The sequence below is a fragment of the Pinus tabuliformis genome, chromosome 1_2 (assembly GCF_031772625.1).
Source record: "Pinus tabuliformis cultivar Carrire ecotype Pingquan chromosome 1_2, CPIR1, whole genome shotgun sequence".
In the NCBI taxonomy this organism is placed as follows: domain Eukaryota; kingdom Viridiplantae; phylum Streptophyta; class Pinopsida; order Pinales; family Pinaceae; genus Pinus; species Pinus tabuliformis.
The window spans coordinates 872,680,354-872,752,442 of record NC_142298.1 but is presented as its reverse complement, the minus strand read 5'-3'; positions in this window follow the sequence as shown (position 1 = coordinate 872,752,442).

Here is a 72,089-nt window from a genome sequence, read left to right as displayed (position 1 = left end):
AAGTCTCTCCTTAGTGGGTTGTAGGCAGAATTCATAATGAATTGAGGCATGGAGCATTCAGAAAATAGGCGTGATAAACCGCGTGGTGACATCAAATCCATGGCGTCTGATAAAACGGGGCGAAAGTGAGTGCCTGACGTGTGCTGTAAAACGTTTTCTCACGTCTCTGAACGTACTTGACAGTTACCCCGATAATTGCTACTCAGAAAGCTACAGTGACCAAACTGTTTCTTGGAGGCCAGTGGAAATTTTCAAGGCTAAGCATGCACCATGCAGCGAATTTATAATTGATTTATGGTAATGTGGTACGGTATTAAATAAGAAAAAGCAAGAAGAATAACTTAGAAAACTTATTATTTCTATAGGTGTGGTTTATTTTAGGATAGGGTTTTAGAGTTTTTTATTATTTTTTAAATAAATAATATAGTTATACAAATGAAATGGTTGAAAAAAATGTATAGTAATTATAATATTTATGTGTGGTTTGTAATGCTAAAAATTTATAAATTAAAATTAAAAATAGGAAAATCTTTTATAATTTTTTGATTTTATGTATTGAATTGTGTATATCGTAAAAAAAATATTATTTAAATTTTATATACTAATAAAAAAATTACACTTTCAATGTAATTAAAATGTTTACATATATACATTTTAAATTATAGTAAAATGTTTACACATACATTTTAAACGTTAAAATAATTTGTAATACACATATTTTTTTATAGATATTTAAATTTTATATATTAATAAAAAATTACACTTTTATTATAATTTAAATGTTTACACATATGCACATATGCATTTTAGATTACAACACTTTTTGTTTTTATATCTTATATTTTATAATATATTTTATGTTTTATATTTATATATTTTCAGTGAATATTAAAATAATTTGTAATACACATATTTTTTTATAGATATTTAAATTTTATATATTAATAAAAAATTACACTTTTATTATAATTAAAATGTTTACACATATGCACATATGCATCTTAGATTACAACACTTTTTGTTTTTATATCTTATATTTTATAATATATTTTATGCTTATATTTAGATATTTTATCTTATATTTTATAATATATTTTATGCTTATATTTAGATATTTTTAGTGAATATGGAATAAGTAAAAAATTAACATATATAATAAAAAATAAAAAATAACAAAATTTAAAGATTTTTTTTATTCACATGTATTTTTTTATATTTCTTTGAAATATTACATTTCTATATATATATAAATTTAAGTGTCAACTCCATATCTATATCTATCTATATATAAATAGAATTGAAAAAATATTGTTTAAAAGAAATCTTGTTTAGTGTAAATTAATAATATTACTTTCAATAATCTCCCAAAGTTAACTTAACTCATATTGGTCTTTCCCTTCTTGTCAAGGTTAACATTCAAAGACAACATTTTATTTGTGGAGACAACCTAAAATTCACTGTTTTCAAGCGAGTCAGTTTTATTCTTTAGGGTTTAGGGTTTTTAGTTAAGTCTCTCCCTTCTGTTGACATGGCGAATTTTCGCTATACCAACAAGGGGAACTAACCCGATCACAAGCCCCATTTAGACCTACTTTCGTTTGGAATGGCTAGTTCCAACGGGTTTTAAGGGACCCCGTAAATTGTTAAATGAGTTGAAAGATTGCTTCTGGGAAGAAGACTTCAATTACATCAACAAAATAAAATAGCTAACCACTATGTATTGAATCCTATCTACGCTTCTTCTAACTACTCTAGTCTATGTCCTAACTATCCTAATCTATCCTGCAGGAGCATGACATAGAGAGGTTAAACATCATATATGAATTCCAGGTCTAAATGAATCAATTACTGGTTCATATAACAACAGGGTTGCATTAATTCTTAATTGTAATCCAATCATTCGTACAGGAATACACATTCCATTTATGGAAGAGAAGCTCACAAGTGATGTCCAACATAGTTTCGAATCAGCAATCTTTCATGATTTGACCATGATGTTGAATCATATTCAAATAACGAGGCATAACCATGAACTGTAAGTTATCAATATGCACAAAAATAAATAAATATACATTTCCATTTATGCTAGCAACAACATTCTGATCAAAACACATAAGAGAAGAGGAAAATCAATTTGAAACACAGGCTCCTCATTCAACCAAACAATCTTTCTTTATTCACAATAAATCAAAGTTGTTCTTTCAAAATGAAAAAGCCCCTCTCTCCTATCCAAAGGTAATACTTATGCAGTCCTGAATGACCCTCGGTCTTCCATGACCTTTCGTTTCCCCTCTTTTCATTACACAAATCAGCATATACAGATGAGAATGGTTGGTGACGCTGCTGACACGCCGAGGTCACCTTTGGTGGAGTGTTCTATGTCCTGGGGAATGATTTGATGCCTTTGGAACAGAGAAGGACTACATATCATTTCTTTGCATCTATGTGGAGTGGCTATTATTCTCTGTCATTTCTAGAAGGAAAATGAAGATGTTGCGCTCATCATCCCACAACTAGCATGCTTTGTGATGTATCTGGCAGTGATGAAATCTTAATGGAACAGCGTTGTCATGAGTGCTTCAACTGAACACACAGAGCGCCTCAATCATGCACTATGGAAGTCCGTATTCCCTTTAGAAGAGTGTGTTTTGAAATACTAACACCGGTGGAGCAGAGGTGTCATCTTGACATAAATCACATTTATTTGTTACTAGATCTGCTCGGATTTCCCTGCAAAAATAATTATATTAGCTATGACTGTGAGAAATATGGTGAACAAGCCTACAAAACATGAATCTTGCATTTACAACATAAAATGTGAAATAATCCCCCCTTTTTTTAATTTATGCACTGATTAAGTCCTGTGAATGTAAATCCAATTTACATTGAAAATCCTCGCAAAACACATAGCAGAATCCAAAACCCGGACTTGAAATACTATAGGCGGAAACTTATACCCTATCGGGTCTGCCATATTGCATCACATCGTGCCATGTGTTTGGGCTTAAATCTATGCCGATTGTGCCTTTCGGTTGGCCGGACCCGACATACATATATGCCGTGGTTCATAATTCCTTCGGGTCTGCGACATAACGCTTCCCTTTGTAAAACTCAGACTCCATCGTATTATCACAAATATGAGCGAAAATACGGAAAAACTCGTGGCCGGACTTCGAATATTATGTAATTGAACATATAATCATTTTCGGGTCCAGCTATCACCCCTCTGCTAACTACATTGGGGTGGGCGGACCCGAAATCTATATGAAACATGGTCAATAACACCATCGGGTTTGGAGTATAGTGGCGTGCCCTATATATAAAGCCCAAGACCCCACCGATAGCGATATGTGATGGGGCTCCGAACCTGAAATATATGCATTTGGGTTAATAAAATCGTCAGGTCCAGAAGCCATGCATGCATTGTGATTTAGTGTTGATTGCGGTTATGTGAAAAAGGGTGATTTATGCATTTTGATGAAGGATTTTCATTATAAAGAGTTATAATGGGAATGAGGTGCAATAGAAGGTTTTGGAGGGTTAGGAAGTGTTACGATGGAGGTAATGAATGGAGGGTTTGGAAGGGCTATAAATGAATCATGCGACAGATTTTTACAGAGGGTTTTATCCATTAAGAATTGGAGATTTGGCTCGGCAACGAGTTAAAGTCTCTGGAATAAAACAGATCATTCGGAGAGGTGGAAGATCAACTTTATGGTGCCCATTCAAAATTGTTACCAAGGCAGGTTTTGATAGGGTGGTAGTTGTGGCCACAACAAATGGCGAACCGCTGGGTGAACCAGTTATCTCTGTTTCCAAATAAACCTCAAATCAATAAAACATCAGGGTGTTAAGATAAAATTGAAATGCAAATTGTACAGATGAATAGGCATGGGTTCCACTTCAACATTAATTTTTTTATGCGGGATCAAGACAAATAGCTTCTTCTTACTGATAAGGTTTTGACAGCCATTCTCCAATGGTTATATTATGGGGTTTATTGACCTTCCTTTACCTATCTTCTACTTTCAAAAATCCTTTCGGGGCCATCACTAATCTGTCAATACTTGTTTAGGTGTGTACCTTAGCTCTTTATTGCTCATCAAACTTGATGAAGATATGTTTGTGTAGAACAACTTCTGGATTCATCGCATTAGTTTTCTTTAGATTGACGTTTCGAAGTAGCAATGGTGGTTCATCTTCAGGATAACTTGATAAAGATATGTTTATCTGCAGTTTATATGAGAATTTTAGTGCTATGTTTTCATATGATTGAATGGGGCGCAGTCATGTATCACGCCATATTTTTAAACCGCTTAAGCAAGGTTGGGCTTGTTGTATCAATCGGTACTCTGAGCCCAGCAACAGTCCTTACTCTAACCGGCTTCCAAAACAACCTGTCCTACCAGATTGGCACAAGGACTTGACATTTCATTTTCCTTTAAACAAGTCCTTCTGGTTTTAGGCAGACGAACTAGAGCATAATGGATTTGCCACATGGTATACGACAGTGAGTTTAGCCCATGAAAGGAGATTTACTTGTAGATAACTGGTATTGGACAATTTAGTGTGGTGGTGTTGTGTTGTACAACAACCCCCAATTTCTAAAAACTTTTACATAAATTTTTTAATAAGAAATGGGTCACTTTTTAAATAAACTTAGTTAAGATTTGTGAATTGATAAATAAAACTGGTATTGACCTCTTTACAAGAAAAATCTTTATCAAAAACCCAATGCAAATGATTCGTTTTGAAAAAAACAAAGTGTTCCTTTAAAAAACATTATGAATAATTCTACATTGTGATAAAGCGATCGGAGATCACATATCGCAATGACAAAGGGACATACACAAACAAGGCCTCAACATATTCTCCGATCCGATAAAGAAAATCGCAATCAGCAATTGGAGATATCAAAGGTACACAAACAAATAGGGCCTCAACATATTCTCTGATTCGATAAAGAAAATCACAATCGGCAATCGAAGATATCAATGAAAAAAGGACCCACACAAAAAGAAAGGCCTCAACAAATCCCTGGATCCGATAAAAGTAATCGTAATTGGCAATCAGGGATATCACATAACCAAGAGATAAAAGCACAAACCAAACCCCTGATTGCGATCAAATAATATGGCGCACATTCCAAGAGTAAAACATACACGTAAACGGTTTGCATGCATGATACTCCACTTTATTATAATATTTCTTTATCAGCAATCGAAGATATTCATTGCAAGTAAAGAAGCCTGTCCATTTGAAACTCTCGATTGCGATTTGAGATTTATCATCGATCGCTAATCGGGGAAATCTTAAGACATGCTTGAGATAATAATCGATGAGATGGGCATTTATGGTATTAATTCATCACGATTGGTGGCTCGAATGGCTATTAAATTTTACAGTTAAGAGTGTGTCCTTCAAAAAGATTTCATTCACGGTAATTTTGTACATTTGATTTATCATACGACAATCACCCTAATTCTATTCATTTTCATAGTAGCTTTCAGCAGTAAATCCCTGTATTACGGTTTGAAATTGGCTATGCAAAGTTTCTCAGAACTCATGAATCCAAAGAAGATGGGGAAGAAATCTAAGAAGGCCAAAGTAACCCCTGTAGCCTAAACAACCCATGTGGCCAAAGAACCAGGACCGAGCAAGAAGGGATTAATTTCAGATACAACATGTCTCGGTCTGGGAAATGTGAGTTGGGAAAGAATTTATAATCTGATAGAAGCAGAGGAACCCAAAGAATTATCAAAGGAAGCCACAGTTGATTCAACCAATAAGTCAGAAGGGACTCTCAAAGAATTGGCCTGTTCATACCTTCACAGAATAGCAGCGCAGGCTAAATTTTTTCCATACACTGATTTGGTTAGATGGTTGTCGAGAAAATCCCAACTTCAGGTAGAACATTTTCCACGGTCGATGGAAGGATATTCAGGTCATTCAAACCTGAAGATCTCAAGCAACTGTACCATCTTCCTTTTCCCGAGAAGCGCTATAACAAGGCATTCCTGGAAGCGTTTGCAAAGGAAAACGACTTGGAATCAGACCCAATCAAGCACTGGAGACATTTCCTGGAAAAACATAAGCATGATTCATTGAGTAAGTATTATATCCACTCATTAGCTTCTCCTTATTGCTATGCTAGAGCTATGATGTGTAGACTGTGGGGACAGCATGATTCTGTAAAATTTTCTATAGATATGGTCCCGTTAATGGAAGCAGCGATTAATGGTTATGTTATGGATTGGAAAAATATTTTGTCTGATAGACTAGCCATTAACATATTAGAATACAGAAGGAAAGCATTTACAACTTCCCATATCATTCCTCCTTTCTACTACAATGCATATATTTTGGCTATTATTTGTTTTAATTATCAATTCTCGATACTCGGATGGAATTGGACTTCCCAAGACCCTAACCCCATTCATATATATCACAAGCAGTTGTGGACAGCACACTATAAAAATCACCTGTACGGAATTTGCAATGGTTTTGTTTCACCTGTATATTATTCCATTTTAAATAAACCTGCCCCCAAGATATCCCATGAAGTAGCAATTGACCTGACGGTAGTAGGTAGTTGGTTCAGAGAGGAGAAATTTACCTATGTGAGGCTTTTTGGCAGTCTCACTAAACCCCATGTTCTTCCTCTATATGTTCCTGATAAATTGTTGGCCCGAGAATTGGCATATCAGATAACAGTTGAAGGAACGTCAAGAACCCTTAAGGATTGCAAGAAACAAATGTGGCCTATATCCCCCCTACAATGTGGCATTTTTACCTTGCATGATTACAAGCATGCAGAGGAAGAAGCAAAGAAGATTTAGGTGCTGAATCTTGCACCATTCTGAATAGGCAATATGACGTAAGGAAGGTTGCCTATAACATTACCTCTCAAGCTAAACTTTCCAAATTCGATCATGAAGCAGATGTATTTGATGATTTATTTGTTTCAGCCGAAATATTTTTTTAGGTTAAAGGATTGGCTAGGATCAAGTATGGAGCAGAGGGGTTAGAAACATTCAATAGGCTCAGAGCCCAAAGGTTACAAACTTTACCTTTGGTCCTTTTAGCTACAGCCCCAACAGATCAACCACAGGGTCAAAGTGAATAGAAAGCTACCGACAAGACTCCTGTAGTGGAGAAGATTCCAGAAAAAGAAAAATTACCAGAGCAGGAGCAGGGACAAGGAAAAAGTAGTGAACTCATGGATTCAAGCATTTATGTTGATCCTAAACTGATCAAAGAATGGCAACAATTTGATTCCATTATTGGCAATACTGAGAGCCTTTAAGGATTCAGCACACCTGAGGTGACAACTGGTAAAAAGTCAATAATCAATACAATTCTGACTGAAGGAACTAGCACCCCACCCATAACTCACAAGGATGCAGAAATAATCCCCGAAAACCCATCCGATGAAATTGTTTTGCATGTAGAAGAAATACCACCAGTGGATGTCTTCTACAGCCCTAAGCATAGGGCTGTAGTCAAAAGACAAAGGAAAAAGAGAAAAGTTGATCAATCTCCTCTTTTGAATTCAAAAATGGAGATAACAAATGTGGTGTGGAGAGAAGAAGTTAACCCTTCTGAAGATCTCACTAAACTTTCTCAGTATGTTGGAGCATACACAACGACAAAGCATCAGAAGTCAGTAATTTGTGCAAAGAAAAATACCAAGCAATCATTGTTCTAGAAACACAGGCACAAGAGAAACAACAAAAGATAGAGCAGTTGGAACAACAGTTAGTAGTCCAAAGGCAGTTAAATGACCAATTGAACGAGCAATTGCTCAAAGAAAAACAAAGGATTGATCAACATGCAATTCAGAAGCAACAGGAATTATCCCAAGCATTGAGCAAATTGCAATCAATAAACGAACAGTTGAGAAAATCAAAGGAAGAACAGATCGCTCAACTATCACTCTAGATAGAAAGATTCAAAGAATATCCCCAAGTGGGAGAATTCAGATCGGAGGCTTTACAAATTACCAAGGCATTGTCTAAACGGTTGAGCCTATTGTGTCATAATATCTCACTCACTCTTCCTCTATGTGAAATTTCCTCATCTATGATTGATAAATCAGTTGATGCAAGACTAAATTTAGAGCGAGCAGATGAAAGATTAACAGATTTTCTCTCCTGGCAAGAAACAGAAGAAGGAAAAGCTTCTAATCTACCCCAAATTTTGGAATTGCATAAAGAAATCCTATTTTTTGAATGGCAATCCCAACTAATGAAGGCAGAAAGAGCAACATCAAGATGTAGATCGACAATAAACAATCTAATTGAATTAATTAATGATACTCTTTATTTATCAAATTTAATTATAGAGTGTTCTCCAGGGAAATTTCCATCAATTAAAGCATTAGAACATACGTGGAAACAGGAGCTGGAGCAGAGGGAAAGATTGATTGCAGGTATTCAAACTTTAACATGGGAAACCCTTTGGTTTTTTCTTGTTAAACCACACAATCAATGGATAGCGATGAAATGCCTCACCGATGCAATCGGCCATATGATTCCTGAAATTTCTGATGCCACATACACTGCTCAGTTACACTCACGCATGAGTCATCCACCAGAACTTCAACCGATGCTTGCCATTTGTCAGCTCAAGTCACAAGATAAGTAGCCAATACAGTGAATCATTCTGACTGACTGCAACATGCCTATTTCAAGCATATTTTCACATATTTGTGATTTGATTTTACTAGCACATAGCATTTTTATTTCATAGTTTGTTAGTTTAGATAGTATTTATAGACCCTTTTATGTTTTTAGAAAGGGTCCTCAAATTTTTGTATTAAGACTTGGATTGGAAGTTGCACTACTGTACTTCTGATATATTTATTTTTATAAAAACTGGACCTGAATTCTGAGTTTTGATGAAGAATACTTTTATGTGATATGCACTATTGCTTCTTGTGAAAGTATTTCCAAGTTGAAAGGCGGGATCTGCATGCAATTCGTATTGGAGGAGATGGTGGGCTTCAGTATTGTAGCAATAATGCTACAACTCCTGGAGCTTCCTTCTCTAATTTTATCAACCCGGTAGTTCGTAACAAACTTGGAAGCGACGGTGCTGTATGCACAAGTATTAGCTCTTGTCGCAGCTGTCACTTGGTCAGATGGCACAAGTCCGCTAGGGCTCAAGCCAACTTCTATATGTTCTCAGAAGAAGCTTTTTAAGTGATGAACGAAAGCTATCTCAAAGGAAATTAACCTACTTTGCAAGAAATGAACTGAAAACCAACAAAACATGGAAACCCTAGTAAACCCTAATTCTACCAGCTTAATCCTTATGATGCAATGGTGGGAATGCAACTTCTAAAAGTGATGCCATTACTTCTATTGAGATGAGATGCATGTGTCTAAACTACTTTCATCTGAAGAGAACATGTTTTTGTATTTTTGCTCAAGCGGTTGGAGTTATTATGACTGTGCTTCTTACTGGGTCTTGACTGTGCAGGCGTAGATCAAGGGGAGGAAGGCTTGGAAAAGGTCAGGAGGACTCTGAGAGGGTCTAAGGGATCCCTAACATCATTCCACAGGAGTTCACAAAGTTCAGATGCCTGGCAACCGTGTTTGCAAGCTTCTACAGGATGTCTGCAGGGGATTCTACAGGAAGTTCAGGATTTCTACAGGAAGTCTGCTAATTTCTACAGGATGTTTTGCAATCGGAGTTTTGGGTGATGGATGAGTGAATGAGCTGTATGGGTGGATAGGGAGGTAGGAGGGGAGCTTGTGATGGCTTATGGGCAGTGAGATGAGATGGAGAGGGGGTGTGTAAAGCTGGTTGGTCTAGAGGAGGGTAGAGGCAATGAATAGGCCGAAAAGATAAAACAACGTGGATGATAGAAGAGTTGGGAGGCAAATGATCTAATTGGGAGATAAGTAGATGGCCTATGCATGGCTGAGAAGGATAAGGAAACGATGGAGTGGTGCTGCGCAGTGTAAATGAAACAAATCAACCCTGTCTTGCGTATAACCGAAATGTCATCAACCTACTCTAACTGTTTTATTAGAAACCAAAGAACAGCGATGTAGTTTAAAGGGAAATCGTGCATGGTGCTGAAACAAAGAGTTATTCCACAAGATCTAAATGCATGGACACTTCTACAACCGAAAACATTACCTCAAGACTTGCATGAATATGTAAAACAGTGTTTTTGGTAGTTGGCACGGTCTGCACTTCCGGTCCCCAAACAGAGGTGAAAGTGAGTGTGCATTCAACCCTTTTTTGAACTCTGATTAACTCCAGTCCTCTTACTCTAATCTAAACTACCGAAGCAATTGTGTTCATAAACCTAACTTACATAATCACATCAAAACAGTCAGCTCAGCAAACTGTGTTTCCAACTGCATGTAAAGGAAAAGAAATATAATGCTGAAAGAAAGACAAGTAACAATACAAAGAAAGGAGGCCTATTGCTCTCAGGTTGGGCCCAACCCTGAGAGCTATAGCTCCTCTAAGAACTCAGAACTGAACTCGAATCTTCCTGCCTTTTATTAAAAGATCATAGTCATAAGTCTAACAACATGCTAAAAATGGCTTACAAAAAGCAAAACAGAGCTATAGCTCGTAATTCAGAATCTGCAACAAAGGTTCAAAAGTTCCCATCGAAGGCTACAGCCTCAATATTTATACATTATGAGGGCCAAGCTGGCCTCCTAAATTAGTGGGGCTTGGCTGACCAACTAAAAGTAAACTGATGTTCCCTTAGAATCCGTTGGCTGCCTTCTAGCTCGGTGGTGATAGTTGTTGGAGCTCGGAGTTGGGGTGGAGATTACGAGGAAGGCCATTCAAGGTTGTGGACAACCTTCCTACAAAACCACAATGCCACCTTGGCTGTCTCCTTGCCTTCATCTGCGTGGTTTTTCTCCATTTAATGTCAAAAAACCTGAAATAAACATGTATTAGCCACCTAGGAATAGTGACTGCCCTCCTTCCTACAAATAACATGAATATACTAAAAAAGGATGCATAAGTGATGAAAAATGAAGGGTTGAGCAAGGGTAAGTAGGCCAAATGAGCCCAAAATGTTACCAAATTTGGGGCTCATCATCACCCCCCAGCTAAAATATTTGCTCATCCTTGAGCAACTAGTCCAGCTCCTCATCCTTCATTGCCTTTACTGCCACCCTTACATCCCAAGCCTCGGTAGTAGTGTCCTCCTTGCTGATATGGAACCCAGCCTTTCTGTTCACCTCTTTCTACTGTTCATTATCATCTTTCTCTGTGCTGCCTTCCATCAATCCTAGCAGCAGTGGTGGGCTTAGCTTGAGGCCAATCCAGCTGGCCTGGAGGTTTTGCATGGATTTCTTATAGAGGGCCACCCATACTAGAGCTTGCCTCATCTGAGTTGGGGTATGATACTCTCTGATTTTCAGACTGTGGGCCAATGTATTCCATCGGCGGGTGCAAGCTTGGACAGCGTTGTCTCCTAACAGTCTCTCCATGTCCTCAAAATGCGCTATGGCTTGGGCCTGTTGATCCATATATCTTAATGAAGCTTGAGGGTCAATGGACAAGTGTTGGTGTGCCGAGATTAGTGCAACTGGATCCCCTGGTTCTGCTCGAATTAGCAATGGCTCATTCAGCTCTCGGTTCATGACCGCTTTGGCTTCTGTTGCTCTTTTGTCCTCATGGTTCAACCATGAGGCAAATGCCTTTAATTGCATATCTCCTAAGGCCGTATTGGGATCCCATGAAATTACATTAGGCAGGGCCAAATTATGGAGGTAGAACTCCGCTAATTTGGCCTTATCCTCTGATGAACTGGTACTGCATACTTCAGTGAATTGCTGTGGGTCTTGGAGCTGAGAGATACCTCTTTGCGCCAAGGTATTGATTTGAAATTGCAGCCATTGGTCTTTCAGGTACAGGCCATAGGATTTGGCCAGCTGTCTGCATTGTATAGCATCCATGGCCCAAATGGCCATGCAGGCTAATTGTGCCTCTTTCTGCTGCAGCTGTTGTCTGAGAGCTTGCACCTCAATTTGTGCTTGTTGTTCTGATTCCTGTAGATGCAAGGTTGGCTCCCCAAGACCGGTTTGCAGTTCCTTTTTGCCTTGCTGTTCTGCTGTGGTGTCCCCGGAGGATGTACCTGTTCCTGTCCTCAGCTCTTGTAGCTGCAATCTAAGCTTTTCGTTTTCTTCCTGTAGGAACACTCGTTGGCAATTTGCCACGTGTTTAGCCATGGCTAATTCACTTCTGGCCTCCTTGAGCTGCTCTTCCAAGGGGCCTATGTCCGCCACACCCTTTGACTTGGCTATTTTCATCCACGTGTGTGTACGTACTCTCTCTTCCTCCAATGCAAAGAACAGTGGCACAGTGAATTTCTGAGGTATAATTTTGCCAGCCTCTAAGAAGTTGTAATATGAACTCAGACTTGGCTGAGGGCTAGGCTCTGGAATATGCTCTTTCTCCACTTCTTTTGGTGTCTCTACTTCGCTTTCCCTCGGTGGTGATGAGGGTGCTTCTCCTTCCATTCTCTCTGTTTCCTTAAGTCGGGCTAAGGTTTCCTGTAGAGCATCCTCAGCATCCTGTAGCCGAGCTTTTGAAGCCAATTGGTCTAACCTTTCTTTCCAAGTAGTTTTCTTCGGGCTCCCCCTCTCATAGGTGACTGATATCCTTGAGGGGGACCTCTCCTTGGGCGAAGTAGGGGCATCATCTATAGTGATTTGGCTGCTGGACGGAGGCTGTGGCTTGCCCGTCTTTATTCTCACACTTCTCCTAGCTTTAAAATATAGAGGGGTCTCCCTCTTCCTCTTTTCCTTGGGCTTAGGAGGTGTACTGAGGGCGGCCAGCACAGCTGCTGCCTCCCTTGCAAGAATGTCAGCTTTCTTCTCCTTGGGTTTCGCTTTCTCAGGGCTTCTTGTAGAAGACCCTTTTTCGGTTGATTTCGGGCTTCCTGTAGAAGGCCCTTTTTCAGCTGATTTCGGGCTTCCTGTAGAAGCTGGTTTCGGTTTTCCTGTAGAGACAGAGTAGAGACAGGTGGCACCACTTTAGGTTGCTTTGCTGAGGGTGTTTTACTTTTCGACTTGGTCGAGGCTGCTGTCGAGGTGCCTTTGCTGACGTGGACCTGCTCAGCCTTGTCCACTCTGCTTTGTAATCTTTTCTCTCTGGCCGTCAACATGGGTGTGTCATCCTTCTCTTTGGCACCCTTTTTCTCTTGTTTCTTCTTTTGCTTTTCCTTCTGCTCCGTGGTCGTGGTCTTCTGGCCTTTTTCTTTCTTCCCTGCGGGCACTGACTCCTTCTCCTCACTGCTAGATGAACCGAGCTCTTCGCTCAACATCTTTATGTCACCATCCTTGGTCAAATTTCTGAAGGCTTCCCATGAGAGAGGAACCTTGCATGTGTGGAGCGCATCCTCCACGAGGAGTTTAATGAGTCCATGGTGGGCTACCTGGTCTGGTGTGCCTTCTTTCAACTTGGTGGCACATTCAATCATAGACTGTAGTAGAAAGTAGGGGATACTTAGTTTGTTTTCTACAGGTAGGTCCATTTGATGCCTTAATTCCGTGAGTAACCGAAAATGGTACCCATATACAATGCTAAACCGACCTTCGCAGGTGATGTACTTCATAATCTGAAGGCTAACTTCACTCCACAGTGGCAGTAAGCTGGTTCTATGAACCCCGTTTTTATCTTCTGAGAATTCCTCCTCTGGGGGGAAGAATTCCTTCTTAGCCTTCTGGCCCAATTTCCTTTCTTCTTTATCCCATGGTAATCCCATTGGGAGCTCAGTAACTCGGCTGATGAATTGTGGGGTGAGTCTGAGGCTCAAACCCCTAAAGCTGACGGTGGCCAATGTTTTGGATTTCGGCTTCAGAGCTTGCAAAAACTCCTCTGCCACCTCATCGTCATAGCCCTGCAATTTGTCGCAAAACGACATCCATTGCGCTTGCGTGAATAGCTCCACCACCTCAGGATTCTCTCTTAGCTTTGTTGAGTCGGTTGGTTCCCTTCTGATGAACCCACCCGGCATGGTGAAACTGTTGCGTTAGCTGGAGGTGGCGAGTGCGGAAGAAAATTGACCTACTGGGACATAGCGTAGAATTACGCCTCTGTCACGCATACAATCCACGAAAACTTATCTCCCGATGACCTTAACACGGCTTAATTATACTCACATCCTGTAGGACGACAATTCATGCAAATGGCAGACAATACTTGCAACTTTTTACGACCAGACTGTAGAACGTCGACTCTGCCACCCTCGAAACCAATTGCATGGAAGGTTCAGGCTTACCTTTTTAATCCGCCACCTTTTGACGTGAGGAACCCAATTTCCTGTAGAAGCAGCGCACGAATTCTGGAGGATATTGCAGTGGGTCTGCGCTCTCTGTGCTGCTTAACAGGCGTTCGAACGGCCGAAGACTTGGAGTGTCGAGCTTCAGAGGAATCCAGATGCTCACTCGACTTTCAAACGGAGAAGGATAAATGCTTGGGGTGGCAATCTAGCCGATTAGATTTGAATCCGGCGAAATCCGTGGCGCGGGGGTGAGTTGTCCCTGCCGGACCGTTGGACGACGTCACTCCATCATTCTTCTGCAAGTTCCCTTACTACCACATCATTCCCCGCAGATCCGCCGCCGTCATTTCTGTTAAAACACGCTTCTCCCCGACTGGATGGCTCTCACGTGTGCACTGCCCGTTCCTTTTGCCACGACCACCGTTTACCATCCGACTAGACCATCTGACTGGTCGACGTGGCCAGTCGAATCGCCATACGACCGCTCAACCCATTCACTTCACACTTGCAAACATTTCAAAGTAAAATTCATGCAATTCGATGGAAGAAAGGGCGAGGCACTTACCTGTGCGGCCGCGACATGGTTCTTCGGGCTTTTGGACGATGATGAGTAGATTTGTTTGCTGCTGCTTGATTGCACAGGCCCGGAGGTTCCTATTCACAAGCCGCTAACGATGAAGCTTATGACTCGGCTGCATGTGCCTATGTTTTCATTGCATGTTGCAGGCGCTTGAATGGTGTACATTCTAGTTGGCTTAACTGCTACGGAACTCCTGCAGGATGTCCTGTAGCAGTTTTTCCTCCTCGGGTGCATGCTGCACGACGAAGACAGTGGCCTCACGATCACACTCACAGGGCTCTTGGATAGCTGGGATGGGTATGGCATGGCATCTCAGCGTCTTTTTTTCATTTAAAAATTGCTTTCTCTTGATAACTCAATGATCTGCTTTGATTGTGCAGGTATCTTCATTGCATGTCAACAGGGGTGGTAGAAGGAGGTGACAACAGTGTGTGAGGGAGAAAATGGTAGCTTGCATGCGTCCATACCGGACCTTGGTCGTTAGATCTCCTCATATAATCAGTTCTGGGCCGTCCAAAACTTCTACAGGAAGTTTCCTGTAGAAATACAGAACTTCCTGAGGAAGTTTCCTGTAGAAATACAGAACCTCCTGTAGAAAGTCTGTAACTTCCTGTAGAAAGTCTGTAACTTCCTGTAGAAGACTAAGCTGTGATGAAATCGTGCCCATACCTTGGAGAATATGAGTATTCTTGGAGGAGGTGCTGGTGAGGTCTCCTGGCAGCATGATAAGGATCCTTGACTTTGAGTTGAGAGACCTCCTCTCCTTCATAGAACACCTGCAACCTGCATGCATTTCCACATTATAAACTTGTTGTCCCTGTCTTTTTTGCTTACTGTTTTTTCTTTCTTTTCTCTTTTCTTCTTTTTTTTTTTTTTTTTTTGAAAGATAGCAGGGGTGCCTCAATGAGGTTTTCACCCTTGCCACCTGCCTTAAGCGCCTCACAGAGGTTTTCACTCAAGGATATTTTTTCAAATCCCTTTTTTTTTGAAAGACAATAGGGGTGCCTCAATGAGGTTTTCACCCCTACCACCTGCCTTGGGAGCCTCAGAAAGGTTTTCACCCAAGGATCTTTATTTATTTATTTTTTTTTTAGATCTTTCAAGGTATGCCCAAAGCAGAGGCAGAACCCTTCTCTATGACCAGCACTGATTTCTCCACAGTTTTGATGAACTCTTGTCTTGAGAGAGGTTTCCTGTAGATCTTCAGTCGATGCCCATTGACAAGCATGGGGATGGCCTCCTCATCAATGGTCCGAATAAGAACAGATCCATTGTCATGACATTTTTCCACTACATATGGTCCCAGCCATCTGGTTCTCAGCTTCCCCTTGAAATCTTTGTGCCTGGAGTCATACAACAGTGCCCAATCTCCTGGCTGGAATTGCTTGTCATTGAGGTGTTGGTCATGCCACACCTTTCTCTGAAGTTGAACCACTTCTGAGTGAAGGAGGGCCTGCATTCGTTGCTCATCCAATCCATTCAGTTGCAATAACCTCTCTTGTTGGGCATGACTGAGATCTAGGTCCAGCTGAGCTGCCAACTTCAAAGTGTTGTATTCAAATTCAATTGACAGCAAAGCTCTCTTCCCATAGACCAGCTCATAAGGTGTGAAGCCGGTTGTGGTCTTCCAAGTGGTGTTGTAAGCCCATGTGGCCTCAACCAGGCGATCTGCCCAATCTTTCCTACTGCTGCTCACCACCTTAGTCAAAATCCCTTCCAATGCTTTGTTGGTGACTTCTACTTGCCCATTTGCCTGTGGATGATAGGGGGTGGAAGTCCTATGCTTGATTTTGTGATGAGCTAGTAGGTCTTCAATTAAGTTGGATGTGAACTGGCTTCCTTGATCGGTGACTAGCTCTCTTGGGTAGCCAAATTTGTAGAAGATGTTCTCTCTTAAGAACTCAGCCACCTTTTCTTCTGTTGCTACTTTGATTGCCTTAGTTTCTGCCCACTTTGTCAGGTAGTCAGTGCACACAATGATGTAAGACCTTTGCCTCGAAGGAGGGTTGATTGGACCCACAAAGTCCATACCCCACTTCTCAAATGGCTCAAGAGTCACTTAAGGTTGGAGGGGCATCTCATCCCTTTGAGTCGGTTTCCCCATTCTTTGGCATCGGTCACATTGGCTGATATACCTTCTGACATCTTGATGAAGTGTGGGCCAATAGTAGCTTGCCTGCAGGATTTTGAAGGCAGTCCTCTTTGCTGCAAAATGTCCTCCACAAGGCCCATCATGACAGGTGAGGAGGATATCAAAGACTTCCTCCTCCCTTACACAACGCCTTAAGATCTGATCAGGGCCAAGCTTGAACAGGTTGCCCCCGATCTAAGTAAATGAGGCAGTTTTTCTGATGATTCTTCTCTTCTCTCTTAAGGATAGGTGCGGAGGGAACTGTGCTGAAACAAGGTAGTTTGCTATATCAGCAAACCATGGAGAGAGTACTGAGATAGCAAACAGATGTTCATCGGGCATCTGGTCATCCACTGTTCCATCCTCATCTGCAGATAGATCCAATCTAGATAAAAAGTCAGCAACAACATTTTCTTTACCTGGTTTGTCAACGATAGTCAAATCAAATTGCTGCAACAAAAGTAACCATCTAATAATACGAGCATTCACATCTGGTTTATTCATTAAATATCTAATTGCAGCATGATCAGTATGTATAAATGTTTGATAGCCAGTGATATAATGGCGGAACTTGTTCAGTGCATGGACCACAACCAAGAATTCTTTCTCGGTTACAGTGTAATTCAGTTATGCTTTGGACAAGTTTTTGTTGACAAAGTAAATGGAATACGGAAGTTTTTGTTCAAATTGTCCTAAGGCTGCCCCTATGGCTTTGTTCGATGCATCAGTGTGGATGTGGAAAGGTAGGGCCCAGTTTGGACCTCTCAAGATTGGGGCAGACACCAACTTGTCCTTTTCATTTAAACTCCACATCTTTTGCCAACAGGCCAAACAATGGCAAGGCTAACTTGCTGAAGTCTTTAATGAATCTCCTGTAATACCCTGCTAATCCTAAGAAACTCCGAACAGGTGGAACCTTCTTGATGAGAGCAATTTTGTTAGGATCCACTTGTAACCCTTGGCAAGAAATGGTATGGCCTAGCACGGTCCCTTCAGTCATCAAGAATTCACATTTTTCAGGACTAAGGGACAGGTTCATCTCAATGCATTTGGTTAGGACTTTTCCCAGGTTGGACAATGCTTCCTGGAAGTTGGACCCATAAGGAGTGAAGTCATCCATATAGATTTCCACTGCATCATGGACCAGCTCCGAGAAGATGCTCAAGACAGCTCTCTGGAAGGTAGCAGGAGCATTGCATAGCCCAAAGGGAAGAACTCGGTAGGCAAAGGTACCCCAAGGACAAGTGAAGGTGGTCTTATCTTGGTCTTCCGGGCTGATTTGGATTTGGTTGTACCCGCTAAACCCATCTAGGAAAGAGAAGAACTTCTTTCCTGCCAGTCCATCCAACACTTGATCTATGAAAGGTAGAGGAAAATGGTCTTTCTTGGTAGCTTTGTTCAGTTCTCGGTAGTCCACAAAGATTCTCCACTTCCCATTTTTCTTGGGAACCAACACCAGAGGGGACACCCATTCGCTATCCGAGATGGGGTAAATGAATCCGGCATCCAACAGTTTTTGCAATTCTTCCTTGACAATGTCCTTAAGGGCTGGATTCATTCTCCTCTGGGGTTGCCTAACCGGTTTACAGTCCTCTTTGATGTATATGTGATGGGTACAGACCGAAGGATGGACTCCTTTCATCTCCTTATAGCTCCAAGCAAAAGCATCTAGATGACTGGCCAACAGACTACACAGCTCCTTTTCTTGGGAAGGAGATAGGGAGGAGCTGATTTTTAACGTTCTCTTAGGGCCGAACTCCAAATTCTTGACTCTGGGAGTGACAGGGTTGGTCGCACAGAGGTCCACTAAGGTGCTGGCTTGGGCATCCTCCACCAATTCCTCTAAGGTCAGTGCACTGGGAGGTGGATTCTGGATCAAGGTCTCAATCAAGTCATCCTCGGTTGGGGGGTCTCTTCTAGTGGTGTCTAGGGTGCACAAAGGTGCTGAGTACACCTCATCCTCTTCTCCTTCCTCCAACCAAAGTGGTAAGTCATGCTCTAAGGAGGGTTGGGCAGGAGGGTATAGGACTAGCTGCTTGGACATAGGACCATTTTTGATGGTCATGTTTCCTGCACGGCAACTTATGTAAGCATCTGCAGTGGCTAACCAAGGCCTTCCCAAAATAAGAGGATATCCAGTAAGCTTTGCCTTTGGTTGCAGAACCAAGAAATCTACAGGGTATTCCCAAGAGTCAACAGATACCAAGACATCCTCCACAATCCCTTTGGGAGTCACGGTGGAGCGATCTGCTAGTTGTAGGACTGTCGAGGTCTTCCTCAAGGAACCCTGAAGGTTGAGTTTGAGCATGGTATCCCTGGTCATCACATTAATGGCAGCCCCCAGATCAATCAAGGTGTGAGGTATGATGGTGCCATTGATGTGGACATCTACTACAGGACTCCCAGGATCTAGATACTTTGGGCAGATGACTTGTCCCAACATAAGGTCAGATAGCTGTCCTAAGACATTGATCGTTGAAGCATCTCTCTTTTGCCTGCCTGGGTGTTTGAAACACTTTTCCTTAACCAGTTTGTTGTATATTGGCACATCCTTGATGGCTTGGAGAAGTGGTATTTTCACACACAACTGCTTGAGCTCTCCCAGAAGCTCATCCTCCTCTGGGTTGGGTTGTGTGGTGGCTGTTAGTCTCTTAGGAAAGGGTGGAATGGCCTTTGGTTCACTTTCCTGTTTGTCTTCCTCGTCCTCTGGGGGAGGAGGTTGGCGATCCGGAAGAGTCTTTCCAGATCGAAGATTGATCTCCTGGATCTCCACAGCATAGGTAGGGCATGATGTTTCCCCAGTGTATACCTGCTGGGCCTGTCTGTTGTTGGGGTTCGGGTTCGGTTGAGCAGGCATTTGAGGTTGCCTTGGAGGAGCAGGAGGTAATGGTTGAGGTTGAACCGGTGGTGGAGGCAAAATGGCGGGAGGAGTGTTGTACTGGGGCCTCCACCTCGACTGAGGTGCATTCCACTGAGGTTGTGGCTGGGCATGTGAGTGATATGAATGAGTAGTGGGTTGAGTATGGTACTGAGGTGGATAAGACCATGGAGGAGGCACAGACCAGGAAGGATGAGCAGGGGGACCCCAAGAAGGCATAGGAGTAGATTGGTTGGGGCTGTAATAAGCTTGGGGTGCCCCTTGCATCCCCTGCTGGTAAGGTCTAGGTCCTTGTGGTCTCCTTTGGTTGAGGAAATAGAGAGGTTCAGTGGGGGCTTCTGTCCCTTGGTACATGGCTTTAAGCCCAGGTAAGGTTGGACATTGATTTGTGGGATGGTCCTCATCACAAATGAAACATACCTCAACCGAATGTAATGGGCATTCGTTCTTAGGGTGTCTCCTTGTACATCTAGGGCAGAAGATAGCCAAGGCCCTCTCAGCTTCTTCCTTCTTTTGCTGGATCCTGAATGTATCAAGTTGCATGGAAATGGTCTGTCTCACCTCACTTTTGAGATCCTCTAATTGATTTGCAAACTCATGTTTGGAGAAAGGAATACCAGCCGAGAGGAGGTTTCCTCTACCTCGTTTCCGGGCTGCCCTAGAGTGGTTTCTAAACACAGTCTTTATGTCCTCATAAGGCAATTGGTAAATATCTCCTCCAGCTAACATGTGAAGGGTATCTAAGAGGTCTTTAGGGACTCCCCGGAGCAGGACCAACTTGAGGGATTCAGGGTCAAGTGTCCACCTGGCCCGTTTATAGCTAAGTTGGAACCTTTCCTCATAATCCTCTAAGGACTCATCATTTCCCATGGTCATCCAAAAGATTTCTCCCTTGGTTTCCTTGGACCTACAGTAGTCCCGGTACTTGGTATTGAAAGCTTGCTGCATCTGAGCCCAAGTGGTGATACTGTTCCCAGGTAAGCCCATGAACCAGTGTAATGCTGCATCCTTAAGGGTTGAGGGGAAGAGTTTTAGCTTCTGCTCATCTTCAGTATAGTCATAGGTTCGACAAAGGACAACAAACTCAAACAGGAAGGTATCAGGATCTTCAGTAGTCAGTCCATGGAAGTGAGGTAAAGCGGAGGGGCTAATGTTCTTCATTTTCATGTCTCCATTGGTCTCTCGGATGGGGAAGGCACCTTCTATTCTCTCATCTTCTCCTCTATTGTCAGCCATAGCTTCAGATGGGATGGTCTCTAATTCTTCTTCTGCTATAGGATCTTCGTATATCTTAGGAGGTTCACCTATATGTTCTTCTGGATCACTGTCACCGAAGAAGAGAGAAGGGTGACTCAGTGATGTAGTGGGGGTGTTGGGTAAGAATTTGCCTATTTTATCTCGATTCCTACGAGGCATGAAATGGAAAGACTTTTGATTGCTTTTGTTTTTTTCTCTGGTACCTGCAAAAACTGAAACAGATTGATCTACAACTAACTATCTTGCTGAAATGAAAATGCAGAATTGAAATGAAGGCAGGAAAGAACTAATCTACTCTGCTCAAATGAAATTGCAGGAATGGAAATGCTAGTCTACGCTTGCAGAATTGAAATGCTAATCTATGCTTGCAAGAATGAAATTGAGGAATTGAAATGTTAATCTATGAAAGCAGGAAATGTCTATGCTACTTTTGCAGAATGGAAATGAAATAAACTACTTGGCAGAAGGCGAGAGTAGGAAAATAGAAGAAAAGCAACAATCACTAATACTTTGACGCTTCCCTGGCAACGACGCCAAAAAGGATGGTGGGCTTCAGTATTGTAGCAATAATGCTACAACTCCTGGAGCTTCCTTCTCTAATTTTATCAACCCGGTAGTTCGTAACAAACTTAGAAGCGACGATGCTGTATGCACAAGTACTAGCTCTTGTCGCAGCTGTCACTTGGTCAGCTGGCACAAGTCCGCTAGGGCTCAAGCCAACTTCTATATGTTCTCAGAAGAAGCTTTTTAAGTGATGAACGAAAGCTATCTCAAATGAAATTAACCTACTTTGCAAGAAATGAACTGAAAACCAACAAAACATGGAAACCCTAGTAAACCCTAATTCTACCAGCTTAATCCTTATGATGCAATGGTGGGAATGCAACTTCTAAAAGTGATGCCATTACTTCTATTGAGATGAGATGCATGTGTCTAAACTACTTTCATCTGAAGAGAACATGTTTTTGTATTTTTGCTCAAGCGGTTGGAGTTATTATGACTGTGCTTCTTACTGGGTCTTGACTGTGCAGGGGTAGATCAAGGGGAGGAAGGCTTGGAAAAGGTCAGGAGGACTCTGAGAGGGTCTAAGGGATCCCTAACATCATTCCACAGGAGTTCACAAAGTTCAGATGCCTGGCAACCATGTTTGCAAGCTTCTACAAGATGTCTGCAGGGGATTCTACAGGAAGTTCAGGATTTCTACGGGAAGTCTGCTAATTTCTACAGGATGTTCTGCAATCGGAGTTTTGGGTGATGGATGAGTGAATGAGCTATATGGGTGGATAGGGAGGTAGGAGGGGAGCTTGTGATGGCTTATGGGCAGTGAGATGAGATGGAGAGGGGGTGTGTAAAGCTGGTTGGTCTAGAGGAGGGTAGAGGCAATGAATAGGATGAAAAGATAAAACAACGTGGATGATAGAAGAGTTGGGAGGCAAATGATCTAACTGGGAGATAAGTAGATGGCCTAGGCATGGCTGAGAAGGATAAGGAAACAATGGAGTGGTGCTGCGCAATGTAAATGAAACAAATCACCCCTGTCTTGCGTATAACCGAAATGTCATCAACCTACTCTAACTGTTTTATTAGAAACCAAAGAACAGCGATGTAGTTTAAAGGGAAATCGTGCATGGTGCTGAAACAAAGAGTTATTCCACAAGATCTAAATGCATGGACACTTCTACAACCGAAAACATTACCTCAAGACTTGCATGAATATGTAAAACAGTGTTTTTGGTAGTTGGCACGGTCTGCACTTCCGGTCCCCAAACAGAGGTGAAAGTGAGTGTGCATTCAACCCTTTTTTGAACTCTGATTAACTCCAATCCTCTTACTCTAATCTAAACTACCGAAGCAATTGTGTTCATAAACCTAACTTACATAATCACATCAAAACAGTTAGCTCAGCAAACTGTGTTTCCAAGTGCATGTAAAGGAAAAGAAATATAATGCTGAAAGAAAGACAAGTAACAATACAAAGAAAGGAGGCCTATTGCTCTCAGGTTGGGCCCAACCCTGAGAGCTATAGCTCCTCTAAGAACTCAGAACTGAACTCGAATCTGCCTGCCTTTTATTAAAAGATCATAGTCATAAGTCTAACAACATGCCAAAAATGGCTTACAAAAAGCAAAACAGAGCTATAGCTCGTAATTCAGAATCTGCAACAAAGGTTCAAAAGTTCCCATCGAAGGCTACAGCCTCAATATTTATACATTATGAGGGCCAAGCTGGCCTCCTAAATTAGTGGGGCTTGGCTGACCAACTAAAAGTAAACTGTTGTTCCCTTAGAATCCGTTGGCTGCCTTCTAGCTCGGTGGTGATAGCTGTTGGAGCTCGGAGTTGGGGTGGAGATTACGAGGAAGGCCATTCAAGGCTGTGGACAACCTTCCTACAAAACCGAAATGCCACCTTGGCTGTCTCCTTGCCTTCATATGCGTGGTTTTGCTCCATTTAATGTCAAAAAACCTGAAATAAACATGTATTAGCCACCTAGGAATAGTCACTGCCCTCCTTCCTACAAATAACATGAATATACTAAAAAATGATGCATAAGTGATGAAAAATGAAGGGTTGAGCAAGGGTAAGTAGGCCAAATGAGCCCAAAATGTTACCAAATTTGGGGCTCATCAGGAGACTCAATTACATATGGTACTACTATCTATGTTTTTGTTTCATGCTTTTATGTGAATCAACATTTATTTAATTTTGCTATTATTGATATATGTATATGCTCTTACATAAATTATTTTACTTATCACTATTAAATGTTTAAGAGTTGTTATTTTTCATATGTATGTGTATCAGTGATATATAAATATTAGTGTGATAATGTTTTAATTATTACTTTGTTCAACTACTTGAATAAAGTAATTATCATATGAATAAATATTTTTGTTTATAATTAGAGTCATCTATATGCCTACTTGTCAATAAGAATCATAAAAAATTGGACTAAGAGAAAGACTTCCCAGGATAGATTAGTTGTTTATATTGTTGCATTTTAGAATAAATCATCCATCATTCCCATTAGATATTAGAAAATCGATCACTTATCCATACCATTTATAAATAATTGAGAAATTGGTCCCATTATATCTAGTTGGGGCCACCACACCAAATGGAAAAGGAGTTTCTTTTAAGGTCCGGACCGGGTGGTTTTCCCCGATGTTGATGCAACGATTTTTGAGGCATCAACAGTTTTGGCGCTAGAAGGAGGGCATGAACTGTGAATTGTGAGAAAATCCAAATCTACAATCCATTTTAAGAGTAAATCTCCCTCCACCTCACCTTCAACTTCTCCCTTGCATGCTAAAACTCCAGTTTTCAAGCAAGAAGTTGAGGAAACAACAACCACTGCTCATTCCCAAAACATCTCAGATAAATCAACTCTAGAATCTCCTGAAGTATAGTCTCTAATCCACAAACTTCAAGGATTCTTGATATCATCATAGAAATCTGAGTCATCACAAGGCAGTGTGACTTCACAATTCGTTCCTTCTCACCCCCTCACTAGACTTCAGAGTGAAAAGCTTGGAACCTACTTTGTTACCTTTGCCTAAAAGGAAAAGAGCAAGGAAAACTACTGAAGGATCTGATAGTGAAACTTTCTCATCATCATCATCCATTTTCATCTTCTTCATTGTGAAGTCAACCATCCACTCCTCCACTCTAGATTGTCGTACAACAAGGAACTGTAACTTCAACATATATTTCCCAGCCATCTCAAACTTCAATATCTGCCCCTTCCCAACCATTTGGAACTTCATATGCGCTATCATCCATTAGTAGCTCGAAAATGGCACAAAACCCATGGAGCAGTCCTGGTGTAGTCGCCATGCCTGCACCTTTGAATTCATTGCCAACTCATCCTGAAAAATGGTTACCCAAATTCAATCCAGATGCAGGCATATAAGCAAATGAACACATAAACAATTTTAAGTTGTCAGTCAACTTAAAAGGAGTTACTGAGGAAGATGTGGTTGTCAGACTTTTCCCTTATACCCTACAAGGATCAGCTGGGTCTTGGTACTTTTCCCTACCATTAGGATCCATAACTAGTTGGAATATTTTTCAAGAACAGTTCTTAACTAAATATGGTGATGATAGATCTGTAGCAACATTAATCAATGTTCTTTCAAATCTTAAAGAAGAATCTAGAGAACCTATAAAAGATTTCAATTCACGATTTAATAAACTCTTAAATAAGATTCCTACTACCTCTAAGCCTACTTAACAAGTTAGAAGTGAATGGTATATAACAGCTTTACCTTCAAACATAGTTATGTTTTTAGATAGAGCTGGAAAACCTACTCTAGCAAAAAATATGAAAAAGGAAATTGCTATGGAAAAATGTATCATCGCCTTAGAAAACAAAACTGCTCTTGAAGATAGAAAATCTAAAAAAGTCTCCTTCAAAGATGATTCAAAGAAGAAAATAGCTAAAGATACATATGATATGGAAGGTCTCCAAAAATTTCTAAAGACTATGTCAAATGAAATGGTACAAATCAAGAAACAAGTAACTGAGACTTCAACTAAAAAGCCATTTAGAAACTTTAAGAATCCATAATCAAAACCTCCAAATGCTATATCCAATGCAAAGTAAGACCCCGAGGATGATGAAGAAGAAGATACAATCTTATCATATGAAGAAACTGAAGAACAGGTAGTTGTAGAATGTCATGGGATGTGGGACTTCATTTTGCTCGATCCTGATACTGAAAATGAATAGGAAGCTTTACCAGTAAGTACTAGGAGTAAAGGCACTCCAGAACCTATTCAAGTAACTCAGAAGAAAAGGAACATGGGTACTACTACTAAAGAAAAAACTCCCACAAAGAAGTCTACAGTGACACATACTTAAAGTCATCTATCAGCTTCCAATCCACCTTCAACATCTAAAACATTAGTAGTTACAAACTCTATGGATTACAATATCATTGAAGACATGAAGAAAACAAAAGCAAATATCACCATGTTTGAGCTTAGTAAACTCAAACATCAACAATAATTTCTACTGAAAGAATTAGATGCAGTACCTTCTTCTCCCCTTCCAAATGCTGTACTGTCCACAGCTGCTAATGAGGCAGGTAAACCACCACTGGGTAGAATGGAAGCTACTGATACTGTTCTAATCGGAGATAGATCAAATTCCCATACTCCTCCTTTTCTCTTGACCTACGAGATTTATAATAGAAATCTACACAATTGCTTGATAGACTCAAGGGCTTCATAGAATATAATGCCGGCCTCGGTTTGTTCTAAACTGAATATTGAACCCCAAAAGTCTGTGGTGCATATTTTCTAGTTGGATAGAACTAAGGTCTAATTATTAGGAGAAATCAACTCAGTTACCATTAAGTTATCGACTGATCCAAGAGTGGTTCAAAGAATTGACATATTAATTGCTGATATTCCTCAGTTTTGTAGTTTGATCTTAAGTATAGACTGGTCTAAAAAACTTCATGGTTACATTTCTACCGATTGGTCTCACATGTGTCTTCCCTATAAATGAAATCCAAATCAGATTAAGATTGATTGGGAGAAGCATATGACTCATACTGTAACAGAGTTTGAACAAGAAAACCAACCTATAGAATTCAACAATAACATTCTTGGTAACTACTCATCTGAATCATTCTTTGGTAATTTTATTGCTCAATCATCACCTTTCTCGGTTAATAATTTCACATCTCAAATTGAAAATTTTTCCCAAACAGATACATCAAGGTGTGTTAAAATTGCTGATGAAATTGTAAATAAAACTGTAGATAAACCTTTATTTTGGTCATTATATTTTGATGGGTCTAAATCTAATGATGGTGCAGGAGCATGATGTATTTTAGTTAATCCTAAGGGAGAAAAGACCATGCTATCATGTAGATTAGAATTTGAGTGCACAAACAATACTGTTGAATACGAAGCCTTGATTCAAGGACTTTACAAAGCAATTGGTCTTAAGGTACAATATTTGAAAGTGTTTGGTGATTCTAAAATTGTTATAAAACAAGTCAGAAATACTATACATTGTGTTTCTAGTCACCTTAAACATTATCAATCATTGGTACAAGACCTTGTATCTCATTTTCTAGCATTTAATATTTCTCCCATTCCTAGAACTCAGAATGCAATAGCAAATTTACTAGCCAATGCTACTTCTAAGCTCCTTCCATATGAAAATTACAGTCCCGATAGATTTTCAGTAGAGTTAACTTTCAAACCATCAATTCCCAATAATGTCACTAACTGGCGAGTATTTAATCATGACGATGATATTTTAAATTTCTTAAGTTCTGATAAGTCCTATGATGATCAAATTATTGATGAAAGTAAGCATGATCTTCAAATGAAGGAAAAATTTGAAGAAAATTCAATACCTAAATCAGTGGTCAAACTTGAAGATCTTTATGACATCAAATATAGGTTTAAACAGGTTACTAATTCAAAGCTCCAAATTTCTACTTTGAGATTTGAATTAATAAACTTTGGTACAAAAAAACATGCCGCAAAACATCAATTTGGGATTAGGACTTACTCCAAAAGAAAGAATTGCATTTATCAGATTATTGAATAAATATAAAAATGTCTTCACTTGGAATTATGATGATTTGGAAACATATGATACTTCTATCATACAACATACGATTCCAATGATATCGGAAAAAGAACCAGTACAACAGAAATTAAGGAAAATTCATCCGAAACTCGAAAGTCAAAAAAACTTGAGTTAAACAAACTCTTGAAAGCTAGGATAATTTTTCCTATCAGACATTCAAATTGGGTGTCAAACATGGTGCCTGTAAAAAATAAAAATGGTGACATTACAATTTGTATTGATTTCAGAAATTTTAACAAAGCAAGTCAAAAGGATAATTTACCTCTACCAACAATGGAGCAAACTCTCCATTCAGTAGTTGGTTCTAAATTAATGTATTTTTTAGATGGATTTTCAGGGTATAACCAAATTTTGGTGCACCCTGATGACAGACTTAAGACTACTTTCAGAACTAAGTGGGGAACTTATGCCTATCAAAAAATGCCTTTCGGATTAATCAATGCTGGAGCTACATTCCAAAGAGCGATGGACATAGCATTCAAAGGTCTAATAAATAAATCAATAGTTGTCTATTTGGATGACATTACTATCTTCTCTAAGAAAAGATCAAATCATTTACATGATTTGAAACAAATCTTTGAATGCTGTAAAAGGTATGGCATTTCACTCAATCCTAAGAAGTCTTTTTTTGCTCTTGACCAAGGTAAACTCTTGGGGTTTATTGTTTCAAGAGATGGTATTTATTGATCCATATAGAATCAAAGATATTTATGATATTCCATTTCCACATAATAAAAAATCAATACAATCATTTTTAGGTCAAATTAATTTTGTAAAAAGATTTGTTCCAGATTCTTAACAAATTGTTTTACCATTACAAACCATGATAAAAAAAAAAAAATTGTGTTGAAATGGCAGCATATAGAAAGAGAGACTTTTGATTCATTCAAGTAGACAATTATAAATGCTCTTGCTTTAAACACTCCCAATTTTCCAAATCATTTCATTTTATATACTCTTGCATCTGATTCATCTTATGCAGCAGTGCTAACACAAATCAATGATCAAAACTTGGAAGCACCAATTTCATTTTATAGTTCAAATCTTCAAGTTGCTAAAATTAATTACTTCGAAGTTGAAAAGCAGGCCTTTGCTATATACAAATCCATTAAACACTTTAGGACCTTCCTTTTAAAGGCTCACACTAAAGTTATAGTCCCTTTTTTAGCAGCAAGACAATTACTACTTCAAAGGGAATTGGGAGAAAAAAGGGAAAATTAGGTCACGACATTACAAGAATATGATTTGGAGATTAGACCAGCAAAGATTGTCAAAGGCCAAGGTTTTTGTAGGTTGTTAGAAGGAGCTTCTAATATTCAGGAACATGAAGGTACAAACAATATCAAAGAAATCAATCAATTAAATACCATTAATTATGAATCCCAGTATGCAGATTTGATATTCTATTTGAAAAATGGATATGCTCATTCTAATCTTTCCTATAAAAATAAACATGCCTTAAGACTGAAAGCAAAAAACTTCATGATTGTTGATGATGTATTGTTTAAACAGAATTATGATTCAATTTTGTTAAGATGCTTAGAAAAACCTGAAGCGCAAAAGGTCTTGTAGGAATTACATGATGGTCCAATAGGAGGACACTTTGGAGCTGATACAATAGCCCACAAAATTATTCATGTTGGGTATTATTGGCCCACCTTATTTAAAGACACTCATGAATATGTAAGGAAATGTAGAACATGTCAAACTACCAGTGGAAGAGAAAGGAAGCCAGCTTTTCCTTTGCAACTAGTCAACATTGAACAACCCTTTGAACAATGGGGATTGGATATCATTGGATAAATTATTTCACATTCATCCAAATAGCATAGGTACATCCTTATAGATATAGACTACTTTACCAAGTGGGTAGAAGCAATTCCTTTGAAGACAACAAACTCTAAGGCAATCATTGAATTCATAGATCAGTTCATCATTACCAGGTTTGGTGTCCCAAACGCTCTTATTTTTGATAATGCATCTTATTTCTCTGGTAATTTTATACTTGAATTTGCTATCAAAAGAGGATTCAAATTGAAATATTCTACAAACTACTACCCTCAGGGTAATGGTTTAGCAGAATCCAGCAATAAAAATCTTATCAAAATCGTTAAAAGAACTATTGATCAGAATCATAAGAATTTGCACAAGTCTTTGATATTTGCATTATGGGCAGACCGTATAACACAAAAGGCCTCAATAGGCACTTCCCCATTTAATCTAGTGTATGGAAAGGAGACTATCATACCAGCAAACTAGTACTTCCATCACTAGCCTTAGTGTAGTTTATTGAAGAAAATCCCTCATCTTTTATTCAATTGAGACATAATCAGATTCTGAAACTAGAGGAAGAAAGGGAGAAAGCCCGAATAACACATACGAAGTATCAACAAATTATTAAGTCTTCTTTTGATACAACTTCAAGCGGCTCAAAACATTTACAAGTTGGTGATCTTGCTTTGAAATGAGACAAAGCCCACGAGGATGAAGAAAAACACACTAAAGTCCAGAAAATGTGGCTCAAACCATTTCAGATCAGTGAAAAAGTAGGCCCATCAACATTCATATTGCAAGATCTATCAGGAAAGAGAGATTCTCTTTCTGTCAATGGGATTATTTTGAAAAAATTCTTCAATTGAGGAGGTAACCCCTTTTCACTTTGTAAATATTCAGTTTTCAGCTATATTTGTGTGAATAATTACTTTATTTTCTTTCTTAGAAAATAAAGTTGTAAATAACCTTCTATTGGTCTTTACTATTTTGAAAAAGTTACTTAAAATAAAATAGTCTTAATATTTACTTTTGATAGATGAAAGACTTGAAGAAAAAAGAAAGTTCTAGGAAATTAGGTATAAGTAAACTTTGAAAACCCTTTTTATTTTTGTGAAAATCTTCTCAAAACTTGAAAATACTGTAAATCATTCTAAGTTTTAGAAGCCTAAAAAGGTTATCAATAGAAAGAAAAGATTGATCCAATCTTAGCATCTTCAACTCTTAAAACTGTCATTCGTTTTCTCTTAAGGAGAAAATTATTCACCCCATCCATCAAAGTTTATGATTTTTCAAAGTGTAATTCCAAAATATATTTGGTATAAAAGATAAGAGGCCTCATCATGAGCCTACTTACCATAATCATATGGGACTAGTTCAACTGACATTATTAACACTGCATACCAAAACAGGGTAATGGCTTATAATTATAAGACAAGGGGTCTCATCACGAGCCAGCTGGTTCAGTTAAATTACAACCAGTGAATGGCATTGTCAACAGATGGCCACCAAACTAGAACAATGACTTTTTATCTTACAAAATAAAAAATAAGGAAAAAAGAAAAGTGCAATACAAAAAATGTGGAAACATATCTTTTGGATTCATTCTTTTAAATTATACTCTGAAATGGATGGGATAATGAATGGTCAAATGGTTAAAAGGTAACCCTGCTGAGACTATGAACATTTGCTGGCAACAACGGCTCTACCTGTGATGAAGGAGTCATTATATAAGCTAAGTTGGAGAAGTCTCTTGTTTTATCATTATCAAACAATTAAGGTTTACTTAAACTTACGATGTATTTAATTTTGAGATGAGAAAGAAATAGTAAAAATTGTTTTCATTATATTCAGAATTTATGATTATCTAGTTATATTAGATTTTCTCTGTCCACTAAGGTTTTTAGATTAAGAAGGTTAAAATATTATATTATTTTCTCAGAGATAACTGTTTCTCCCAGTGAATCGCCAATTGTTGTGCTATACAACTCCCCATTTCTAAAAACTTTTACATAAAACTTTTAATAAGAAATGGATCATTTTTGAAATAAACTTAGTTAAGATTTGTGAATTGATAAATAAAACTGGTATTGACCTCTTTACGAGAAAAATATTTATCAAAAACCCAATGTAAATGACTCATTTTGAAAAATACAAAGTGTTCCTTTAAAAAACATTATGAATAATTCTACATTGGGATAAAGCAATCAGAGATCACATATCGCAATGACAAAGGGACATACACAAAGAAGGCCTCAACATATTCTTCGATCCGATAAAGAAAATTGTAATCGGCAATCAGAGATATCAAAGGTAAACACATAAATAGGGCCTCAACATATTCTACATTCTGATAAAGAAAATCACAATCGGCAATCAGAGATATCAATGACAAAGGGACCCACACAAAAGGAAAGGCCTCAACAAATCCCCTGATCTGATAAAAGTAATTGCAATCGGCAATCGGGGATATCACATGACCAGGAGATAAAAGCGTAAACCAAACCCCCGATTGCAATCAAATAATAGGGTGCGCATTCCAAGAGTAGAACATACACGTAAACTGTTTGCATGCATGATACATCGCTTTATTATAATATTACTTTATTGGCAATCAGAGATATTCATCGCAAGTAAAGAAGCCTTTTCCTTTGAAACTCCTGATTGCGATTTGTGATTTATCACAGATCACTGATCTGGGAAATCTTAAGACACGCTTGAGATAATAATCGATGAGATGCGCATTTATGGTATTAATTCATCATGATTGGTGGCTCGAACGGCTATTAAATTTTACAGTTAAGAGTGTGTCCTTCAAAAAGATTTCATTCATGGTAATTTTGTACATCCGATTTATCATACGACAATCATCCTAATTCTGTTCATTTTCATAGTAGCTTTCAGCGGGAAATCCCTGTATTACGGTTTGAAGTTGTCTATGCTGAGTTTCTCAGAACTCATGAATCCAGAGAAGATGGGGAAGAAATATAAGAAGGCCAAAGCAACCCCTGTAGCCAAAACAATCCCTGTGGCCAAAGAACCAGGACCGAGCAAGAAGGGATTAATTTCAGATACAACATGTCTCGGTCTGGGAAATGCGAGGTAGGAAAGCATTTATAATCTGATAGAAGCAAAGGAGCCCGAAGAATTATCAAAGGAAGCGACAACCAATTCAACCAACAAGTCAGAAGGGACTCTCAAAGAGTTGGCCTATTCATACCTTCACAGAATAGCAGCATGGGATAAAATTTTGCCATACACTGATGTGGTTAGATGGGTTGTCAAGAAAATCCCAACTTCAAATAGAACATTTTCCATGACCGATGGAAGGATATTCGGGTCATTAAAACCTGAAGATTTCAGGAAAATGTACCATCTACCTTCGCCTGAGAAGCGCTATAACAAGGCATTCCTGGAAGCGTTTTCAAAGGAAAACAACTTGGAATCAGACCCAATCAAGCACTAGAGGCATTTCCCAGAAAAAACATAAGCACGATTCATCGGGTAAGTATTCTATCGACTCATTAGCTTCTCCTTATTGCTATGCTGGAGCCATGATGTGTAGACTATGGGGACAACATGATTCTGCAAAATTTTCTATAGATATGGTCACATTAATGGAAGCAGCGATTAATGGTTATGTTATGGATTGGGAAAAAAAAAATTCTGATAGACTAGCCACTCAGATATTAGAATACAGAAGGAAATCATTTACAACTTCCCAGATCATTCCTCCTTTCTACTACAGTGCATATATTTTGGATATTATCTGTTTTAATTCTGAATTCCTGATACTCGGATGGAAGTAGACTTCCCAAGACCCTAACCCCATTCATATCTATCACAAGCTGTTGTGGAAGGCACACCATAAAAATCACCTATACAGAATTTGCAATGGTTTTGTTTCACCTATATATTATTCTATTTTCAATAATCCTGCCCCCAGGATATCTCAGGAAGGAGCAATTGACCTGACAATAGTAGATAGCTGGTTCAGAGAGGAAAAATTTACCTATGTGAGGCTTTTTGGTAGTCTCACTAAACCCCATGTTCTTCCTCTATATGTTCCTGATAAATTGTTGGCTCGAGAATTGGCATATCAGATAACAGTTGCAGGAACATCAAGAACCCTTAAGGATTCCAAGAAACAAATGTGGCCTATATTCGCCCTACAATGTGGCATTTTTAACTTGCATGATGACAAGCATGTAGAGAAAGAAGCAGAGAAGATTCAGATGCTGAATCTTGCCACCATTCCGAATAGGCAATATGACCCGAGGAAGGTTTTCTATAACGTTACCTCTCAAGCTAAACCTGCCAAATTCGATCATGAAGTAGATGTCTTTGATGATTTATTTGTTTCAGCCGAAATATTTTTTCAGGTTAAAGGATTAGCTAGGATCAAGTATGGAGAAGAGGGGTTAGAAACATTCAATAGGCTCAGAGCCCAGAGGCTGCAAAATCTACATTTGGACCTATTAGCTACAACCCCAACAGATCAGCCACAAGGTCAAAGTGAACAAAAAGCTACCGACAAGACTCCTGTAGTGGAGAAGATTCCAGAAAAAGAAAAATTGCCAGAGCAAGAGCAGGGACAAGGAAAAAGTAGTGAACTCATTAATTCAAGCATTTATGTGGATCCTAAATTGATCAAAGAATGACAAAAATTTGATTCCATTATTAGAAATACTGAGAGCCTCCAAGGATTCAGCACACCTGAGGTGACAACTGGTCAAAAATTAGTAATCAATACAATTCCGACTGAAAGAACTAGCAGCCCACACATAACTCACAAGGATGTAGAAATAATCCCCGAAAACCCCTCCGATGAAATTGTTTTGCATGTAGAAGAAATACCACCACTGGATGTCTTCTACAACCCTAAGCATAGGGTTGTAGTCAAAAGACAAAGGAAAAAGAGGAAAGTTGATTAATCTCCTCTTTTCACTTCACAAATGGAGATAACAAATGTGGTATGGAGAGAAGAAGTTAACCCTTTTGAAGATCTCTCCAAACTTTCTCAGTATGCTGGAGCATGCACAACGGCAACAATGGACAAAGCATTGGAAGTCAGTAACTTGCTCAAAGAAAAATACCAAGCAATGATTTTGCTGGAAACATAGGCACAAGAGAAACGACAAAAGATAGAGAAATTGGAACAATAGGTAGCAGTCTAGAGGCAATTAAATGACCAATTGAACAAGAAATTTCTCAAAGAAAAACAAAGGATTGATCAACATGAAATTTAGAAGCAATAGGAATTATCCCAAGCATTGAGCAAATTGCAATCAATAAATGGACAGTTGAGAAAATCAAAGGAAGAATAGATCGCTCAACTATCACTCTAGATAGAAAGACTCAAAGAATATTTCCAAGTAGGAGAATTCAAATCGAAGGCTTTACAAATTACCAAGGCATTGTCTAAACAATTGAGCCTATTGTGTCATAATATCTCACTCGCTCTTCCTCTATGTGAAATTTCCTCATCTATGATTGATAAATTAGTTGATGCAAGACTAAATTTAGAGCAAGCAGATGAAAGATTAGTAGATTTTCTCTCCTGGTAAGAAACCGAAGAAGGAAAAGTTGCTAATCTACCCCAAATTTTGGAATCGCATAAAGAAATCCCATTCGTTGAATGGAAATCCCAACTATTGAAGGCAGAAAGAGCGACATCAAGATGTGGATCGACAGCAAACAATCTGATTGAATTAATTAATGATACTCTTTATTTATCAAATTTAATTACATAGTGTTCTCCAAGGAAACTTCCATTAGTTAAAGCATTAGAACAGACATGGAAACATGAGTTGGATCAGAGGGAAAGATTGATTGTAGGTATTTAAACTTTAACATGGGAAACCCTTTGGTTTTTCCTTGTTAAACCACACAGTTAGCGGACAGCGATGAAATGCCTTACCGATGCAATCAGCCATATGATTCCCGAAATTTCTGATGCCACATACACTGCTCAGTTACACTCACGCATGAGTCATCCACTAGAACTTCAACCGATTCTTGCCATTTGTCACCTCAAGTCACAAGATAAGCAGCCAATACAGTGAATCATTCTGACTGACTACAGCATGCCTATTTCGAGAAGATTTTCACATATTTGTGATTTGGTTACACTATTACATAGCATTTTTATTTCATAGTTTGTTAGTTTAGATAGTATTTATAGACCCTTTCATGTTTTTAGAAAGGGTCCTCAAACTTTTGTATTAAGACTTGGATTGGAAGTTGCACTACCGTACTTCCAATATATTTATTTTTATAAAAATTGGACTTGAGTTCTGAATTTTGATGAGGAATATTTTTATGTGATATGCACTATTGCTTCTTGTGAAAGTATTTCCAAGTTGAAAGGCGGGATCTGAATGCAATTCATATTGGAGGATACTCAATTACATATGGTACTACTATCTATATTTTTGTTTCATGCTTTTATGTGAATCGAAATTTATTTAATTTTGCTATTTTTGATATATGTATATGCTCTTACAACAATTCTTTTACTTATCACTATTGGATGTTTAAGAGTTGTTATTTTTCATATGTATGTGTATCAGTAATATATAAAGATTAGTGTGATAATGTTTTAATTATTACTTTGTTCAACTACTTGAACAAAGTAATTGTCATATGAATAAATATTTTTTTTTATAAGTAGAGTCATCTATATGCCTACTTGTCAATAAGAATCATCAAAAATTGCACTAAGAGAAAGACTTCCCATGATAGATTAGTTGTTTATATTATTGTAGTTTAGAATAAATCATCCATCATTCCCATTAGATATTAGAAAATCGATCACTTATCCATCCCATTTATAAATCATTGGGAAATTGGTCCCATTGTATCTAGTCAGAGCCACCACACCAAATAGAAAAGGAGCTGCTTTTAAGGTCTAAACCAGGTGGTTTTCCCCGATGTTGATGTAGTGATTTTCGAGGCATCAACAGGTGGATGGAGCTAATGGAGAATGACTACAAACCTTACAGCCAAGTATAAGCTAGGTCTGAGAGGGATTTATTCAAAATGCAGCATCCCTCCATGGTAGTCCAGCTGTAGTTACACATTTTGTTTTATAAAGGTGCCCCTACATGCTTTAGATACCCAAGTTATCAACAGATCTCACCCAGTTCCCAAAATATGCCAATGAGTGGTTTTGGTTTGAATTCCAGAGTTGATTTTCAAGTTCCCTTGGGCTGATTGAAAATTTGTTTGATTTGCAAGGTAATGATGGATTTAGGATTGGCAAACTCATCAGCAAGTTAAGGAGGAAGGGAAAGGCTAAAAGTGGTGAATGAGGGAAAATATGAGAAAGGAAAAAACAAGATGGAGGATCGAAATTGGTTGGCTGAAAAGGACTGCAATTCAAAACAACAAGAAAATAAACTTTGCAGAAAAATAAAAGAAAAAGACAGAGGTGCAACTAAACTAACAACAAAACTAAAATGAATTCTAACCTACTTAGGAGGTAAGCACCATGTGGTGGCTACTGGAAGTATCTCTTCAGATGTTGGCCATTAACAGGGAGTTTTTCAGTCTCTCCCTGTAAAGTTTTCAACCTGTAAGTTCCTTGACCAATTTTTTCCACAACTTGGAATGGTCCCAGCCATAAGTGTTTGAATTTCGGGTGTTTACCTTTTGGCTCATTTAACTTGTCCCATTTCAGGACTAGCTCTCCTACTTGGTAATATGTATCTCTTGCCATATGGCGATCAAACCACCTCTTTACAATCATTTGGTGATTTTTGAATTTAATTCTAGCTTTATCTCTCAATTCCTCCAACCTCATCATTTGGTTGATCCTTTCTTGAAGCAAGGCTGAAGGGGTTCCTCTTGAAGCCTAAGAGAGCTGTAAGGAGGGAAGAGTAGCGTTTGGAGGCAAGATGGCTTCATATCCATAGACGAGGAAGTATGGGGAGTTTCCTAACGCCACTTTAGGGGTAACCCTATCGGCCCAAAGGGCATTAGTTAGAGTGTTGTGCCAGTTCCTCTGGTCGTCAGTGACAGATTTACGTATTATGCATATGAGGTTCTTATTTGAGGACTCTGCAACTCCATTTCCCTGGGGGTGATAGTTTGAGGCATACCTTATGTGAATTGATTTATCAATAGAAAATTCAATCAATTTCAATGAAGAAAAGTAAGAGGCATTATCAAATATAAGAACGTCAGGAATTCCATACCTGTTGATAATGAATTTCTTAATAAATGATATTACCTCATCCTTGTTCACCTTTCAAAGTGGTATGGCTTTGGTCCATTTGGTGAAGTAGTTAGTCACTGTGAGTATATACATATGCTGCTGTGAGGAGTTTGGAGTGATCTCGCCTATGATATCTAGACCCCACTGCTAGAATGGGCGATAAATCATAACGGGCTTGAGGGGAACAACTGGCTTTCTTTCTCGTCCTGCAGTGGTTTGACACACTTTGCATTTGCGAGCATAGGCATGCGATTCTCTGAACACTATGGGCCAATAATACCCAGCTCTTAATATTTTGTGAGCAGTGGTCTCTCCACCATAGTGACCACCTGCTGGGCCATTGTGCATTTCTTTTAATACATGGTCAGCATCATCCTTTTCCAAACACCTCAGCCGGATTCCATCATAATTTTTCTGTATAATGTGTCGTTGGAAAAATGATACTGATTAGATTTCAATTTGAGCACTTTCCTCTATGATGCATCCATGTGTTCAGGACATGAACCCCATGTGAGATAGAAGCATATGTCGTAATACCACGACTCAAGATCCAAAAGGGATTTTGATGCTTCACGTTCATATATCAGTGCTTCAGTAAGCCATAAGGGCTCTTCCCTGCATTCTACTTGTTCATTTTGCATGCTCTGGACTTATGGTTCTTCAGATTCCCCTTATTTATCCGCCCAGGCTTTTGTTGCTAGCCTGTATAACCCTTGCCCTCAGACTATCTTTGTTGGCTTAGTCTCGAGGTCAAATTCTTGATGTGCGGTGATCTAATTCCCTCTCCATTCACCCATTTCTTTCTGCACGAAGAGGACTCTCACAGTAGGATGGGGAACGATTACTTTAGTCCTGGCCTTTAATAAATAAGGGCGGAAATGTTTTATGGCCTTAAAGACCGCAAAGCCTTGTTTCTCCACGTCTGGGTAGTTAAGTTCTTCCCCTTGGAGATTAGAACTCATATAAGAAATAGGGACTTCATTGCCATCATCATTTTTTTGAGTGAGAATTGCGGCATATGAAAGATCAGAAGAAAAAGTGTACAAGAAGAATTCTTTGCTGAAATTGGGACTGACCAATGCAGGAGATTTTACGATGGCTTCCTTCATTCACTGAAATGATTTCTTAGCTCCATCGCTCCACTTATACACAATGTCTTTCTTCATCATTCGCTGCATGGGGCACAGTATTTCTGCAAATCTTGAGACAAATTTTCTAACGAAATTGATCTTCCCTAAGAAAGATTGCATGGCTTTCTTATTTGCAGGGTGTTGTATTCTCATGATTGTCTCTATTCTTTCAGGATCAATAGCAATCCCTTCTTTAGAGAGGATATGGCCTAGTAGTTTCCCTTCTGTGATTGCAAAGATGCTCTTATTAGGATTCAATGATATTCCATACCTTCAGCATCTTTCAAAAATGTGTCTCATGTGATAAATATGATCCCTTCCGTGATATGAATACACAATGATGTCATCCATGTAAACCACTATTGATCTGTTAATCAACCCTCGGAAAGCTATGTCCATAGATCTCTGGAATATGATGGCCGCATTAATAATTCCAAAAGGCATTTTACGATATGCATAGGTGCCCCATTTAGTGTTGAAGGTTGTCTTCAACTGATCCACACTGGATACCAACACTGGATTATATCTTGAAAACCCATCTAATAGGGACAACATTTCAGACCCAGAAACGCACTGAAGGATGTGTTCCATAGAGGGGACATGATAGTTATCCTTTTGTGATTCTTTATTTAGGTTTCTGAAATTGATACATAGCCTGATATCTCCATTTTTCTTCCTTACTGACATGAGATTGGCTACCCATGGGGTGTGTCTGACTGGAAAGATGATTTTAGCATCCAACATTTTGTTTAATTCTTTCTTCACCAACTATTCTAGGCTTGGATGCATCTTGTGAAGCTTTTGTTGGTAAGGGTTAGCCTCCTCTTCTAAAGGAATTACATGCTGCATAATGCTGGTATCAAAGGTTTTTAGGTCTCCATATGTCCATGCAAAGACATCCTTCTATTCTTTAAATAGCTTGACAAATGCAGCCTTTTCTTGTGGAGAGCACCCCAAGCCCAAATTAATAGTTTTTGGGTCTTCTTTGGTCCCAAGGTTGGCTGATTCGTACTTCATGTATGAGCTATTCGTTTTGCAATTAGTTGGCTTCTTGAATTTAATATGCAGGTCATACAAGTGCTCCATCTTAACAACTGACTTGGGAATCATATTGGATTTATCCTTTTCCTCATCTTCCCTCTCATTCATAAGCTTGTCGTGCTCTTTTTCATCAATGACTGCATTCTTGAATGTCTTCTCGTAGTGCAAGAACTCTAGGATTTTCTCATCATCTTCAAACACCTGGCAGTTTGAGATGTTATCAAGCACGGATGGTCCGAAAATCAATTCAACATAACATTTATTCTTCTTCAATCTAAAATTGGGCAAAAGTTTAGCAGCCATAGTAGCCATCAAATCGGCATCTTGGTTTTTCCCTCAAGGTATGTATGTGATATTAAAAGAATAAAAATGATCAATTAAGCCCCATACCTCATGTTGGTACCTTACCAGGTGTGGTGAATTGCAGTGTATCCTTTTCCTTACCTGATCCACGATTATATGTGAGTCACCAAAAACTTTAAGTTTTTTCACCTTCATATCAATGGCTTTCTTCAGGCCCTGCAACAAGCCTTCATACACTGCCATGTTGTTGGTGCACGTGAACTCCAAATGGATGCCCGTCAAATGTTGGTTCTCTTGTGGATCAACGAGAATTCTCCCGGCACTTGCACCTTCAAGGCAGTTAGAGCCATCGGAATAGAGTGTCCAAAATATAGATTCTAGTGTTACATCAATTGGATTGCTTCCTGCAAAACTAGTTATATTATCTACTATATTACAAGGTGGTTCATCAGTTGGATTATAAGGGAGAGATTCCAACTGTGTGTTTAGTGCAGTTTCTTCAGCTATTTTTGCATGGAATTCTCCAAAATAGGGTTCTGTGGCACAAACATTGAAACTATAATTCCCAAGGATAGAGTTGGTAAACATCACAAGTTCGTTGGGACCATTTAGCTTCTGATAAGCCCCAAATTTGGTAACATTTTGGGCTCATTTGGCCTAATTACCCTTGTTCAATCCTTCATTTTTCATAACTTATGCATTATTTTTTAGTATGTTTATGTCATTTGTACGAATAAGGGTAGTCACTATTCCTAGGTGGCTAACACGTGCTCATTTCAGGATTTTTTGACACATGTTGGAGCAAACCCAAGCAGACATGGGCTAGGAGACAGCTAAGCTTGGGTTGAGGATTCGTAGGGGGGTTGTCTATGGCATTAAATAGCCTCCCTCAGGATCTTCACCCCCAACTCCGAGCTCCAAAGGCCACCAAAACCGGATCTAGAAGGCAACCAAACAGATTTCTTGGAGGGAGCTGTTCACTCACAGTTTGGGCAGCCAAGTCCCATAGATTTAGGAGGCCAGCTAGGGCCTCGTGGTGTATAAATGTTAAGGCCTCAGCCTTCGAAAATGACTTTTTGAAAAACTCTTGCATATTCTGTACTACAGTGCTGCTAGCTCTATTTTGTTCTTTTGTAGCCATTGTTGGCATAACTCTTGACTTATGATTTTTTTTTGATAATAGGAAGCAGTCAGATTTGATATCAGCTCTGAGTTTTCTATAGGAGCCATAGCTCTCGGGGTTGGGCCCAACCTGAGAGCCTAGGGCCTCCTTCTTTGTATTGTTATCTTTCCTTTAAGCACTGTGATTTTCCTTTTATGCATTTGAAACGGGGTTTTGTTGAGCAAGATTTAGTTGTGTTGGTTAAATAGGTCATTGTTAAGGAATAGAATTGCTTCAGATGTGTAGAATAGATTGATAGGATAATAATTGATAAAGCTCCAGAAAAAGGGTTGCCTGTACTCTCAGTTTCACCTCTCGCTTATTGGATCAGGGGCTGGAATTGCAGAAACAGTGCTGCCCAACAAAAACACTAGTTTGCTTGACCATGCAATCTTTGGTGTAATGTCTTCATTTGTAGAAGTTAGTCATGTGTTTAGACCTTTTTAGACGTTTCTTTGATTAAGTGTTGTACATGGTTCTCATTGGAAATAAAGCTGTTGTTCATTTGTTTCGTTGACAGTTAGGATAGACTAGCTAAGATTTTGATTGTGTGCAGGATTTGGTTGATTCGGTTAAGTACACACCGTGCAGGGCATATCCATCTCTCTCTCATCCACCTAAGCTTCTTCCAGGCCAGCTGCTCCATCTCCTAGTTAGCTTCCTCGTCTCACAACTACTCTTCTTCCCACGTAACCCTACCTTCTTGCTCTTCCATTGCCTTAGCCTTCCTTAAGTCAAGTTAGCTTTCCACATCCTCTCATCACTTCATCCATCAGTCACTGGGTCATTTCAGAGCCCTACCCTACCTCTCTATCCATTCATGCATCCTCTTTCACTCACCCATACTCCAAAATCCAATTTTAGAACATCCTGTAGAAATTCCTGAACATCCTATAGAAATCCCTGAAACATCTTGTAGAACCCCTGCAGACTTCCTGTAGAAGCTCACAAGTGAGGTTGCTGGATAGCCAAACTTTGTGAAACTCTCTGGAAGGGTGTTAGGGACTCCTTAGACCTTCTCTAAGCCTTCCCAACCTTTTCCAAGCAGTCCCCTTCCTTGATCCACCCCTGCACAGTAAAAAGCCAGTTAAAACACATGCATGATAATTCTGATAACTTATTTGAAAACACAAAAAGATGTTCCCTTCAGATAGAGATAGCCTAGCCATGTGAATTTTACCTTCATAGAAGTAATGGCATCTCTTCTAATAGTTTGCATTCTCTCCTCTGCATTAGTAGGACTAGCTGGTAGAATTAGGGTTTGCTAGGGTTTATGTTACTTTTTGGCTTTCAGTTTCTTTCTGCAAGTAGCTCAGCTTCCTTTGAGTTAGCTTCCATCCATCAGTTAAAAAGCTTCTTCTAAGATCTCATAGAAGTTGGCTTGAGCCCTAGCAGACTTGCGCCAGCTGACCAAGTGACAGCTGCGGCAAGAGCTAGTACTTGTGCATACAACACCGTCGCTTCCAAGTTTGTTACGAACTACCGGGTTGATAAAATTAAAGAAGGGAGTTCCAGGAGTTGCAACATTATTGCTGCAATACTGGGGCCCACCATCTTTTTGGCACCATTGCCGGGGAAGCGTCAGAGTATTGGTGATTGTTGCTTTTCTTCTATTTTCCTACACTCGCCTTCTGCTAGATAGTTTATTTCATTTCCATCCTGCAATTTCATTTCCGCAAAAGTAAAATAGATATTTGCTGCTTTCATAGATTAGCATTTCTATTCTGCAAGGTAGATTACCAATTTCAATTCTGCAAGTGTAGATTAGCAATTTCAATTCTGCAAGCGTAGACTAGCATTTCATTCCTGCAATTTCATTTGAGCAAAATAGATTAGCCATTTCGTGCTTTCATTTCAATTCCGCATTTTCATTTCAGCAAGATAGCTAGTTGCAGTTCAATCTATTTCAGTTTTGCAGGTACAAGCAGAAAAAGCAAAAAGCAATCAAAAGCCTTTCCATTTCATGCCTCGTAGGAACAGAGATAAAACCGGTAAATTCTTACCCAAAACCCCCACCACTTCACTGAGTCACCCTTCTCTCTTCTTTGGTGACAGTGATCCAGAAGAACCTATAGGCGAGCCTCCTGAGATATACGAAGATCCTATACCAGAAGAAGAGTTAGAAACCACTCCACCTAAAGCCATGGCTGAGAATGGAAGAGAAGATGAGAGAATAGAAGGTGCCTTTCCCATCCGAGAGACCAATGGAGACATGAAAATGAAAAACATAAGACCCTCCGCTTTACCTCACTTCCATGGATTGACTACTGAAGACCCCGATACCTTCCTGTTTGAGTTTGCTGTCCTTTGTCGAACCTATGACTATACAGAAGATGAGAAAAAATTGAAACTCTTTCCCTCTACCCTCAAGGATGTAGCATTAATTTGGTTCATGGGCTTACCTGGAAACAGTATCACCACTTGGGCTCAGATGCAGCAAGCTTTCAATACCAAATACCGGGACTACTGTAGGTCCAAGGAATCCAAGGGAGAAATCTTTCGGATGACCATGGGAAATGATGAGTCTTTAGAAGATTATGAGGAAAGGTTCCAACTTAGCTATAAGCGGGCCAGGTGCACACTTGACCCTGAATCTCTCAAGTTGGTCCTGCTCCGAGGAGTCCCTGAAGACCTTTTAGATACCCTTCACATGTTAGCTGGAGGAGATATTTACCAACTACCTTATGAGGATATAAAGACAGTGTTTAGGAACCACTCTAGGGCAGCCCAGAAAAGAGGTAGGGGAAACCCCCTTTCAGCTAGTGCTACTTTCTCCAAGCATGAGTTTGTTAATCAGTTGGAGGACCTCAAAAGTGAGGTGAAACAGACCATTGCCATGCAACTTGATACATTCTGAATCCAGCAAAAGAAAGAGGAAGCTGAGAGGGCTTTGGCCATCTTCTATCCTAGGTGTACAAGGAAGCACCCTAAGAATGAGTGTCCATTACACTCGGTAGAGGTATGTTTCATTTGTGAGGAGGATCACCCCACAAACCAATGCCCAACCTTACCTGGGTTCAAGGCCATGTACCAAGGAACCGAGGCACCCTCTAAACCTCTCTACTTCCTTAACCAAAGGAGGCCGCATGGACCTAGACCTTACCAGCAGGGGATGCAAGAGACATCCAAAGCTTATTATAGCCCCAACCAATCTGCTCCTATGCCTTCTTTGGGTCCCCCTGCTCATCCTTCCTGGTCTATGCCTCCTCCATGGTCTTACCCACCTCAATACCATACTCAGCCCACTACTCATTCGTTTCACTCCCATGTCCAGCCACAGCCTCAGTGGAATGCACCTCAACCGGGGTGGAGGCCCTAGTACAACACTCCTCCCACCATTTTGCCTCCACCACCAGTTCAACCACAACCATTACCTCCTGCTCCTCCAAGACAACCCCAAATTCCTACTCAACCAAACCCGAACCTTAACAACCGACAGACCCAGCAGGTATATACTGGGGAAACAACATGCCCTACCTATGTTGTGGAGATCCAGGAGATCAACCTGCGATCTGGGAAGACTCTCCCGAATCGCCAACCTCCTCCCCCAGAGGACGAGGAAGATAAACAGGAAAGTGAACCCAAGGCCACTCCACCCTTTCCTGAGAGACTAACAGTCACCACACAACCCGACCCAGAGGAGAATGAGCTTTTGGGAGAACTCAAACAGTTGTGTGTGAGAATACCACTTCTCCAAGCCATCAAAGATGTACCGATATACAACAAATTGGTTAAGAAAAAGTGTTTCAGGCACCCAGGCAGGCGAAAAAGAGATTCCTCAACCATTAATGTCATAGGACAACTGTCTAATCTTATGTTGGGGCAAGTAATCTGTCCAAAGTATTTGGATCCTGGGAGTCCTGTAGTTGATGTCCACATCAATGGCACCATCATACCCCACACTTTGATTGATTTAGGGGCTGCCATTAATGTGATGACCAGGGATACCATGCTCAAACTCAACCTTCAGGGTTCCTTAAGGAAGACCTCGACGGTCCTGCAGTTGGCAGATCGCTCCACCGTGACTCCCGAAGGGATTGTGGAGGATGTCTTGGTCTCTGTTGACTCTTGGGAGTATCCTGCGGACTTCTTGGTTCTTCAACCAAAGGCAAAGCTTACTGGATACCCCCTTATTTTGGGAAGACCTTGGTTAGCCACTGCGGATGCTTACATAAGCTGCCGAGCAGGAAACATGACCATAAAAAATGGTCCTATGTCCAAGCAGCTAGTCCTATACCCTCCTGCCCAACCTCTATTAGAGCATGACTTACCACTTTGGTTGGAAGAAGGAGAAGAGGATGAGGTGTACTCTGCACCCTTGTGCACCTTGGAAACCACCAGGGGAGGTCCTCAAACCGAGGATGATTTGATTGAGACCTTGATTCAGAATTCGCCTCCCAGTGCATTGTCCTTAGAGGAATTGGTGGAGGATACTCAAGCCAGCACCTTAGTGGACCTGTGTATGACCGATCCACTCTCTCCCAGAGTCAAAAATGTGGAGTTTGGCCCCGAGAGAACGTTAAAGATCAGCTCCTCCCTATCTCCTTCCCAGGAAAAGGAGCTGTATAGTCTATTGGCCAGCCATCTAGATGCTTTCGCTTGGAACTATAAGAAGATGAAAGGAGTCCATCCTTCGGTCTGTACCCATCACATCTATATCAAAGAAGATTGTAAACCGGTCAGGCAACCTCAGAGGAGAATGAATCCAGCCCTTAAGGACATTGTCAAAGAAGAATTGCAGAAACTGTTGGATGCAGGATTCATCTACCCCATCTCGGATAGCGAGTGGGTGTCCCCTCTGGTGTTGGTACCCAAGAAAAATGGAAAGTGGAGAATCTGTGTGGACTACCGAGAACTGAACAAAGCCACCAAGAAAGACCACTTTCCTCTGCCTTTCATAGATCAAGTGTTGGATGGACTGGCAGGGAAGAAGTTCTTCTTTTTCCTAGATGGGTTCAGCGGGTATAACCAGATCCAAATCAGCCTAGAGGACCAAGATAAGACCACCTTCACTTGTCCCTAGGGAACCTTCGCTTACTGAGTCCTTCCCTTTGGGCTATGCAACGCTCCTACCACTTTCCAAAGAGCAGTATTGAGCATATTTTCTGAGCTGGTCCATCATTCGGTGGAAATCTATATGGATGACTTGACTCCCTATGGGTCCAACTTCCAGGAAGCATTGTCCAATCTGGGAAAAGTTCTAACCAAGTGCATTGAGATGAACCTGTCCCTTAGTCCTGAAAAATGTGAATTCTTGATGACTGAAGGGACCGTGCTAGGACATACCATTTCTCGCCAAGGATTGCAGGTGGATCCTAATAAAATTGCTCTCATCAAAAAGATTCCACCTCCTCAGAAGGTAAGAGATGTTCGGAGTTTCTTAGGCTTAGCAGGATATTATAGAAGATTTATTAAAGACTTCAGTAAGCTAGCCTCGCCACTGTTTGGCCTCTTAGCAAAGGATGTTGAGTTCAAAAGGACGGACGACTGTCAAAGGGCTCTGAATGAATTAAAGGATAAGTTGGTGTCCGCCCCGATATTGGGAGGTCCAAACTGGGCCCTACCTTTCCACATCCACACTAATGCCTCGAACAAAGCCATAGGGGCAGCCTTAGGACAGGTTGAAAAAAAACTCCCATATGCCATATACTTTGTCAGCAAAAACTTATCCAAGACAGAAATGAATTATACTATAACTGAGAAAGAGTTCTTGGCCGTGGTCCATGCCCTGAACAAGTTCCGACACTACATCACTGGCTATCAAACATTTGTACATACTGATCATGCTGCAATTAGATATTTAATGAATAAACGAGATGTGAATGCTCATATTATTAGATGGTTACTTCTGTTGCAGCAGTTTGATTTGACTATCATTGACAAACCAGGTAAAGAAAATGTTGTTGCTGACTTCTTGTCTAGACTGGCTTTACCTGCAGGTGAAGATGGAACAGTGGACGACCAGATGCCAGATGAACATCTGTTTTCTATCTCAGTACTCTCTCCATGGTTTGCTGATATAGCAAACTATTTGGTCTCAGCACAGTTCCCTCCGCATCTATCTTCAAAAGAGAAAAGCAGAATTGTGAGGAAGAGTGCCTCATTCACTTGGATCGGGGGCAACCTGTTCAACCTTGGCCCCGATCAGATCTTAAGGCGTTGTGTAAGGGATGAGGAAGTCTTTGACATCCTCCTAACCTATCATGATGGGCCTTGTGTAGGACATTTTGCAGCCAAGAGGACTGCCTTCAAAATTCTACAGGCAGGCTACTATTGGCCCACGCTTCATCAAGATGTCAAGAGATATATTAGCCAATGTGACCGATGCCAAAGGATGGGGAAGCCGACCCCAAGGGACGAAATGCCTCTCCAACCTCAAGTGAATCTTGAACCATTTGAGAAGTGGGGTATGGATTTTGTGGGCCCTATCAACCCTCCTTCAAGGCAAAGGTCTTACATCATTGTGTGCACAGACTATCTAACAAAGTGGGTAGAAACCAAGGCAATCAAAGTAGCGACAGAAGAAAAGGTGGCTGAGTTTTTAAGAGAAAACATCTTCTACAAATTTGGCTACCCAAGAGAGTTAGTCACCGATCAAGGAAGCCAGTTCACCTCCAACTTAATCAAAGACTTGCTTGCTCATCACAAGATCAAGCATAGGACTTCCACCCCCTATCATCCTCAAGCAAATGGGCAGGTGGAAGTCACCAATAGAGCATTAGAAGGGATTTTGACTAAGGTGGTGAGCAGCAGCAGAAAGGATTGGGCAGATCACCTGGTTGAGGCCACCTGGGCTTACAACACCACTTGGAAGACCACAACCGGCTTCACACCTTAAGAACTGGTCTATGGGAATAGAGCTTTGCTGTCAATTGAGTTCGAGTACAACACATTGAGGATGGCAGCTCAGCTGGACCTAGATCTCAGCCATGCCGAACAAGAAAGGTTATTGCAGCTGAATGGGCTAGATGAACACCGAATGCAGGCCCTTCTCCACTCAGAAGTGGTTCAACTCCAGAGGAAGATATGGCATGACCGGCACCTCAATGACAAGCAATTCCAACCGGGAGATTGGGCGCTGCTGTATGATTCTAGACATAAGGATTTCAAGGGGAAGTGGAGGACAAGATGGCTAGGACCATATGCAGTGGAGAAGTGTAATGATAATGGGTCTGTTCTTATTCAGACCATTGATGAGGAAGCCATCCCCATGCTCGTCAATGGCCATTGACTAAAGATCTACAGGAAACCTCTTTCGAGGCAAGAGTTCATCAAAACTGTGGAAAAATCAGTGCTGGTCATAGAGAAGGGTTCTGCCTCTGTTTTGGGCATACCCTGAGCATCATAAAAAAAAAAAAAAATCATAATAAAAAGATCCTTGGGTGAAAACCTTTCTGAGGCTCCCAAGGCAGATGGTAGGGGTGAAAACCTCATTGAGGCGCCCCTGCTGTCTCTTTGAAAAAATTGGAATAGAAAGACCCTTGGGTGAAAACCTCTCTGAGGCACCCAAGGCAGATAGTAGGCGTGAAAACCTCCTTGAGGCGCCCCTGTTGTCTCCTAAAAACAAAAAAAAAAACAAAAAAACAAAGGAAAAGAAAAAAAAGGGAAAAAAGAAGGAGGCACAAACAGAAAAACAGGCTCAATCTTTGGAAATTAATGTAGGTTGCAGGTGTTCCATGCAAAACGGAGGCCTCTCAACTCAAGAGCAAGGGTCCCTACCATGCTACCAGGCGACCTCACCAGCATTCCCTCCATAAACACTCATCTCTTCCAAGGTTTGGGCACAATCTGGTCATAGTTTAGCCTTCTACAGGAAGCTACAGGACTTTCTACAGGAAGTTTTGTATTTCTACAGGAAACTTCCTGTAGAATCTTTGGACGGGCTACGACCGACTATGTAGAAGAATTTGAAGCCAAAAATCCAATAAGGAGGCGTGCAACCAATTTTTTTTCCCTCCATCACCCACTGCTGTCGCCTCCTTCCACCACCACTGCTGCCATACGATTGAAATACCTGCACAGTCATACCAGAACGTTGGACTCTCAGAAGAAATAATTTTCAAATGGAAAATAAAGCATGCAGAGGCCCAATGCGCTACCTGTCAAGGAGATCCGAGGAACCTGCACCTATGAACGTGACTCCACCATTCGGCATGCACCCTAGGAGGAGAAACGGCTACAGGATGTCCTACAGGAATCCTGTAGCAGTTGATCCAGCTAGAGCACACACCATGAAGGAACCTGCAACTCATGAAGTCGGCGCATTCACCATCCACAGCCAGGAAACTGGTCTCATAACCAACAGCAGTCAATGAAAAGGAGCTCCCATGCCTGTGCACAAAGCGGCAACAAGCGGATCCGTCACCCCTCGTCCTAAAGCATGAGAAAAATCACGTCCACGACCGCACAGGTAAGTGCCTCACCCTGTTTCGTCAAATTACATGAACGATGCTCTAAAATGTGTGTAAATATGAACATGAATGGATTGAACAAGTCGGGTAGCCATTCAACTGGCCACCACAACCAGCCCGACGGCCTCGTCCGATCCGAAAAGCTTTGGTTGTGTCGACGAGACAGGAAATGGACACGTGGGAAGCGTCCAGTCGGAGAGAAGCGGCGATCTAACAGGAGTGGCGGCGGTAGATATACAGGGAATGATTCGGTGGTCAGGCAGACATGTAGCGGAATGATAGTAGGTGACGTCAGCCAACGGGCCGACGGGGACATCTCACCCCCGCGCCACGAATTCCGCAGAAATTCAAATCCGCCAGCTAGATCACGTATGGCGCACTGCACTCATTTATTCTCAACCGCTTTGCAGCCGAGTACGCATCCTAAATTTTCTGAAGGCTGTTACTTCGAGTTCTCGGCCTGTTCCAACATCCTGTTGCTGCACAGAAGGCCCAGAACCACTGAAGCGCTCCCCAGCACCCGTGCACGACTTCTACAGGAAGTTGCGCTACAAGAAGCTCAACGTTACAGAGGAAATTGAACTGTTCACGTCGAAGGTGGAAATTCTGGAACAAGGTAAGCCTGAACATAGTCCTTCCATGCAATTGGTTCGAAAGGTGGTGAAGTCGATGTGTTAAAGGGGTAGGAAACCCTGAATTACAGTCTGTGCATGAATTTGCAAGCATCTTCTTATTGCTGCATGAGAATTGTCGTCGTAGTGTGTATGCGGGATTTTCTCCAGGGTTTCATTCATAATTGAGCCACTGTCAAGGCTCACTCGTAGACAGTCGTGAATTCTATAAACTTTGTGCATAACAGAGGCATAGCTCTGCGCTCTGTCTAAGGAAATCCCAAAGACCCACTTTTGTATACGAGCAGGCATGCTCAGGCCAACACAGCAAGTGTTTACCATGTCGGGAGTGTTCATTAGAAAAGAGCCTACAGATTCAAAAAGTTAAGGGAAACCCCTGAGGTGGTGGACCTTTTTTCTCGTGCACAATGGACGTCATTCTGTGACAAGCTTCAAGGTCACGATGACGAGGTTGCAGAAGAATTCCTGCGATCCTTACAGCCAAAGTCAAAGACGTTGGCCGTTGTCAACTTCAGAGGTTTGACCCTCAGACTCACCCCACAGTTCATTAGCAGAGTCACTAATCTACCGATGGGGGTACCTTGGGATAAGGAGGAGAGAAAACTGGGTCAGAAAGCTAAGAAGGAGTTCTTTTTGTTAGAGGAACAATTCTCAGAAGACAAGAATGGAGTTTGAAGGACCAGCCTACAGCCGTTCTGGAGTGAGGTTAGCCTCCAAATTATGAAGTATATCACGTGCGAGGGGCAATTCAGCATCATGTATGGATATCATTTCCGGCTGCTCACAGAACTTAGGCACCAAATGGACCTACCCTCAGAGAAAAAGTTGAGCATTCATTACTTCCTCCTGCAGTCCATGACTGAGTGTGCCACCAAATTGAGAGAGGGAACGCCAGACCAGATAGCCCATCATGGGCTCAATAAGCTCCTCGTGGAAGATGCACTCCACACGTACACCATCCCTCTCTCCTGGGAAACCTTTCGAAATTTGACTAAGGATGATGACATCCGAGTGTTGGCTGAGGAGCTCACCTCCTCAACAGCAAGGAGAAGGAACCCATTCAAGCAGAGAAGAAAGGTAAAGGCCAAGAAACCATGGCCAAAACACCAAAGAAAGAATAGAAGGGAAAACAAGAGAAAAACCAAGCTTCCAAAACAGAGGGTGACAAAACCACACTAACACCCAGGGAGAAATGACTACAGAGCAGGGTGGAAAGGACTGAAAAAGTCCATGTCAGTGAGGGCACCTCTAAGGAAGCCTTAGCAAAATTGAAAGAAAAAGCACCCTCAGCAAAGCAGGTTAAAACGGTGCCGTCCGTTTCTATAGGAAAGTTAAAAACGGCTTCTACAGGAAGCCAGAAATCAGCCACTACAGGGCTTTCTACAGGAAGTCCTGAGAATGGAAAACAGAAGGAGAAAATGGCCGAAATTCTTGCTAGGGAGGCAGTAGCTGTGCTGGCCACCCTAAGTACCTCTCCCAAGCCAAAGGAGAAACGAAAGAGGGAGACTCCTCTGTATTTCAAAGTGAGGAGAAGTGTAAGAATTAAAACCAGCAGGCCCCAACCTCCATCCAAAGACCCAATTACCATTGAAGACACCTCTACCTCGCCAAAGGAGAAGTCCCCCTCCAACGTGTCAGTCACTTATGAGCGGGGGAGCCCGAAGACAACTACCTGGAGGGAGAGAATGGAAAGGTCAGCTTCAAAAACCCCTCTATAGGATGCTGAAGCAGTTCTACAGGAAACATTAGCCAGGCTCAAGGAGACCGAAAGAATGGAGGGGGAGGCAGCCACATCACCACAAAGGGAAGAAGAGGTAGAGCACATTATGGAGCCTAGCCCAGCCCAGCTTGAGCTCTTATTATAACTTTTCAGAGGTTGGGAAAATTATTCCACAAAAATTCACAGTGCCGCTTTTCTTTGCGCTGGAGGAAGAAAGAGTGAGGACCCACACATGGATGAGGATAGATAAATCTAAAGGAGTAGCAGATATAGGCCCCTTGGAGGAACAACTCAAGGAGGCAAGAAGGGAATTATCTATGGAAAAACACGTGGGAAACTGCCAGCGAGTATTTCTACAGGAAGAGAATGAGAAGCTCAAACTGCAGCTACATGAACAGAGGAAAGAAAGGGGAACAACATCAGAGGACACTACAGCAGAACCTCAAGGCAAAGAAGGAATGCAAGCTGGTCTTGAGGAACTAAACCAACATCTACAGGAAAGGGAATTGCAAGCAAACATAGAGATACAAGCTCTCAAGCAGCAGTTGCAAGAAAAAGAGGCACAACTGGCCTGCATGGCCAGTTGGGCTATGGATGCTCTACAATGTAGGAAGCCGACCAAATCTTATGGCTTATACCTACGGGACCAGTGGCTGCAATTCCAAATTAATGCATTAGCACAGAGGGGTATCTTCCAGATCCAAAACCCCCAGCAGTTCACATATTTATGCAACAACAGCTCCACAGAGGACAAGGCCAAGCTATCAGAGTTCTACCTCCATAATTTGGCCCTTCCTAACGTAACTTCATGGGACCCCAACACAGTCGTGGGAGATATGCAGCTGATGGCATTTACCTCATGGTGAAACCATGAAGAAAAGAGAGCGACAGAGGTCAAAGATGTTATGAACCGAGAGTTACATGAGCCACTATTAATTAGAGCAGAGCCAGGGGACCCCACTACATTGATATCCACCCACCAACACCTAGAAACCAACCCTCAGGCTTTATTAAAATACATGGATCAACAGGCTCAGGCTATAACACATTTCGAGGATACGGAGCGATTATTAGGGGACAATTGTGTTCATGCTTGCACCCGAAGGTGGAACACATTGTCCCACAGCCTCAAAATCAAGGAGTATCACACTCCAACTAGAATGAGGGAGGGCCTAGTACGGGTACCTCTCTACAAGAATTCCATGCAGAACCTCCAAGCCAGCTGGATCGGCCTCAAGCTAAGCCCACATTTGCTTTTGGGATTGGTAGAAGGAAGCACAGAAAAAGAAGAGCATAAGCAGTGGGAAGAGGTGGAAAAGAAGGCCGGGTTCCATGACAGTGAGGAGGATACTACTTTAGAAGCCTGGGATGTGAGAGTGGCAATTAAAGCAATGAAAGATGAGGAGTTGGACTAGTTGCTCAGGGATGAGCAATCATTTTAGCAGGGGGGTGATGATGAGCCCCAAATTTGGTAACATTTTGGGCTCATTTTGCCTAATTACCCTTGTTCAATCCTTCATTTTTCATAACTTATGCATTATTTTTTAGTATGTTTATGTCATTTGTACGAATAAGGGTAGTCACTATTGCTAGGTGGCTAACACGTGCTCATTTCAGGATTTTTTGACACATGTTGCAGCAAAACCGAGCAGACATGGGCTAGGAGACATCCAAGCTTGGGTTGAGGATTCGTAGGGGGGTTGTCTATGGCATTAAATAGCCTCCCTCGGGATCTTCACCCCCAACTCCGAGCTCCAAAGGCCACCAAAACCGGATCTAAAAGGCAGCCAAATAGATTTCTTGGAAGGAGTTGTTCACTCACAGTTTGGGCAGCGAAGTCCCATAGATTTAGGAGGCCAGCTAGGGCCTCGTAGTGTATAAATGTTAAGGCCTCAAACTTCAGAAAGGACTTTTTGAAAAACTCTTGCATATTCTGTACTACAGTGCTGCTAGCTCTATTTTGTTCTTTTGTAGCCATTGTTGGCATAACTCTTGACTTATGATTATTTTTTTTATAATGGGAAGCAGTCAAATTTGATATCAGATCTGAGTTTTCTATAGGAGCCATAGCTCTCGGGGTTGGGCCCAACCTAAGAGCCTAGGGCATCCTTCTTTGTATTGTTATCTTTCCTTTAAGCACTGTGATTTTCCTTTTATGCATTTGAAACGTGGTTTTGTTGAGCAAGATTTAGTTGTGTTGGTTAAATAGGTCATTGTTAAGGAATAGAATTGCTTCAGATGTGTAGAATAGATTGATAGGATAATAATTGATAAAGCTCCAGAAAAAGGGTTGCCTGCACTCTCAGTTTCACCTCTCCCTTATTGGATCAGGGGCTGGAATTGCAGAAACAGTGCTGCCCAACAAAAACACTAGTTTGCTTGACCATGCAATCTTTGGTGTAATGTCTTCATTTGTAGAAGTTAGTCATGCGTTCAGACCTTTTTAGATGTTTCTTTGATTAAGTGCTATACATGGTTCTCTTTGGAAATAAAGCTGCTGTTCATTTGTTTCGTTGACAGTTAGGATAGATTAGATAAGATTTTGATTGTGTGCAGGATTTGGTTGATTCGGTTAAGTACACACCGTGCGAGGCATATCCATCTCTCTCTCATCCACCTAAGCTTCATCCAGGCCAGCTGCTGCATCTCCTAGTTAGATTCCTCATCTCACAACTACTCTTCTGCCCACGTAACCCTACCTTCTTGCTCTTCCATTGCCTTAGCCTTCCTTAAGTCAAGTTAGCTTTCCACATCCTCTCATCACTTCATCCATCAGTCACTGGGTCATTTCAGACCCCTACCCTACCTCTCTATCCATTCATGCATCCTCTTTCACTCACCCATACTCCAAAATCCAATTTTAGAACATCCTGTAGAAATTCCTGAACATCCTGTAGAAATCCCTGAAACATCGTGTAGAACCCCTGCAGATTTCCTGTAGAAGCTCACAAGTGAGGTTGCTGGATAGCCAAACTTTGTGAAACTCTCTGGAAGGGTGTTAGGGACTCCTTAGACCTTCTCTGAGCCTTCCCAACCTTTTCCAAGCAGTCCCCTTCCTTGATCCACCCCTGCACAGTAAAAAGCCAGTTAAAACACATGCATGATAATTCTGATAACTTATTTGAAAACACAAAAAGATGTTTCCTTCAGATAGAGATAGCATAGGCATGTGCATTTTACCTTCATAGAAGTAATGGCATCTCTTCTAATAGTTTGCATTCTCTCCTCTGCATTAGTAGGACTAGCTGGTAGAATTAGGGTTTGCTAGGGTTTATGTTACTTTTTGGCTTTCAGTTTCTTTCTGCAAGTAGATCAGCTTCCTCTGAGTTAGCTTCCATCCATCAGTTAAAAAGCTTCTTCTAAGAGCTCATAGAAGTTGGCTTGAGCCCTAGCGGACTTGTGCCAGCTGACCAAGTGACAGCTGTGGCAAGAGCTAGTACTTGTGCATACAACACCGTCGCTTCCAAGTTTGTTATGAACTACCGGTTGATAAAATTAAAGAAGGGAGTTCCAGGAGTTGCAGCATTATTGCTGCAATACTGGGGCCCACCAGCTTTGTCACTACATACTTCATGTATCTTTCATGATCAACTCTCAACATATCACCCTTCCCTTTCTGAGGCAGCAAGAGATGGGACCAATCAGTTGAGAAGTATCGATGCAGTTTTGCTGACCAATCCCTACTAAGCAACATTCCATAAGCCTTAGGTATATTGACTACCACTATGTCAATGACCTGTGTGTATTGTGATTTAGCAGTCATCTGAATCAATACATCCTTCAATTACCTAATTACTTTCACATTTGTCCTATCTAATTGCATGATTCGAGTTCCAGTTTTCTCAGGTATTGCATGAAGTCTTTTAGCAACAGTGTAAGGCATCACAGTGGACGAGGCACCTGAGTCTACCAAGTAGTTGTGGACGTTCATGTTGAAGATTTCAAATGTGATTAAGAAAGGGGGAGTCATGGATTTTGATTTCCTTCAAATCATGGTTGCACTAACATCTTGGGGGTTTTGATTCATTTTTGATAGGGTGGCTTCCATGGCTACTGGATTTTGGGCTGGACTGGGAGTACTAATAGGTCTGGAGACTGACTTCTAGGCTTGGCTACATGGAATGGAGGGAGTTTTTCAGCGAATCAAAGTATGTGATATTAGCCCTAGATTTATTAATATCATCCACAATATTGTAATCAATGTTATAAACAGGATAAGGCAGAGTAAACATATTGGTTTTTCCATTCTTAGGTGGGAGTTTACCATTTTGAGTCACCTTCATTGTAGTGGGAGATGCATTTTCTTTCTCTGGATGGTTTTCCACTGGGGTATTCTTGGATTGACCACTAGGTCCACTCTTCTCAATGGGGACTTTGGGAGCGGGTACCTTCATAGGGAAAACATCTTTCTTGGTCTAATCTACACGCTTCATCACACTTGCAAGTGGCTCCTTGCTTCATTTGTGGATTTCATTAGTGTGGATTTTTGCCATACTATCACCTTGGTCTTCATCATTCTCGTTTGTATAGAAATCCCACATTACGTTGATTTGAGATTCTTCTTCTAAGGGCTCTTCTACTTGGTATTCTTCCTCATCTTCTTGTTCTGGCTCTAGCTCCAATATAGGTTTTTCTTGGTTAAGGAGCGATCCAATAAGAGATAGCTCTTTGGTATTTAAATTCCCTTCATTGGGTGGAGCAGGAAGTGCAAGTGGACCATGACCACCTTCTGTCTTCTTATGACAGAAAGGTTTGAAATGTTTTCTGTTGTTATACTCTCCTCCACTCCCACTTGTACTCTCTCCAAAATTCCTTTTCATATTGATGACTGTATTTGTAAACTTCTTAATGATTTGATGCAAACCTTCTACATCTGTGGTATCCTTTTCTTTGGTTTCAGCCCCCTTGTTATCACTTCCATTATTCTTCTTGGATGTTTGAGAGGCTTTCTTTCCTCTGGTTGTATGATAGCATGCTGTCAGACTAAGCATTTCATTCTCGACTTTTACTACTTCATGATGGCACCCTGTAAGGTTTGTGCATTACTCCTTTTGACGCACATTGTAGTAGGGATAGGGAGAGCTGTGATGTATAATTCCATGAACACTTCCTCAGTAGGTCTAGCAATGGCCGGATTTTGTTGAACAAGGTGTTGAACTGGATGTTAAAATCCTTAACCTTTTCTTTGGTTTCCATTTTCAAACGGGATAGTTCTAAAATTAAGGTCGTAGGGGTTTTTCCATTGCCATACTTGTCTAAAAAGGCCTATTGAAAGGCATCCCATGAGGTGATCGATCCAGTTCTCAAGCTAAAGTACCATGTGGATGCTGCACCAATCAGGGTAAAAGGGAATAGGTGACATACTATATCTTCATCAGCCACCCCCAGCATGTGCACAACCATGAAGAAGGAGTGAATATGGTTATCAACAGTGTCTCCCTTCCTAGGGTTGAATTTAGGCAGTACTCTTTTTGCATTCTTGGGTAAGGGATGCTGCTGCCCAGTTATCGCTATGACATCCTGAGTGAGCTAGGGAGGAAGTGTTCCCAGAGGAGGTGGGAGGTGGTTTCCACCCAGTTGAAGCTGGTTCCCACCTCGAAGAGGATCGTTAGCCATATTGTGGATAAGGATGTTTTGGTTGGAGGTTTCTTCAAGGCTTTCTTGATTAATACTTCCCAAATGGGGCTAGCGGTTGCCTTCAGAGAGTGGATCTTTAGGAATTTCTTCTGAGGGAATGTCGATACTTTGTAAGGATTCAAGCACAATATCTTCAAGAGATGGGGCTACAGATGTCTCTTCATTTATGGAACAGATCCTTGGCTTTATTTTAGTTCTCGGAGGTAAAGATTGAAAGATGGGGAGTTGAGCGAGGGAATGAGCGTAAGCTAGAGTAAGTATTCTGACTGGTTGTTCTTGAGTGATAGGATCCTCCCACAATGTCTCTTCTTCAAAACTAGGATTTTCCAAATGAGATGAAGAATCTTTTCGACCTTCACGATCCATGCATTAATCTTTTCAAGCTCATGCGAACATTTATAAATGAAATCATAAAAATCTGTGGACAGTAGTTTAGGCCCTCCTTCTAGCACCAATTTGTTGACATGGCAAATTTTCGCTATAACAACAAGAGGAACTAACCTGATCGCAAGCCCCAATTAGACCTGCTTTAATTTTGAATGGCTAGTTCCAACAGGTTTTAAGGGACCCTGTAAACTATTAAACGAGTTGAACGATTGCTTTTGGGAGGAAGGCTTCGATTACATCAACAAAATAAAACAGCTAACCACTGTGTATTGAATCCTATCTACACTTCTTCTAACTACTCTAGTCTATGTCCTAACTATCCTAATCTATCCTATAGTAGCATGAAACAGAGAGGTTAAACATCATATATGAATTCCAGGTCTAAATGAATCAATTACGGGTTCATATAAGAATAGGGCTGCATTAATTCTTAATTGCAATCCAATCATTCATACAGGAATACACATTCCATTTTATGGAAGATAAGATCGCAACTGATGTCAAACATGGTTTTGAATCAACAACCTTTCGTGATTTAACCATGATGTTGAATCATATTCAAATAACCAAGCATAACCATGAACTGTAAGTTATCAATATGCACAAGAAAAAAACAAATATAAATTTACATTTATGCCAGCAACAACATTCTAATCAAAACACATAATAGAAGAGGAAAATCAATCTAAAGCACAGGCTCCTCATTCAATCAAATAGTCTTTCTTTATTCACAATAAATCAAAGCTGTTCTTTCAAAATGAAAAATCCCCTCTCTCCTATCCTGAGGTAATACTTATGCAGTCCTTGATGATCCTCGATCTTCCATGACCTTTCGTTTCCCCTCTTTTCATTACACAAATTAGCATATATAGATGAGAACGGTCGGTGACACTACTGACACGCCGAGGTCACCTTTGGTGGAGTGTTCTACTTCATGCAGAATGAATGGATGCCTTTAGAACAGAGAAGGACTGCATTTCATTTCTTTGCACCTGTGTGGAGTGGCTATCATTCTCTGTCATTTCCTGAAGGAAACTCAAGATGCTACACTCATCAACCCACATCTGACATGTTTTTGTGATGTATCTGGCAGTGATGACATCTTAATGGAACAACGTTGTCATGAGTGCTTCAACTGAACATAGAGATTGCCTCCATCATGCACTATGGTGGTCTGTATTCCCTTTAGCAAAGTTTGTTTTTCAATACTGACACCGGTGGAGTAGAGGTGTCATCTTGACATAACTCACATTTATCCGTTACCGGGTCTGCTCGGATTTGCCTGCAAAAATAATTCATATCAGCTATGACTGTGAGAAATATGGTGAACATGCCTACAAAACATGAATCTTATGTTTACAACATCAAATGTGAAAGAATGCCCCCTTTTTTTAATTTATGCACTAATTAAGTCCCGTGAATGTAAATCCGATTTACATTGAAAATCCTCGCAAAACATGTAGTGGAATCCAAAATCCGGACTTGAAATACTATAGGTGAGAATCTATACCCTATCAGGTATGCCATATCGCATCGCATCGTGCCATGTGTTTGGGCTTAAAGCTATGCCAATTGTGCCTTTTGGTTGGCCGGACCGGACATACATATATGTCGTGGTTCATAATTCCTTCGAGTCCGCCGCATAAGGCTTCCCTTTGTAAAACTCGGACTCCAACATAGTATCACAAATACGAGGGAAAATATGGAAAAATCCCTCATCGGACTTCAAATATTATGTAATCGGGCATATAATCATCGCCGGGTCCAGCTATCACGCCTCCACTAACTGCATAACCCTCGGGCTCCACCAATTGTGATAAGTGATCGGGGTGGGTAGACCTGAAATATATATATATATATATATATATATATATATATATATATATATATATATATATATATATATATGACACTTAATAGTCCTAGTGGGTCCACAACGTATGGTTTCCCTTTGAATAGTCCTGACTTCAATGTTTTTTTAAAACACAAGAATATATGGGAAAACTCAGTGTTTGGTCATAAGGCCGGATCTAAAATGTTATGTGCTTTGTTCTATAATGATCATCAAGTCCGGGTGGTAGTGGTATTTCTTATATAAAAACCCCAGACCCTGCTGATTGCGATATGCGATGGGGAAGCGGACCCGAAACCCACATATGTATTATGCTTGAGAAAGCCGTCAGGTCCAATTATCACATTGGCCTTATGTGTGGGTTCCAGACCCAAAATGTATATGAAACATGGTCAATAACACCATCGGGTCCAAAGTAAAGTGGTGTGCCCTATATATAAAGCCCGGGACCCCACCGATAATGATATGCGATGGGGCTTCGGACCCTAAATATATGAATTTGGGTTAATAAAACTGTCGGGTCCTGAAGCCATGTATGTGTTGTGATTTCGTGTTGATTGCAGTTAAGTGAAAAGGGGTGATTTATGCATATTGATGAAGGATTTTCATTATAAAGAGTTATAATGGGAATGAGGTGCGATAGAAGGTTTTGGAGGGTTAGGAAGGGTTACGATGGAGGTAATGAATGGAGGGTTTGGAAGGGCTAGAAATGAATCATGTGGCAGATTTTTAAAGAGGGGTTTAACCATTAGGAATTGGAGATTTGGCTCGGCAACGAGTTAAAGTCTCTGGAATAAAATAGATCATTCAGAGAGGTGGAAGATCAACTTTAGGGGACCCATTGAAAATAGCTACCAAGGCAGGTTTTGATAGGGTGGTAGTTGTCACCACAACACCTTCTCGTAAGTTTAACATTCAAAGCTAACATTTTATTAGTGAAGACAACATAGAATTCATTGTTTTCCTATGGTTTTACTCTTTAGGGTTTAGGGTTTTTTGTTTTGGCTTGAGATTTGACCATCTACATCTCAAACAATTTTCATTGCCTTTATAAATGCATCACTTCTCCTATTCTCTATGATCTAACATTTAGAAATAATGTTTTCTAGTGTATTGATTCTTCTAGCCCATCCAACTTTGATTTGCCTCACTCGATTAGCATTTGGTAGTTCTCTATTTTTCTTATCTAGATTAAACAACAATTCAGGCCTTTGACTAAAAGAAGGTAAGTCATTGTTAATGAAATGCTTGTCTCACCAAATTGATAAATGAGTTGATTTCTTGTGCTAACTGTAGCAAAACATAAATCGTCTACCAAGCATGTTCAATTATTTCTAATATTTGGCATATGTTACTCACAACATGACATTTGACTACATTAACTAGTTGTAGAACTCCAATAGATCGATGAGATGTGCTAGTGTTGGGAATTGCAGATTGGTGCTCATGTATTGTGACTAGAGTCATTAAAAAAGGACTCATATTTAAAGCATTTTCTAGCATTTCTATTGTTGCTTTTAGTACTAGGTTCTCTACTTTTTGTTCTTTAATAGACACTATAAACGCATTCCCGGTAGCTTCATGCAATGACAAAACATCAGTGACTACAATTCCATACATATAAAGATTCATCTTTGTTGTATCAATAAATATTTTACCATGCATCCTTACTTTTTCAATTTTCAATATTTTATTCTTCCTATTACAATTTGCATCTTGAAAAGTGGCAAGCTGATCATTGGAGATAGAAATTTCTTTGGCAATTTTCCCCATTATTTTCTCATTTTCATTCAAAGCAATACTGACCCTATCAAGTAGCGAAGTTTCAATCTTCTCGTTGATAGCTTCTTGACTACTTCTTGTTTGTAGAGGGCTACTAAATTTTTCCAATCTAGGCTCCTTACCATCTTTGAGAGTTGATGGCTGACCATGAATCAATTGTGCAACATTGATATCTTTTTGTTTTCTTTCACTTGAAGATGAAGCAAAATCAATTTTGGATATGTAAACAAAAGATTGCACATGTTTTCCACTTGTTTGTTTACACTTTGTTTCATTGCTAATGCTTGCTTCTTCAACAATTACTCTAATAGTAATTCCTCCTTCTTGATTATTGCTTACAACAATGTGACTCTTTATGCTTTCGCTTGCAACTTTTTTCAAAAATCTCTCACATTTTATGGCACATAGATGTGTGATAAATAGGAATTTTGGATAAACATCTTTATAGCCTTTAGATTATTTCAAATTAAAACAATGCAAAGACTTCACAAACTCTGCAAGATGGATTCTATTCTTCATAGTTACTCTCCCAATAGGAAATGGTAATGAAATAAATTGTTTTTTCTTTTTTTTTTTGTTAAAATTAAACTTGACAATCGTAGTATTGTTTGCAAACTTCAGTAACAAAATAATTGTTCATAACAACTCTTGGAAGCAATAGTGGTTTAACTCGAAACCCATAAACTCAAATAACCATATTATTTCCTCTTTCCTTGTATCCCTTTCCCCTAGAGGAAATCTTATGCTTCGCCAGATATTCAATGGGGCTCTTGTCTAGTTATCATGTAAATAACTTGCTTTACAAAATTATATTGAATTAGACAAATTTTTGAAATAAATTCTTGCTTCCACAATATGGAAGAGCAGAACTGCATCAGTTCTTTGTCAAAATTGAAATTAGGGTTATGTGGCAACTCTTCAAAAGTATGACTCGACATGAGGTTTTTTTATCATATACACCATCATGAAGAACCTACCACTCTTGAACGAATTTACTAACTGAAAACACAGTTCATTTGAAATAAAATCATCCTAGTTGAATACAAAATTTGTTTATATGAATAATGGAGCACATTAAGGATGGATGTTGGCACACTAGGCATAGTTTATTGGCCCATTAAATCAGCACAAATCCAACAAAATTATTTAAAAATTTCTCTAAACAAGGTAATATCGAGAAAGGAAAGATTAGAAGGAACCTCGAAAACTAACGAAATGAACTCCTGTATGATTTTCAAGCCCCTTACTTGTGATTTAAAAAAAAAAATTCTTTTGACAAATTTAAGTACATATCCAAAATTGATAGCTTCAATATCCGCCTGAATGTCTTTGAAGTCAAAGAAATACCAGTATATTTGAGTGATAGCCTAATTGTTTTTGTTGTTAAATCAAATTTCTTTATGCATAAATAAACAATTTCTCTAAATCAAATACCTCTAGAACACATGCAACATTCGCTAATCCAGTAGACCAAATGTTATCGTTGTTCTTCTCTTGCACAAGAATATTCACATATCATTGATACATAGTCGACCACTGAAAGCTCTGATCTCCTTCCCCTTGAAGCCATTTCTGGTTTGAACTGTTAATTTTTTTTTCAACCAACAACGTTTTCATTGCACTATAGATATAGATCATTGATATATTGAACAACTATCACTTGTTACTACTTTGCCTCTGAAATCCCTTCTACAATACACTTCTAATATATACCAATTCAGTATAGTAAAATCTAAATTTGCAAGAAATAATAGAAATAATTTGCATAGTATAAACTTGCCACAATTCTAGCCAAAAAGTAGTAAAAATTTTGACAAAATTTTTAGGAGGTCGGGCACAGGTTTTTGGAAAATTAGACTACGATTGTTTAAATGCGGGATTTTCAGCATCAGAGTAATTGTTGATAGTGTTAAATTTTCTTTCTTTTTCCATTTCTGCTAGATGTTACTATTATGTGTGTGAAATGTGTTTGAAGAAAAACTTTTGATTAAATAAAAAAAAAAAAAAAAGTAGATTTTTATGAGAAATAACAGAAATAGTTTAAAAACAAATCTTAAAATTCAGAAACTATTTACTCTATGTAAGACACAAATTAAATGTGAATATTTCAAATATTAACAACAAGCTTACAAGTTGTCAACAATTGCATACACTATTATATTGATGTCAGTTTAGAGGTAATAGCATTTACATTCTCGATTATGTATCGATCTATTCATTCGACAAAAGGGTATCGAAACTTTAATGCCATTATGACGAGTACGAAAATGAGGAAACTGCACTCAACACATTCAATGTCTTTTATTTCTTTTTTCCTTCTTCTTCTTATTTCTTTCGCTCCTACATAACACAATTTTTAAATTCTGCCTCTTTTCGATATGCAGTGTATGCCTCTTGCATTGATTACATTCAACAATAAAACTTCAACCACATTATTATTATTAATTATTTTTTGCAATTAGTAAAATTTACTATTATATAATAATATTTAATTTAATTTTATGTTTTGTAGGTTTATTTTTGTTTAATAAAAGCTTTCATTTTGCAAAAATAAAGCTTTATTATGGGCTTGAGGCAAGAAAAACTCTGCACAGTGAAACATGTTTCTATCTCTCTCTCTCTCTCTCTCTCTCTCTCTCTCTCTCTATATATATATATATATATATATATATATATATATATATATATATATATATATATATATATATATATATATATATAGCATGAATTATATAAATACTTGATTCCACAGATGCATTTGTTCCTCGCATAGCCTCCGCACACACCCAACCACTTCTGCACAAATACTTACGCACTTAGTAATGCTTTACAAATACTCATTTACAATTGGCTAGTGTAACTTTTGTAACACCCCCCTCCTCCCAGTTCCAACTAAGAAACCGGCCAGCCGGGGAAAACATGTGATGGGAGAGGACACTATAAGGGATTCAATGTCCTTGGTAACTTTAAGGAAATTGAATGGATAGAACATCAGACACAGTCATCCAACATCATCAATATAACCCTCAAGGGACAAGTCAACCACTCAGATAGCCTGTCCCTAGGTCCCACTGATATTATGGATCTCTTAGGCCATAGTCTCTCTCATGCTTTGGGAAAAGGAGGGAACAAAAACCTAAATTCACTCTCATAGGCCGGCCTGCCAGTGACTGTGGACCAAAATTTCTAGTTATGTGTCGCGACCCTAGGATTTAAGCCACTTTTCTAGGCCAGAATCCTTGCTATTATCACTCTGTAATTTCCCAGGATGTAAAGGAATTATAGAGGTAACCACAAAACACTTTTAAGTTTAGAAGCTAGCCCTTATAAACTCAAAGAGGGATCTCTCTGTCAGATTTAGGCTTGTTTGTAGTGGGATTTTAAGCTAGATGTAAGGTTCAAAATTAGGTTTTTTGGATTATTTGGTTGAAATTGTAATAGGAAGCCATTGGGCATGGATCCAATCATATTTAAGTAGATTAATTACAAAGTTAACAAACGAGTCTAATAGGGCAAGGTAGGAAGATTATGAGATCTTATGAGCTTTTTCAAGTGAGACAGAGGAAAAGACTAAGGATAAATTAAAAATAGTGCATTTAATAATTCTATATTTAACATAAGTTAGAAAAAATCAATTATTGTCCATAAGCCAGAATTGAGTGCAATTAAACAAATTCAATTTCTTATTTTTCTTTGAACAAATCAGATAAGGAAAACATATGTGATGACAGAGGAAAATCACATTAACATGAGAGAAAACTTCACCAATGAGTCTGAAATAGGAATGTTGAAAAAAAATTCCGTATTACTGAGAATTGATCACTTGAGCACAGTGAACAACTTTACATCAAAAGGTGTTTTTTTCATACAACTCTTAGTATCAATGCATCGAATTTTGATGAATTTATACAAATTCTATCTAAATATCTTGACATAAAATATCAAGATTTAATAAAAAATATCTCAAATATTTTTTACAAAAATAGAAAAAAAATATAGGAGATATGAAACTATTGTGGTTGTTGGCACTATCCTCAAGGGTTGTTGTTGATGACTGGGCATAAAGAAGTGTTGTCCTGCTATCTTGTTGTTGGAGGTGAAACTGTTTTACTCCAACAGTTCACATAATTTATCCCAACGCTCTTCACTTGGGATAGAAAACTTCATTAACTTCTTGTAAGTCTCATCTACCTCAATATACTTTTGAAAAGTAGGCTTGGTTAGAAACAAGTGCTTGATCTTGTGCTTGATAAACATGTTGAACTCTATAGCATCTAGAAAAGCCTTCCCTGTGATGCTTCCTTTAATTCCTACAAACTTTGATTTATCTCGGGCAATAGCGCATAACTCATGGTAGTAGTCCTTTAAATGATCAGCTGGTCTCCATTTCCTATCAGTCCTGGCAATCCTTTTAGATTAAGTGCATTAAAATTTCTATGAAATTTCTAGACACTAGACTCCATGTTGTGACATTTCTTTTCTAATTGCAGCATTAGGTTCCTCTTAGTCAGAACCCTTCTCACCTCTAAAATTGTTTCTGTTATATCTGCAAATTCTAATTCTTCTAACTCCTCCTTGGTTTTTGAATTTAAGATCCTTATAAGTGTTGTAGCTTCTCTGGGCTTATGTCCCAAATATGCCTTTATCTCTGCAAATCCTTATTTTAATTTCCTATTCAACTCTTTCTATTCAAATATAATTTGAATTGAGGCCCATATTTCATTGATGGCCTCATTAATCTCTATCCATATGGTCTCTTTTGTGTGTGCCAAAATCTGGGCCATGGTTGACTCACTTTCTAATTGTTCAATCTTTAGAGTGAGCTTGTGAGTTTTTTGCAACTCGGCTACATAAGAATTGTCTATCTTTAGTTTTTGATCTTGCATAGATTTGAGCCGAACCTTTAACTTTTCAATTTCCTACCCTTGAATGGATAGGTATTCCATGGCTTTAACTAACTCATTTGGAGAAACTTTACTTTGTGTTGGTGCTACGGTCGATGTAGATGTTCCCGCTATTGTTGATATTGAAATAGGGATTGTTTTTAGAGGCACTATAGCTAGTTTTGATGACTTCTCCTTTTCCTTGAGCAATTTTTCCATCTCCACTTACATATCCTTATTCTCGCTGCTTTGTTCAATTATTATCTTGAACGTATTCTCTTTTTCTTTCTCAAGCTCCCCAACTTCCTTAGCTTGGGGATCCTCAGTGGAGGGAATTTTGAGTTGTTTCCTCAATGATGCTATGTCTGCAGTTTTTCTCTTGACAATTTCTTTTTCTGCTTTTACACCTTTGGGGTCATACCCTAGTTTAATTACCACGTCCTCTAATGATTTGATCCTTATGTCCTTAGCCAAAGATGAAACCCTTTCAAGCTTCAATTGTGATTGTATGTTGCTGAGTGAGGCTTGCAACTTGGAAGTTTTCATGGTAGTGTTGGTCAAGGTAGAGTACAACATTTCTCCAATTTGTTTATGCAGGTATATTTGGTCAATGGGGTGAATCTGCACAACATCAAAGGAGAAAATGGACTTCTTGTAATCAACTGGTGTCTTTGGAAATGGAACTTGCACTTAAAGGAATGCAATTTTCATTTTCCCATTTTCTGTTTCAAATGATGAAAGAAACCTGTGTTGTGAAGAGGTTATTTTCTTTGAGAATTGGGTGTATGTTCAGGCCTTGAGCTACTCATTCTTCTTCTTAATTTCTGTATATTTTGCAAAGATATTTGGCTCATCCTAGTCCTAAACCAATTCCGATTTCTTAGTTGTATCTAGGGGATCATGGGAAGCTGAGGAAGATGGAGATCCTATGAAGATATCTTATCATATTATAGAAGCATGATGGCCTGTCAAGACTATGGTGGCCTACCCCTCATCCTCCTGCTGAAAAACTGGTTGAGAACTAGTCTTGTGCTTCTTTTTGTATATCAGAAATTATTTGAATCCAATCTTTGTCGCTGAAGGGGAATACTCCTCTCTTGTTCTCTTGTATTTCTTCTCTTGAGGTAATGGAATTTGTGAGGTTGTTATAGATATGACTTGTTCTTCTTCCTCCTGTAGTGTTTTCTCCTCCCGTTGACTTTGATTCATGAACTTCTCTATCTCTGGTCTTGGGGTGTGAGTGTAGGGAGTGGTTTTTTGTTCCACTCTCAACTTGGAGATGATTTCAAAAGGTTCATATGACTAGGTAAAGCTCAACTTGAAGTTCATTTGCTTAAGGAGTGAATCTTTCTCTTTACGTACTGCCCCCGTGTTACAAACCAATGGTCCCACTCATGCCTTGATTTTGAACTGGGACTCCTTCTTTGCTGCAACAAAATGTAAATCATCCATATGTACCATCTGCTTGATATATTCCAATGAGAAGATTCTCATGGGAACAAAATTAGGAAGCCTATAGGGTGGAAAATCTCACCCATAAAATTTGATTTCTGTATAATTTTGGTATAAATACCAATCCCCTATTTTAGTCTACTCACTGAGATGTAGAATTCTTTATATTTTTTGTTCTATCCTAGGCTCTACATCATTGTTTAGTAAGTTGGAAACTGTATGTACGAATTGATCAACATAATCAGAGAAGGTGTACTCGGTGGAATTTTTCCTCATGAGGGAGATCCAAAGGATTTCAAACTGTGGATTACTCTAATCATCTAATTTATATAAAGGGAATGAAAACCTATCTACTTGATGGTAAAGAAATAAATACACCAGCACTGAAGAATACTTAAAAGTCGCCTTAGTAGAGAACTTGAGGAGCTGGTCATGTTGACTCTGCGATGAACTCACTATAATTGAAAATAGGGGGTTTCTCACTAGTTGTAAAGACTGATAGGAAACCAACAATGGCCTCATCAACCCACTAATCGGATTGATACCCAAGTATACATGAAATAATTGTAATTACCTATTTATTCATCTTGGGGAACATAGACGATCAGTAGGAGGGATTTTTCTTAGGTAATGGGCATCCTCTAGGAGAAAAATCTCAAAAATATTGGCTCTCTATGGGAAGTTCAGGTTTTTGTAGAATTCCATGAGGGAATCTACCAAAAATGCCTTCAGGGATTTAGAATTTGGAAATTGTAGCATCTGAGAGATAGTTTCTGCAGTGATGGTAAAAATAATGTCACTTTTATGAGCAACAATTTCCCTTTGGCTAAGGATGTAGCCAAATTGGCACTAGGACATGAATTTTTGGAAGTGATAGGTTCGTGGGAAGATGAATTAGGGTAGGGAACATTCCCACAGGCCCAATTCATCACTGAGGTCAACAAACTTTTGTTTCAACCAACTATGAATCTCATATAGGTTAAAATCACAATTGGTTTCAACAATCTTGTATTGCTGGTCCACTAATGGTTGGTGATCTAGGTCTATGGTAGGGGGCCGCATAGGGTTGTCATCAGAGGACTTAGATTTGGTTTTAGGTGCCATTATCGAAGGGAAAAGAAAAAGAGAATTCAGAATTACCTAGGAAAGCGAAGGTGAAGACGGGTATTCGGGTGCAAAAAGAACTTGGTTGCAGTAGTTGGTTATGCTAACTATTCATGGTGATGGCATGGGCCACTGATTGAATGCTGAAGAATATTATGACTGGTTGACTATGCGTTGGAGCATTTGATTCCTGTTATCCCGAAACAATAAAAAGAGGAAACAAAATGGGTTTGGGTGGGTTTATATAGAGAAAACGAAATTGCCGTTGTTATCTAACCATTTAAATGGAGTAGGTCCATTGTCGCGGGAAACATATAAGAATTTATTAAGCAACATCTTGCTAATGTGGTGGCAGGAATGCTAGATGGCATCATTAGATTGGGGGAGAAGGACAAGAGTTCGTTCTGGCAGAAGGGATGTGGGGTTCGCCAGTGTTATGTGGAAAAAAGGTAACCGGGTCTGCCGATGGGATATGGCGGAAGGATGGCAGATCATGTGGATGGGTAGCAGGGTCCGCAAGGGTGAGGTGGCAGAGAAGTAGTGGAGGGGAAAGGATGATGTATGAGAAAATGGTGGGGACGGGGAATCCACATGGTGGGAGGTTAGTGGCACAGGAGCAACAAATGTCAATGGTCATGCGAGGGGGAAAGTAGGATGATGATTTTCAAAGGGGGGTCGGAGCAATAAGTGGGAATAGGTGGGGGGGGGGGGGGGGGGGGGGTGCGGTTGTGAAGTACTCTGGAGCCGCCACGTTGTCGACCAATTTCGCCATTTCAGACCCGCCCACCGATTAAACCTTGGAAGGGATCGGGGGGGTCAAAGATGATTCTCTATCGTTGATCCAAGTGGGGTAGATAGTGGTCGTTGAAACTTGTTCAACAATTATTGCATACGACAAAACGTGTCGCATCAAACCAAGAATCTTATTACAAATGATAATTGAGATTAAATAATGTGATTTAATTAATATAAACACACTTAATTAACCCAAAAAAGGTGCATTTTGACTAGCATGCCTATTTTTTCATTTCTTTAAGGTTTTTTTTAATCTTTTTCTTATTTTTTTTGTCAATCAACCAAGTTTAAACAATTTGGTTAATCAATTTTATTCTACCTAATCTAATTCAGCCACGATTACACTATGTGGTTGATTTATTCACTAACCTAAACTAATTTTATTTAATCTAGTCTAATCACACTCAAACAATGTGATTAAACTAACTAATGTACTTCTACTAATTCAATGTGGCATTTAAAGAAGATGCACACTTTATCGAAAATTTTCTAAGGTACTTCTAATGCAATTTTTCATTTTTGAGTGGCACTTTCACTTGCCCACTTGCATCCATATTTTTTATGGGGTATTTTCATTCTTTTTCTCTCTTTTTTATATTTTGATTTTTTGTTCTTTTCACATATATATTTTTTAATATCCCCTTTTCTTTTATTTTTCTTTGGAAATAAATTTGCAGAATGGAAGATTATTTACAACATCTCATATACAAAATTACAACTACAATAAAATTCATCCTATGAAATATGGGACCCTAAAAATGGCTCCAATGGGGATGACACCCTCCTTGTGAGGTGTCAAGAACGTTGTAGATCAGTAGACTTGATCCATTGGGAAACGTGTCTTTATTCTGCAACTGAATCTGATGCACCTGCTGCCAATCATAAATATGGGTAACAAATCATCAGAAGATTACGGCCCTCTCTCTGGGCTTCAATCTCTGATGTGAGCCACCCTCACTCTTGTAGTATAAATAGTAAAATTATATGTACAATAATTCTAAATGAAATTGATTTAACTTTTAGGAAAGTAGTGTTTGGGAAGTCTGGCATTGACAAGTCAACCAGGAAGATCTTATTTAGTCAATTCCTTTAAGAAAAATGCATTATTGCCTCTGAAAACTTCAATTTTATATGTACCTTTCCACAAATTGTGGAATTTACCATGCCTGCCTTTGTCTTCATTCCTTGAGTCCCACTTTAACACCAGGTGGCCTAACTGTAAATCATTTTCTTTTTTTCTCCCCTCATAGATTTTTTTGATGTCGTCTTGAACAAGTTGAGTTTTGTTATACAAATCTTCCATGGATTATTACAACTATATGGTCTGGTTGATCCTTCTTTGTAAATCATTAGCTTCCACTTGTGATTCTTGTGACAATTTTAACACAAGAGATCCTAGAGAAATAAGAAACAAAACATAAACTTCATAGACTAGCTGGAATGGAGACATTCCAATAGACTTTTTGGTGCTAATTTGGTTAGCCCACAGGGCATTAATCAACTTTTTATGCCAGGATTTTTTATTCTCCTGCAGTAGCTTTTTGATGATGTTGACTAAACTCTTGTTGGAGGACTTAGCTAGCCCATTTCCTTGTGGGTAATAGGAAGTTGAGCGTCCTAATATTATATGGTCTTTGTTACAAAAAGCACCATTTTATTTGACTTAAAGGAAATGATATTGTCAACAATAATCTTATGGGGGAATCCAAACCTAGACAAATTATTACCTTCTAAAAATTGGATAATGCCAGTATCTATGGCTTGCCTGGTTGGGATAGACTCAATCCACATGGTAAAGTAATCAATGGATGTTAAGATCCATCTATGCTGGCTTGAGGAGCTGGGATGGATTTCACCAATGAAATCCAGGCCCCACTGCTAAAAAGGAGTTTCAACTGAAATGGGTTTCAATGGTAAAGGAAAAATCTTTCTCTTGCCTTCAAAGATTTGACAGTGGTGGCAAGTGGTGACTTTCTTATGCACGTCTGCAAAAAAGGTAGGCCATTAAAAGCCAGCGCTTAGGATTTTGTTGGCTATGGATTTCCAATACAAATGACCTCCAGAGTCTCCTTGATGAAA